General features: G+C 40.3%; 1 protein-coding gene, 1 long non-coding RNA gene and 5 other non-coding genes across 7 annotated transcripts; 5 read left to right on the top strand and 2 right to left on the bottom strand.

Annotated features, from left to right (window-relative positions):
* Positions 1-13,483: 13,483 nt before the first annotated feature.
* Positions 13,484-41,076, top strand: Scr (Sex combs reduced). Its single transcript, XM_070996797.1, is given in 3 exon segments — positions 13,484-14,084; positions 20,303-21,291; positions 38,547-41,076. Coding segments are annotated over 2 exon segments (1,716 nt in total). The 5' UTR covers positions 13,484-14,084; positions 20,303-20,336; the 3' UTR covers positions 39,308-41,076.
* A 92-nt stretch (positions 41,077-41,168) lies between these two features.
* Positions 41,169-41,241, top strand: TRNAK-UUU (transfer RNA lysine (anticodon UUU)). Its single transcript has one exon. It is a non-coding gene; the product is annotated as a tRNA-Lys (tRNA).
* Positions 41,242-42,017: 776 nt separating this feature from the next.
* TRNAK-UUU (transfer RNA lysine (anticodon UUU)) lies at positions 42,018-42,090 on the bottom strand. Its single transcript has one exon. It is a non-coding gene; the product is annotated as a tRNA-Lys (tRNA).
* A 10,179-nt stretch (positions 42,091-52,269) lies between these two features.
* Positions 52,270-52,342, top strand: TRNAK-UUU (transfer RNA lysine (anticodon UUU)). The gene has a single exon. It is a non-coding gene; the product is annotated as a tRNA-Lys (tRNA).
* A 769-nt stretch (positions 52,343-53,111) lies between these two features.
* TRNAK-UUU (transfer RNA lysine (anticodon UUU)) lies at positions 53,112-53,184 on the bottom strand. Its single transcript has one exon. It is a non-coding gene; the product is annotated as a tRNA-Lys (tRNA).
* Positions 53,185-53,964: 780 nt separating this feature from the next.
* TRNAK-UUU (transfer RNA lysine (anticodon UUU)) lies at positions 53,965-54,037 on the top strand. Its single transcript has one exon. It is a non-coding gene; the product is annotated as a tRNA-Lys (tRNA).
* A 7,592-nt stretch (positions 54,038-61,629) lies between these two features.
* On the top strand, positions 61,630-64,427 carry LOC118877997 (uncharacterized). The gene is made up of 2 exons (XR_011604403.1): positions 61,630-63,802; positions 63,929-64,427. It is a non-coding gene; the product is annotated as an uncharacterized lncRNA (long non-coding RNA).
* Positions 64,428-72,089: the final 7,662 nt, after the last annotated feature.

Raw genomic sequence — 72,089 nt, 5'->3', positions numbered from 1 at the left:
CGCCCATAACGCTTAAATCTGTATACCGCCGGTAGGTGGCGCATTTTAATCTCGCTTTGCTGCTTGCATATCTCCATTTAGCTGAGTAACGGGTATCTGATAGTCGAGGTACTCGACTATAGCGTTCTTCCTTGTTTTATCTCCGTTATGGCCTATATAAGATTTATAAACTGTGACATTCAAACATTTTTTAACGAAACAAAATGTATTTCAGATTGGTCAGCTCGCACAGCTCATTTGGCTACACAAAGGTAATTGTATGCATTTTCGTTAGCATGTTAAAAATTGTAAATCAATTTCAAAGAAATATTCATTTCTAGCAAAAACAGGAAAGACACTGTAATTTGTAATTAAAAGCTTTGCTCTCATACTGAACTTTGGCACCGGTCCCAACTAGTATTTTTGGACACTTTTAAGTATTTCTGATCTAGTAAAGTTGAGACAACTAAATCGAGTGAAAAAATCAAAGTATCTTTGGTCAATCAGAGACAGCTTGATAATTTTTTCCTGTTTTGAGCTTATAAGCTGACTGACAGGATAGGAAAATTGATATCTCATATTGAGGGATCTGCCTGCAGTAGAAAGTTTAAGAAAGTTTTGTGCAAATAGCTATAAAACTGAGTGACTGGACTGGCGGCCTACTGACCGACAGACAGACGGTAACCAAACTCCTCGAGAAAGAGTTTTAACAGTAGACTATCATTTTGCATAATAAAAGTTGTTTTCAATTTTTTTTTTTGACTTTACATCTTAAGCAATTTAACAGAAATTAAATTCATATTTTTTAAATATTTAAATCAGTTAAAAATAACTTAAAATAAAACATCGATAATTTGTTTTCCCATTAATTCTCCGATTGTTTCTATGGCAAATAACTGTTTTAGTTAAATTTTAGTTAAAATTTAAATTTGAAAATTTTTTAAAATTAAATTAAAAGTTCTGAAATTTTAAAAAAAATATACAAACAAGGAAGTTTTTAGTTTTATGGTAAACAGGTGGTTGAACGGAGAGACAGACAGACATTACTAAATCGACTTGGCCGTAGATGCTAATGATGTATATTCTTTATCAATACTTTACCTCTTAACGAGGTAAAAATCTAGTGACAATCGCATCGTCAACAAAAATCTGATATTAACTTTTGTGACGAAAATGTTTTATACGATCTGCTAAATAAATGCACTTTCTAAATTTGTTTCATTCTGCACGTTGCAATACAATAGGCCTATGTAGCCTATTTGGTGTACGATTTTGACAAAGCGTGCCGAATGAGGGCCCAACATATCAAATTATTTTAATAATTCTCCTATAGCTGCTATAGCTCATGACCACTGTTAGCATTTAGTTTATAATTACTTGTTAGAATTATACAAATAAAATAAATAAATTCTTACATTTACACAATCTCTGCTCTTTCTCCCAAACAAATTTCAATTTTCAAAGTCTTGGAGTGCAATCCATTCAGCTTTTGCGATAACTTTTGATTTGACCATCATAGTAGATTCTCATTTATTCATGTATATTAGTAGTCCTGGAGAAGCGTCGCCACTACGTGGATTGCCGTGGACAGTGATATGGTCGGAAAAGTCTCCTTCGTAAACTTCCGACTAAAAATTTGAATACCCTCTGTAACAATCTTTGTTATCATTTTCCTGGGAGGAAGGTTGTAATACACAAATGTAATAGAAGTTCTTAAGTTTATTCAATTTTTTTTTTATCTGAATAAAATAAAATAAATTATATTATTAATATAAAATGTTTTTGCAGCCTCTAGTACCGTTGTGCTGCAACTTACGAGTACAACTAGCGTTGCAGCAGATATGAAGCATAACTATTTTATGCGAAGCCAGATATGCCCCGTTGCTGTTCGACATCGTGGGACATCAGCAGCTAATAAGGACGAAGTCCATTAACAATGATTGGAACGGAGGTCTCCGGGGAGTTCGGAGTAGGCTGTCAATGCGATTCCGCTGACGAGTCGTACGCCGGGGAATCGAAGTCGCGCGCGCTCCTCGGAATTCGTCGAATTCGCTGATGGCATTGGATGGTCTCAGTTTGAATCTCAGCGCTCGATGTCCGAGATGCAGAACTGAGCTGAACTGGACAGGGAAAAGGAGGAAGGGGCCCCCTGCGGCCTGTTTTATAGTTTTATGATGTGCCAATAATATTTCCGCCTTGGAAACCAATTGCGCTGCTCGTTGGCGAAGGATACGCGGGCAATTAAGACGCTTAAGGACCCATGACACGGTGCATTTACCATCCATAAACAGACGACTCAAGTCGGTCCGAGTCGAGTCGCGCGAGCCTCGTCCTCGGGATCGCCGTGTATCTCCAGCCTCGTCCTTCAAAAGGACATCATTCTAATGCGAGACACACGCGTCTTCCCTTCTCAGGTAGGCCTTGATTCGTCCGTGGAAATCAGAGAAATCAGAGGTGGAAATGGCCGGTTCGAGGGCGGGGGCGGTGGAAGGGATTTGGCTCTGTTTACCCAAAACAGACTTTCCTTCAGCCAACGCCCCCGTCTCGCAGGAAATTGAGCTGTAATGGCAGTACTGGCTAAGAAAAGGATTAAGATGTCAGAGTGCTGGCTAATGTTACAGTCGTCCCAAAATATTCTGCTTTCCACGATCTATATTCTCGAAACTATTTTTACTAAGGCTTGGGGTCTGTAAGTTGGGCAAGTAAACTATCTCCAATTTTCCCACAACAAATAAATGTTTTTCTTAATTGTTATGAGTTAAAAAAATTAAAGCCAAAGACAGCGTCCACACAAATACTATTTAAATATACTTTTACTTATTTTCTCAATTTTATTTTATAAATTAAAAATTATTCTTGGTTTTCAATTTTTAAAATAAAAAATTGACTTGTTTTTAATTTTAATAATAAAGTCACTTACTTACAATTTCTATTATAAAAGTGGAAAAATATGACTTATTGTTATTAATTTTTATATTAAAATTTAGAAAATGAGACCCATTTACACTTTTTTTATAGAAACTGAGGAACATTACCTATTTATCAAATACAAAAAAATTTATTATTTAATATATTTTTTTGAAATCATAATAAATACGGTCCCTGTTTTTTTTTATTTATATTTTTTTAGGTATTAAAACTTTAAAGCCACGCTCACGCCATATTTCAGATTCTATATTTTTTATTCTAGATGGGATAAAAACTGCTTTGTGACAACGAGAAAGGGAAACAACAAAAAGTGCAACCATGTACATTCCCCTCTTCTATAAATAAATTAGGTCAACTATCTACTCAAAAAAATTTTGTTTTATATATTTTTCTGATTTACAAGTACACGTCTTATTTTATAATTTATATTGGTTAAATTGAAATGTCCTATTATAGTTTACAAATTAATGTAAAACAATTTTTTGTTGTATATTTTTGTATATAATAAAATAAATTATAGAAATATGGTAAATGGAACTTAACTAGTTTGGATATTTTTTTAAACTTCTGCTTTTATTCTTATGCAAAAAAATAAAGAAATACACAGAGATTTTTCTAGATGTTTTAAATGCTATATTTAACAAAATGTGCGGCGGAATATAACGACCATAAAACAGTATATCCTTCGTCTATGACAATTTTAATCAGTCTGTTCCCTTCCCCGAACCCGATTGCCCATTTCCCGAATACAAGATCCGTCACTACAGGACCTATTCAAAAAGTCTTACACAATATAAAATAATTAAAAATTCGCGGAAATTTTCACCATTTTTAGGTTGTAAAAACGAAAGACTTACTCGAAAACGTGTAAAGAAAAGTGTGTGGCGTAAATTAGGTCAGTTTTTAGGAAAGATTTCGGGAACAATGCGAAATGGTAATTTAAATTAGAGCAAACGGCGACTACGGCCGGGCATGATGCCCGAAACCTTTTGAGAACGCCGGAATGGTGCGCCTAATCCCCGGATTTGCGAGATCGTTGTGAAATATTGTGTAAGAGGTGAAGGTGACGTTTTATTGACTCTCTTCCAGGCTCGTGGGCGGTGCTTGGGTGAGGGCTGGAACAATGCCACCCGGACAATGCTAACTAGAGCAGTTCCCAGTTAAACAAATATTTGCCTTTATTATGCAAGCCCATCCGTTGCATAGACTTGCATAACCCTGCGCGTCCTTGGACCGGCTTAATTCGCAGGATATGGGCGGGTCCCGAGGAACCTGACCCTGCTACAGTTTTGAGGCTACCAAACGAGGCCTACTACGGTAAGAAACTCGAGCAGAACTCCTACGACGGACGCGTCGGCAGCCTCAATAAATTTTTATTAGGACCTCCGGTCGTAAAGCGATAAAATCATAAATTCGTGTAAAAACTTTTGTGCGTCTCGCATTTTAAATGGAAAATGAGACCAGGACCTGAGAACGAGGCCAGGACCAAGAGAAATTCAAGAGATACTTCGCCAAAAAATTGTGTCGCGACCCAAAAAAATGCTCGAATTTTTTAACAATGACCAAAATGCGCGAAACACAAAAGCGAATTCGCTCTAAAACGTTTTTACAGCGCGTCGTTTTTTTTATTGTCCCGCGTATTCTAGTTTCCATTTTTTCCCTCCGCCCGAACAGAGAATTTCTCGAAACTAAACTAGAACTGAGGCACATTTTTTGTGTGCTTTATTTTTTCTAGTTCACGGGAGTATTTTACGACGATTTTTAGCGGAACTGACTTTATGGCAGTCAAGGACGGGTCTCTGGTCCAGGTTCCAGAGATCAGTGTAAATTGTCACAATTTTTTGTAGCAGTTCCTGCGAAGACATCGACAATGGCCTCAAGCGGCGTAGATAACTTGACAACCTTAGGGAGATAATGGAACTGCAGCTAAGGACAGTCAACACCCGATGGGTGTCCTTAAATTAGATGTAGAGCAGGACATGATGATATAGTGATTTCTATAGCCTAAGGAATTTATATCGACTGGCTATTAAGTCTATTGTAACTACGATCTATGTTTAATCTGTTTAGTATATTTTGAAATTCTATAAATGATACAAGTACCTGCCAAATACGTCTTTACCCTAATTTATCAATATATGTTGCTCGTGTATATATTTTTTGAGTTAATAAAGCTGTGGTGATTGTATGCAAACCTTTATTATTTAAAAATATTTTATATGGATGCATTCTTTAAAAAATTTGATGCGGCAACATTTTTAATTATTTTATGGTATTACAATTTTTAAATATGAAAAAATTAAAAAAGCAAATACATTGAAACAGATATTTGAGGTAACTATCAATTTGTATGTATTAATCCAATCAAAGCAGTCAACCGAAATTCATCAGGAGTCATCCAAATCGAGGGAAAGCAGCCGCACAAAAACTTTTGTAATTGTTAAAAAAATGGAAAAGTGTATAAACTTTTTCAACTTTCTGATGGCAAGATAAGTGTTGCTATCATTATGTGTTTCTGTTGCTGCACATTCGGGGCTCGGCAAAATGTGGCTGCAATTAAAAACTGTTACGCCTCATGCTAATCAGCCCGGGAAATTTTCTGGGCGAGAGGACGGAAGACGGGGAACGAAGGCCAATCCCTTCACCAGTGAGGCAGCCAACCAACCAACTCCAGCTCCGAATTCAACTCCAACCTCGAGCCAGAAACATGGCAGCGACTGGCGAAAGAAAGAATTCATTATTTCAGTTTTAATTGCTTTTTTCATACTTTCGAAATTTTCAGCGCCAGGCCGGATTCCCCATCCCTGCCTTTTAGCCCCTTATTTGTGGGATTTTGCATGTTCGGGCCACATCTTTCACAACCAACAACTGTTTACAAGAAATTCAATTATGACTTTTAATAACCGACAGCTCGGGTCAAAAAAAGCATTTAACTCGGAATGATGGCGAATTGCATGTGACGCTAAACGGCGGCGAAAGAATCCGTGAAATGATATTTACACAAGGGCGGCGCAGATATGATCGTTAGGCGGGTTGGTTCTGGGGGCTGTCCTCAATACAACCTTGTAGACTGATGCAGAAAATGGTAATGAAGGTTTCAGTGGTAGAGGGAAACTTAAATTCAAGCCTTTGAGAAGGTCGTTTTAGAAAATCACAAAGATGAAAATGTTGTAGTCATTCATAAAAAAACAAAGAAATAATTAAAAGGTTATGCCCTCAACACCTCAAACAGTAATAACAATGGTGCGTAAGAATAGTCTTAATCTATGTCTAAAATATGTATAAATATAGAATAAATATTAAAATAGCCATAAAATGTTATGATAGATATACATAGCTTCACTATGAAAAAGCAAACGTGTTTTAAGAGTTGTGTTTTAAGTTGTACTCGCAAAACGATTTTAACATTAGCTTATAACAAATTGCCAAATTTTCAAAACACTGGAATCAATTTTGCTAACTACAAAACATGATCGGATTTCCAAACCAGCACCCGAAAACGCAACACTTTGTATTTTTTTGTATATGTTTAAGAAAACTTAACCTTACGAATAGAATTCCTCCGAAATATAAAGGCTTAACCCTCTTTGACCCATTTCCAGAGCTCGTGTTGCATCAGTCTAATGTGTGTGCCAAGGTGTCTCCGTGCTCGAGCTTCTGTGCCTATATGAGTGCCGGGCCATTAATTTTGATCATGCCCAAATATGTGTCAGTCAGTCAGTGAGCGAATCGCACACAGAATTTCCATTTTCAGACGCACACAAATTTTCCTTATGCATGTATTCAAATTAGGCAAGGCGCCAACCTCCCCGCCTCCCAGATTTTCCCTTCCACAGCCCATGGAAACCCTAATTCTGAGCAGCAGAGTCGATGGCCTCAGCTATACGACGATGGAGGTGGAAAACTGAAGTGGGTTTTCCTGCACATGTGCCCGCGGGTGCGGAGGAATTTTCTAATTTATTTTTTAGCATCGGTTCAAGGCTCTTCGTGTTTCGTGTGCTTCACGTTTCAAGTTCGCCAAAACAAATTGTTAATGGAAATTCACGCGTTCGGAATTATTGATTTTTCTGCTGGCGCGTCGGAGGCTGGCTGAAAACTTTCTCCTTCTGGCACTCCATTGACATTCGAATTGTACAAATTTGACATGAATGGGACGATTAATGGCCAAGGTCGGTGTTCGATTTGACAGCTTAAAAGGGGAGCTCCGAAACTCTTGAAACATTTAAGTATGTTTGGGTTCGGAATTTGTTTCAAACTTGAACTGGTCTTTAATGGTTAGGCCTGGATAACGTTAGCTGAACACTGACAAAGAGCGTCATCTGTGGACAGGAGTCTGGAAACAAGATGGAATAGTGCATTTCCAATTGTATTGGTTGGATTACATTTTTATATCGCTCTGATTAGAAAAATAGTTACTTACATTTTACAAAATAGTTTTTTCCTGGACACAAACCCACCCTCCTTTAACGATGGTAACGCAGGGCAAGGATGCACTGCTTGCAGTTGTCCTTTTGGCAACTATGTTTCAGATGCATGCAATAAATGTTGAAAGTGCAATGTTTCAGTTATGTTATTGCAACACTTCTAATATTTTTCAGTTGAAAGTAATGTCAAAGGAATAATAGAAAAGGAAAAAAATCCGCTTTTATTTTTTAGTCTAGGTACAATACCAAAAGCGCTGCTTGTTTGGAACTAACATTTATTACCACCAATTAAAAAAGCTTAAAATACTATTTTAGATTAAATGCAGTAATTGGAGTCTCTTTAATGACTATATACCCGCAATATATTTCACAAGATGTTAATACTTTTAAGCAACTTCTTCAAAAGAATAGAGTATGATTTTCTTAAATTAAATTTAAAGACCCAGACATCGAGCCAACCAAACCAATTTTGTAAGATTCAACATATTTATAAGCGACTTAAAATATAAACCTAAAAACAGTTTGATTTTTAGAGATATTTAATACCACTACAGATCCAACCTGTTTTTCCTTCGAAGCATTTCCGCAGTTCCGCCGCTGCAGGATTAACTTTAAACCGTGACGAAAGTGACTCATTTGCAAGCCCCGAGCTCTGCTGCAATCCTTCTGCGCCTTTAATGTGGCCTTGATGAGGTGGACTAATTAAAGCGGCGCTGATTAGCAGCGGCGGCAGGAGGCCAAATGTAGAGCAAAAGGACACAACGGAGACACATGTAGCTTAGTCCTGCGTACAAGTGAATGCCCGCATTGTTCACACGCATAGTGTGGGCGAAGGAGGAAGGACCAAACTAGGGAATTGGCGTGGAAGGATTCCGTTGGCGGCGCGCCGCAGGACGATAATGAACACAAATGAGCCTCGGCATCGAAATCCGATTCGGAATCTGGCGAAAGGAGTTTCGGGTAAGAAATTGGCAAGCATTTGCCAAAAACTACAACTGGAACATGTCGAACAATGCCGAAGGACCTGTTAGAAGGACATCGAGCTGAGGGCTCGACCTTGGCGCAGAATTTCAAGAGCAGTCAGTCGGGAATTTATAGAATTTTTTGGTTTTTTCTCTTTTTTTCTAGCTGCGTATCTATTGTTGCGATCTGATTGATTGCTGTCAGGATTTTAGCTGGGAACGAATCCTAGGGGCTGCCTGGCAATGAGCAGCTGCCTTTTATCCCTCGTCGGCCATTTTTAAATTTTCCGCTCCTTAGTTTTTACACTTACTTTAAAGATACTTTAAAGTATCTCATAGGTTCGGGGCAACTTTCGCCGCTGTCCTGGCGAATTAATCATCGTCTAAGTACGCAGCTTGTGGCTAAGGACATGCGCAACAGTCCCCGACCCCCTGAATCCCGTTCCCCTCCACGCCCCCCTTCGAAAACCATCTCGTCCTGCAGCAGCTGCGGCCAAAGCGAGAGCAATATACAGTTAAAGCTTTTCCCACTGCGGAAAAAGCTTGGGTATCTGGCTGGCTGGCAAATGTGTCCTTATGGTCCTTGTGTGTGTATTTCGGGGGATGTGTGTATGCGAATAAAAATTCCATCAAAATGGCGTTTGCACAGCGCTGGATGCTGTTCTATTTGCACTGTTTTCTGTTGATTTATTTATGCCTTTTAAAGCGAATCTTGATTAAAAAAATTTAAAAGGTGGAAGCCCCAGAGATTTGTATTTGTACATATTTTTAATATGTGTATGTAAGAAATTAAATTACACCTTAATATATTTAAATAAACTATGTAATCAATCTAAAACTGAAACTTCTAAATTCATTTAAAAACTTTACTTTCTTTTTTCATTCGTCAAAAGAAATAAGGTAAAGTATAATAAAAAATGTATAAATCTTTTTACGGATCGAGGTTAATTTACATCATACAATTATTACGCCTAACAGGAGCACACAACGTACATAAATATTCTATTTGCGCTTAAACTTACTAAAAACAGCTTGAAGTACCTTACACTAAAAAGATATAAAATTTTTCGTTATATTTTTGATCTCATACCTTACAGCAGAACCTCCTGCCCCGAGCTCATCGCTTAAGCTCAGCTGTTGTCTCCTCCTAATGACCTCCAAGGCCCTTCCCTGCAGAACCACTTCACCCAGTCTCGAGACCAAGAAGTCCTCCCCTCCCCTTAACAACTTTGCCAGCCATCTTGTTCAAACTAAGTAGCTCATGTCTGACAGCTGAGCAACGTTTGTCATAATCAAATGTGAATGGACTGACACTGACACTGGGGCTCCGAGGACCGAGAACTGAAAACTGGTAGCTGCCAAAAAGCAGAGAGTGGAAATTAATTTAAATTGGCCTTTAATGTAAATGCATCTCTCAATGCATCGCCAACTGCAGTTGATTCCTTAAGAGTTTGCCCTGCTCCAGATATCGCTTATATCCCGACTAACACCGACTTGTGTTTGCCTCTAAATGGAGGGTATTTATCAACTACTCGTAGACACGGACTACCCATCCTCCAACCTATTTCGAAAACCCCCATTTCCATTACGGATGCGTGAAGAACTCAAATGGCAAGGTATTAACGAATTGTCGTGAGTTTGGTCCGGGGAGGGGTATTCATTTTTCTTGGATCGTTTAATTGGAAACTGCAGAAATTGTAGTTCCGTTGATGCACAGAGATAAAATGTAACAGTATTATTGGGTCTCATCTTAATAGACGACAAATATGGAAAATTAAAATATAGCTTAAGTTATTTTTGTGAACTAAGAATAAATATTTTTATTGTTAAAACCGTGTTACGTAAGCATGGTATTTTATATTTCTTAAGCAGTTTTCCAAGTAATAATCTTTCCTATATGCGAAAATTTCGAAATTTTCCTCCGTGTTTTTGTTCTATGCCCACATTTAATTTGAAAATTCCCATTTCGCGTCCAGCGCTGTTTTTCTTAACTAAAAACAAACTACAAACGCTGCTGATTGTTTCATATTAAAAACTGAGCGAGTGTGTGCGAGGGGCAACAACTACAACGTCGGAGGAACAACATGCAAGCGATGATGAAAAATCGCCTGCAACATGTTGGATGCTGCTGAGGGACCCTCCATGGATCTGGAATGGAATGGGATCCGAGAGGATGGTGTGGTGTGCTACGGATTGGGATACGAAAGTCTGGCTCTGACTGCCCGCTGGCATCGCCAACATCAACTCCAATTACAGAAGTACACGCAGGCGTCTCTCTTATGATTTCTTTTTTTAGTTTTTCATTTATTTTCCATCTTCTTTTTTTGTACATATTTTTATTTGCTTTATAGATGATATGCGGGCCAAATAGAAAGAGCAAACAGAGTGTGTTACATGTGTGTTTGAAAAAGGCAAGGGGAACATGTGTAATAATTACACAAGTCCTTAGACGAAGAACATTTTTAATAAGTTCAAGAATCTCTTTTTATTTGACGAAATACGGTGTCTTAGATTATGCATATATGTGCATGAAATGCAGTTCCCAATTTAATAAAGTTATTCAATTATTTTTTTTTTTTTAAATATAGTGTGTGGCTTTCGCAGACTGATATTTAGAGCCTTTTGTTAGTAATTTAGCGTTGCCGTTAAATGACTTCTGCGTTTTTCAGCATTTTCACCTTAAAGTATCTTAAACAATATGCGATCATCTTCTCATTGATAATTCATATTGGGTGTGTCTTTATTAGCAACTCAGTCTTATGATAAAAATACCCAATCAACAACAAACCATACCGAAACAAACTAATCAATCGAATTCAAATTCAAATGCCGCCGAAATCAAACAACATTTGTTCAGCTCTGAATGTGAATCTGGAATGTTGGTAGCAAATATGAAATCGACTTTTAATTAAGGCATTTAGCCAAACAAATCAAAATCGTTAAGCCCCGAAACCGAATGAATCATGGGAACTTGAACTTGGCTGGGCTCCAAAATGAACCCGATCCGGAGCCCCGAAAACAGACCAATAAATTTAAATTCAGCGACAACTGCCAACGAGCTCGTTTTAAAGGAGGAACACACGTAACTTCAGCTTTAGGAAGAGACTTTGCATTTTCGAGGGCGGCCAGGCCAGGCCGGGCCAATAAAAATGGAAATGAACGCGGAGCAGAACGTTTATAAAATAATAATGCGAAATAATAATGTGACGGTGATTTAGCGGAACAGTGCCACGATTGAATACAAATAAAGTGGGGGAGACGACGCCTAATCTAGGATGATTTCGGCCTAATCTGGAGCGTGAACCGGGGGCAGATGCGTCCTGGAGTGGCTGCCAACTACCTGTTTTTTCTCGCTTTTCTCGCTTTCCTCGCTTTCCCGGCAGCGGGCTTTTCCCCAAATCGAGTGAAAAGCTGGAGCGCCATAGGCCGGTTGCCGTGGCACCCTCGTCGCATAAATCAAGGCAGGGGGCGGAGCCAGCCGTGGGTGCGAGCGGGACGCCCTGCTTTTCGAAAATGCGCACTGTCCGGCCTCTCGCTCGCACCCATTGACCGGGTCCCATGATGATTTACAGTGTTCGAAACGCACACAAAGGCAGCAAAGTAGAGGGTCGTTCTGTCGGTTCTTATGGCTCAAACGTGAATCGAACGTGGCGCACTTCAGTCGCCAAGCTGCGCGCTCGGTCTCCTGCAAGAAAAATACAGAGAAGATACAGATACTCGTAATCGCACTCATACGCGCCCGCAATCCGCGAAGTTTCCGCTCGAAAGCCAGTCTTGCGATTCCATGGAAAGCTCTTTGGCGACGGCAAGGTGCCATGGTCTCCCCATAGCGGATACTCTACCGATTTACTCCTCTACATAGGAGAGGATTTCTTATCCACCTGAAATATTATCACACAGTGCTCACCCCTTTCGCATAACTAAGAATCTAAAGTGCAGTGCTAAAGGCAAATACAATTGAAGCGAAAATACAAATCTAACAGTGAAGTGTTGCAAGATAAACTTATTGAAGTAACAAAACTTATTCGCAACTTGCGATTGGATTTCCTGATTCGTCCATTTAAAGGTAAGAAAACTGAGTACTACAGGGAAAATTGCAAGAGAATTGGAACATTTGACAAGGACATCTAAGAAATTATAGCAAAGTATTTTATGTGGAATTTAATTATACTTTTATTTTCGGTTTGAATCAAGCAAATCAGACGAAAATACCGTCTCCAAAAAAATCAAGACCAGTGCTTACATTTATGTTCAACTATAAGAAGCTTGTAAGCTGAACGGTAACATCAAAATATTGTAGTATTTACTTTTCGCGTTGATAGTTAAAATATCATTTTTTCAAAAATAGACAAAAATAAAGTAAGGAATAAAGTAAGATATATTTATAACAAAATACAAACACACAATTTTGTTTGAACTGTAGAAAACAGTATAGAAAGAGTATTAAAACATAGCCAAAATTTTTTTAAACGCTAGTTAACATTCCAATAGACTGATTATTCAAATATAAACATTTGTTGGTTCCATCGTGTTTTAAACCTCCAGAGTTTGTGTGGATAGTCTTTTCATTTTCAAAGCTCCAACAGTCCCACCACTCTTGATATAATCATAAAATGTTCCGCGATGTCCAGAAGTTCGAAGTTCGAATGTTTATGATTTGTACCCCTCGGAATCGATCTCACACGGACAGTGTCGGTGAGAACAATAAGAATTTTGGATGGGTCGAAGTTCGAAAACGTATTTTTCGAAGTAACGATCTCACGCACACACAGGCAGTGTGTGTGAGAGCAATAAGAACATGTTCGAAACGAGGAGAGCGGTGTTTTCGAAGTGCCGCTCTTTCGAACTCACACACACACACCATAGCCCCGTCCCCGTATCCGTGAGATACAATTTGTGGCAACGAATTTCTGGTTTGGCGGTTGATTCGAAACGTTCTTCGCGTCCGCAAAGGTAGTTTCAGCCATTGCCTGAGAGCGAGCGAGATGGCAGAGCGGCGCAATGGCCGCCGTCTCGCTCGCACACTTTTCGAATAATGAGCGCTGCACTTGGTCGCCGATATGTAGCTATATAGCCCTACTTGCTCGTACTCGCGGATACAATTGGACGGGGGAAATGGGGCAGTGTGAGTGAGCCAGAGCGCTGGCGTATCTGTGTGTTTTTTATTGATGCTCAGATATTTGAATTATGCCCGAGCAGTCAAAGTGAGACATTGGCGCTTCGAGCACGTATCCGCGGATACACCGGAATAAAAAAATAAAAAACACTCTGAAACTCAAACAATCCAACACACAGCTGTGCCGCGCAATAAGATACAAAGACACTCGAATTCTGTTCGATTTTAGCGGAAGATGGATGGGCTGAAAAGTGCTTGCATCGATGCTGGCGTTGATGGACAGTCATAAATTCGGCGTGAAATTCGCGCAGATACTTAGATACTTGGCCATCCCGCAGATACTTATCGCTATCCGTGACAAATTGCGCGAGTGCGTGTGTTTTTGTGATACCCAAAAGCCGTCCAAATCCGTCGCTTAGCCCTTTGCGGCCAATTACCCCTTAGGACCATCCAAAACATTCACCTGCAGGTAGAACGCCAGAGTCTAGCCAATTTGCCAGCAGGATGCCATCGGATTAACTCTCCAGATATCCGGCTGGTTGCGACAATTTTACCTTTGCTATTGTCCACTGCAATTTCCGCATTCAACACAAGTGAAATTCGTAGTTCAGTGCAGTGAATATCAGAAAAAGAACTCACTTCAACGGAGGTGAACGCCGTCGGCTAACTGAAATAGTGAGTAACCGAGTTTCAGGGCGGAAAAATATATTGCACCACTTTGTCCAGGTGTAAATATTGGTTAATATAAATAAATATTTTAGTTTTTTTTGTATTTTTTGTGTTGTTATTTTAATGTGTTAATAACGCAGCAAGTTATTATTTCAAAAGGTTTTTTATTTCGAATAACGTCGTTTTTTAACAAAATGTATTTAAAATGGAATGTGTTTGAAGCTTATCATTTTAAAAATAAAAGTATCCGTAATAATATTTCAAACTATATCGTGTGATGTTCTTAAGGTCTCTTTTGACATACAAGTACGATCGTCTTTTATTATACATCTGCACTTTAATTTTCTACCTGGTGGTGTGTTTCATTGCAATAGATTAAAATTAAATTTACTAAATAGTACAAAAGTTAAACATTAAAAGCCAAGCGCCTAGCCAAAAAATCAAGACATCCCGTGTAAAATAAGCACATTCCCTTACAAAATAGCACTCACTTACTCATTTATTTATTCTGAATAATAAGTTTAACTTTTGTTCATCAATAAAATATGTTTGTATTTTCCGAAACCGAACCCCAAATCTACTGTTTATATAATACATATTTCTTTATATCTGGCCTTTGTTTCTTTTTTTTGGTTTGTGTTTTAGTAATTTTTCATTGGGTTGCGTGCGCGGTATCAACGCAAGGAATTTTCACTTCATTAAAACGAAATGCAGCCGCTTTTGAAATAATTAAGAGGCACAAAGGCGAAATGTCACAGCGAATGAAAAATGCCTAACAAGCGGCGCATATAGAGGGCTAATCCAGGCACATAGCGCTATATACCGAGCCCGAGTTGGGATAGGGATGAAGAAATACCTACCATATAGGCTTGGCCCCTGTCCGGGGAAGCGAACCCATGCTGGCCAAGACGCCATGGGGCGAACCTGAAATTATGTAAAGTAAAGAGAAGACGCACTGGCCTGGAACTTCAGGGGACTTCGCCAATGACCGAGTGAAGCGATGCTCCTGGGCAGTATTCCGCATCCCGGCATGGCCTCCCATATGTGCTGTAAGTGGAAGAATTTCCACTTGATGTAGGTCACTTTCATTCGCCCAGCTCGCCGGGGGTGGGCCAAGATCAAAGAGCTGACTGCCCCGGTTGCATAATGTGGGCACAACACTGAGACAGTCGCAGGCCCAGTAACATTCCCATTCCGACTCCCAGTGCCAAATGGCTAATTGGAGGGAAGAGGCCAGTCCAAAGTTCCCCAGTGTCTTCTGCAGCGCCGCAATTTATTTGGCCTGCGCCTGGCGGAGACATTCATCATGGGCTAACCCCGGCTCTCCTCCACGCCCTCCTCAAATATTTCAACTCCACTTGTTCATATTTATAAATCAAAATCGCAAACACGCAAGCTGAAAATTTGTGCTAGAGTCGTTGATCTATTGGCCGCAAAAATGGCAGACATTTCTGTCAGGGAGCGAAATGTTTACAATAAATGATAGAAAAAAAACATAAAGAACACAAACTGTAAGCCAAATAAAAGCTTAGAATAAAATAAATTAAATGGCGAATTTTATAAAGTTACATATTCTTAAAAGATATAACAAATCATTTTGAGATTAAATTACTTTCATAATACACTTTGACAAACTTATAAGCTGAAGACAGAAGACACAATACCACATACACTTTAAAAAAAAATTCACCTCACCCCTTCCCAAAAGACCAACCACAAATCAAGTTTATCAAGGATTATCCGTGAACAGTAGCAAAACCATGATATATTACACAATTGAGATGTCCTTGACCAGAAACAGGACCTCTGTAATGATAATTTCCACTCGACCATTGCGCAACAGATCGTAAATTATCGGGGCCGAGATGAGATGACAAACTGAACCGCAAATGGCCGCTTGCCGTGAGGATCGGGATCGATGATTGGTTTCGAGTTGGGAAAACAATTGGAGAACTCATAAAAATTATGAGAGCCATGACAAACAAACAAACAAACCGCAAACAGCAACTGTGACGAGGGTTGCCACGGCAGAAAGAGATGCACGGATCGGGAGTGAGAAAAAAAGACACAAAAAGATGAAGAGGAACAATATTTATGACTATTTTTATGAGGTGCTTACAAATTTTTATGACTTTTTAATGGGTCCGCACACAGTCTCTGGCCCTCTCTCTTCCTCCTGGGCCAGTTTATTGTCGAGTGAGCGGGACCACAAGATTTGCCAATGAGTGTGACTGCGCGTGCGCAAATACCTTTTATTTATCTTGTTTTTCTGTTCTTTTTTTCGAGAGTTGAACTCGTGCGTACCGCAGTTTGAGGTTCTAGAGCGGCGTGTTTACATGCACACAAGCTACGCCCCTGTTGACAACAAATATTAAAAATTATGATTTATGGCCAGGGCTCGTTTGGGTACAAAATCCGTAATGGTGACGACAAACAGCCCTGCGACATTCGTAGGAGAAATAACTGCTTTGGGTGCTTTGTGTGGCTCATAATTAAGATGGTGGCCTCTGGGCCGATGACGTAGATGATGACGATGATGGAGTGCTCAGAAATGGATGACAGTTCCCTCGATGGGCCGTTGAAAAGAGTCTTTAAGCAGAAACGGGTTAGGCTAGGTTTTTGACTAGCTGGGCTGCAAGTAGAATTAGTTAGTGTGGCTTAAAGTTGGGTTAAAAGACGGTGAAAAAGTAAAAGCGTCAAAAGGTTTGGCGATGTCAAAAATGCTACAAAATATTTTTTGAATGTTTTATATTGTTTTATCTTTAAAATGTTGCAATCAGAATTATCAAACGTGTTAGCAATTGAAAACATAATAATTAAAAGTGTTTAGTTTTATGAGCTAAATACGAATAGCCCAACGGAAAATCAAATTTTTTAAACAGCTCTAAAGCAATCAATATTAGCCAGAATGTTGGTTATATGCAAATCCGAACGTCAATTATTGATTATGCAAAAGTTAATCATCTTAATTGGGCAGATGCTCAGCTTCCAGCTCATGAAGAAGGCATAGGAAAGTCAAGACCCCGCGACCCCCCGAAACATAACGTCAACATCTTGAATGAGGTCGGGTAGGAAAACCCTTTTCAGCTGTCGCCCTGGAATATTTCCCCAATTGATTTATGGCATCAGCAGACGCATGTGCAACTCAATTGCTGTTTATTTACTCTCACTCTGACTCTTACCCTCCTCTACAGTTTAGATAGGGTCTGATCCTACCTGTGGCGATGTGAAACGGAAAAAGCCGAGGACGGGAAAGGAAATTCGTTCTGCGGTTTAAGTATCGGGGCAAAAGAGAAATTTCACTCCCATTTGGAGGCATATTAAAAGTGTTTATATAACAAAGGAGGAACAAAAGAAAACTCAGTTGCCCGAGTCCAAAATGTCGCTGAGACCGATCCGATCCCGAGAGAGTTGCCATAATTTATGGCTTTCTTATGAGCTCGACCGACGATCGCCAATCTAAGACAACGTCTGTCCCTCCCTCTCTCTCTTTTCGAGTTCCCCGTCTCTTTCGGTGCCCGCAAAATTCTCCGGCGTTTTTATTATTCATGGATTTAATTAACACCAATTGAACCGCTTGTCGCCTCAGCGCCGTCTTAAACTATTTGGAAAACAATTTTCAAAATTCGTTTAATTTATGGCTTCAGCTTCCCTTTCCCCTCACAGTTTTTGACGTTTTTAATTTGCCCTTAAGTGATCAGGAAATCGACAGAAGCCCCAGCTTGATTTTCATGGATGCAACTGCATTAAAACAACCAAGAGAAGAAAATAAATGTATTCTTTTAAAGCAATGTGTTAAGTTTTTTAAACATTAATAAACTAAGACAGGTCATCGAGGAAATACCAGGTTGCTTTCTGTGTGAAAATAAATGTTTGTCAAAAATTAGTAAATCAAAATCCATTACTTAAGCCAGCCAATTTTGGCTGCCTTTGGTACTTCTGGTTTGTTTGCTTAAAAATTGCGGTTTTCACCCAATCAATTTTCATCGCTTCCATTCAAATACCAAATCGATTCGACCTATAGGTTGTTCAAATATTGCCAGTCAAAGGTTCAAAGTCAGCCGGAGTCGCTGATCCTATAATTTCGGTGATTTCGGCCTTGTTCGGCTTAAACGCGGGCGCTTGTCTACAACTATAATTCTCATATTGCCAGGTCGAATTGGTTTTCTCCAAAGCACCGTTACCGGGGTCTTAAAGCCTATAATCGCTGGAGATCGAAAAAAAAGAAAGAGGGGAGAAGGGGCAAAGACCTGAAGGCAAGTTTACAATATTTCCTTAATTTTTATTTTTTGTAGTGTTTTCCGCGAGAGCCCTGCTCATCAAATAAATCTCTGTCCAAAGTTGAGCATTCGCTCCTTGGGTTCTTGGCCAGTTTCGAATGGCGTACGGCGTTTTAATTTAAGCCCAAGTTGAGAGCTCCTTTCATTTGGCCAACATGCTAAAGGGTTAAATTGCCCACTGAATCAAAATTATTGGTTTCAAGCCACAAAAAAGGGCAGGGAAGTGCGGGGTGTGCATTTGGTTGCATTGTTTTTGGCCAATGTTCTCAGTGCTCTGCTGTTGTCGCTTATTTTTATACCCTTTATGGGGATTGATGAGATATATTTCGGAACCTTACAGCCTTTTAATAAAACAATAAAAGTTTTAAAAACTTTTTAATAGATAGGAAAGTGATATAAATAGTCGTATGTTCTATTAGGAACTATGTAAGATGACATAAATGTTGCCAACTATATATTTCATTCAGATACCAATTTATGTAATGCTGTTTTAAAGTTTCTTGATATTTCGGCAGAACTTATTTTTGTGCAAATATTTCCCATATTGGCCAGGGTATATACGATTCGACTTTGCTGCGATGTATTGCCATCTCGATTTTTAGTTTTTGGCCATGTTCATGTGCATCGGCCTCGCTTGGCCTCTTTTGCCTTATTGCCTTTTTGCACTTTTTCGGCTCTGGGGCGATTTGAGAGCTCCTTTCCTTCAGCTCCTTTCGAAGCGGAGGGTCATTGCTTTTGTTTGCTATCTGCGCAGCGGAGAATACGAGTTTTTCCGCCATTGAACAAACATGCCCAAGACCAAGACTGCAATATCTGCGATGGTTGCAATGGGCGGAGGAAGAGGGGTTTGGGCCTGGGCCTTGCCAGCAAGTGCAGCCGCAAGAAGTTTCCGCCGAGTGTGTCCAGAAGAGTGGGCGGTCCCTCGGCATTCCTCGGCCAAAAGCTCCTATACATATATATAAAATATCCACTTCGATGGCCCGGCTGGCTTAAATTGCATGCTTAGGCAGCCCCAGCTCTCTCCACCAGCGGAAGACAAGAAAAAACCCGACTCTTTACCGTTCTAAAAATAATAATAATAATAACCAAGTAAGAGGCAAGTGAAATTATCAGCGGGCAGAGAAACACTTCGAGGGAGGAACCAATCAAGAGGCGTGAGCCAGATACACTGTTTGCGGTTTCGTCTGCTGAAATTCCCGAAAACAGCTTGCTTTACTCGCCTCTTCAACAGGTATTCCATACCAACCGATCGAGATTGAATTAAACTGAAGAAAATACCGAAAGTATAAAGTATGCATATTTAAACTATGGTTTAGGCATTAAAGAGCTTTTTGTGGCTAAATTATCTATTTATAGTGCGAAACTGAATTGTTGATGACTGATAAATGTATTGATCAGCCTTGAATTCTTATTTATCCCCTGGGGTTTTATTATGCGAACCCTTTGAAAAGAGTAGGAGTCAATCCCTGGCTTTCATTCGAGTTATCTTAACTTAAATGTAAATACTTATTCCCCGCAGCCTCGTCGATACAATGTTGCCAATCTCAAAATGAGATCTTAAGCCAAACACGAAAAGCCATGGAAGAAAACGTTTTTGCAGTTCGCTGAATCTTTTTATTATTCTTTAGGGACTTACTCAATACAATGTAGCCACATAAAATAAAGGTGGAACAGTAAAACAATCAATAATAAGAATTTTTTTGTTGCTTAATCTTAAAGTAGGGATCAGATACATTTTAAGTATGACATTGAATTTAAAACTAAGATTGGAAATGGTTTAGTTAAGAAAATATATTAATTTGTTTTTTAAGTAAGCAGCGAAGTATGTATTTTAATCCTCATACTTATTTTGACTATTTTACTATTCTCTCAAAAAATCTTTGCTTTTCTATTCGTATGTCCATGTCTTGAGGCTTTGTATCTAATCCCCATTCTCATTTCCAGACTCGCATCCACGACTAGGACCCCTGGCTTCAGAATGGATCCCGACTGCTTTGCGATGTCCTCGTACCAGTTCGTCAACTCGCTGGCCTCCTGTTATCCGCAGCAGATGAATCCGCAGCAGAATCACCCGGGAGCGGGCAACTCGAGTGCGGGTGCCAGTGGCGGCGGGGCGGGGGGCAGCGGGGGCGTGGTGCCCAGTGGCGGGGCAAACGGGGGCCAGGGCAGTGCGGGGGCGGCCACTCCGGGGGCCAACGACTACTTCCCGGCCGCGGCGGCCTACACGCCTAACCTGTACCCCAATACACCGCAGGCACACTACGCCAACCAGGCGGCCTACGGCGGACAGGGAAACCCCGATATGGTGGACTACACACAGCTGCAGCCGCAGCGCTTGCTCCTGCAGCAGCAGCAGCAACAGCAACAGCAGCAGCAACACGCCCATGCGGCGGCAGCAGTTGCAGCCCAGCAGCAGCAGCAACTCGCCCAGCAGCAACACCCGCAACAGCAGCAACAGCAGCAGCAGGCGAACATCAGTTGCAAGTACGCCAACGATCCTGTGACGCCGGGTGGCAGTGGGGGAGGGGGTGTTCCCGGCAGCAGCAACAACAACAACAACAGCTCCAACAGCAACAACAACAACAACAGCCAGTCACTGGCCAGTCCACAGGACCTGTCCACCAGGGACATATCGCCCAAGCTGTCGCCCAGTTCGGTGGTGGAGAGCGTGGCCCGGTCGCTGAACAAGGGCGTCCTGGGCGGCAGTCTGGCGGCCGCCGCCGCCGCCGCCAGTTTGAACAACAACCACAGCGGATCCGGAGTGCCCGGCGGTCCTGGGAACGTCAATGTCCCCATGCACAGTCCGGGGGGCGGGGACTCGGACTCCGAGAGCGACAGCGGCAACGAGGCGGGCAGCAGCCAGAACAGCGGCAACGGCAAGAAGAACCCGCCGCAGATCTATCCCTGGATGAAGCGAGTGCATCTCGGAACGAGTGAGTACTTTTATATCTTTAAAACTTGGGTTAACTTTTTAGTGTTATATGTGTACATTGCGTGATCCACTCCAAAGTTCAAATGCACATTATAATAGCTCGGTCTTATAAATGAGACGTGAGATAAGTACAACTATTCTTATCTATCCAGCGTAACAAAACGCCTTTCTCAGGTTTCATTTGCATTGCAAATTTGGTGCAGATTGCGATCAACTCAACTGTAAACCATTAAAATATAATATAATATAATACATATATTTATTTGACATACCTAATCCTTTAATATAAATACTAAAAAGGCTTGATATTAAAAAATAACATTTGGTATTAATTTCAAATTCTGCCACATAGAGAGCGAGCGATGTATAGTCGATATAATCGAAAATATCAAAATTATATACCATCAATTTAATATGAATCATGTTCTTCTGTGTGTACAAATTATTTTTTTATTCTAAAATTATTCAAATCAATTTAGCACTCTTCTTGTTCAGAAGATAGGTGCTATAACCATCAAATTGATATGAATAATTTTTTGGTGTGTACAAATTATTTTTTTATTCTAATTTAGCACTCTTCTTGTTCAGAAGATAGGTGCTATATACCATCAAATTGATATGAATAATTTTTTTGTGTGTACAAAATTTTTTTTTATTCTAAATTTATTCAAATCAATTTAAAACTCTTCTTGTTCAAAAGCATGAACAAGAACTTCCATGTTCCATAATGAATTTAATAATGTGGTGTATCGCTTTACTGCCTCATCGTCACTTATGATACAATTAGCTAGAAATGAGCTCCATAAATCAACATGTATCCACCGATAGCTCACCTCAATCGGTGCCTCATCCAGTGCTCATTACCATTTCTGCGAGACACTTGGCTCACTCACTCGCAATGGGTGTTGCAACCAACTATCCATATTCATTGGCCAGCAAATGTTGCCGAGTGCTTAGCACCAAATTGTCTGGCAAACTGTGCGCGCGGGGAATCTTGTCAAAATACATAAACAATAACAACATTTCCCTCGCACTTACGCTCTCCAATTTTCCTCCAATTTGGAGGAAGGCGACGGAAAAGGGGAAACGCTGCGTGAAAAACTCGACCGCGAAAATCGTAGCTCGTGAAAATTGTAAACAAACGTGAAGCGATCCGATCCCGCAGCTAAGGCCGGCTGACTCCCACAATAACTCATAATACCGCCGCAGATACAGATGCATATCTAGATACAGATACAGATATATATAGGAATCTAGGCAGACAGATACTGCGGCTTGATATAAATCTCAGCACCTCGCTCGGTTTATATTTAAATTTAACCGAACAAATTCCACCCGAAATTTGTTGGGCTGGAAAATTGTGAACGAAAAATTGTTCAGTGATTTTTCATCATGTCTCTGGCGCGCACACAGATTTTTCATTCTGCCACCCCCTTCCACCTTTCGGATTCCCCAATTTTTCCACCATTTCTGACCCATCGACAGGGCAAACTCACGAAGTCGTCTCGGGGATCCCAACTATAATCAAATTATTGAAAAGATTCTTCATATTCGTCGGCGGCTGGGGAGATTAATTGGGTTGCAAATAGTTTGACATTTGCTTGGATTTACCTGGCTGCAATCTTACCTGCAGCTCGTTTATTATTTTAGCTAAGAAATAATTAAATATTTCTGTTCGCGTATAAATCATTTGATTCAGGTTCTGGGAAATATTTTTTGGCTAGCTCTGACTTGGTGTCTCATAAATCACATTCCGCGCTCATTAGCTCATTGAAGTATAACCGAATGGCACTTAAAATTATTCAATAAAGGAATTTAATATAGGTAATTTCGCTCGACGAAAGGGTTAATTGCTTGCTTGCATTTTGCATTTCCATATTTGCTTGTTCAACCGGGTCTTGACAACCCCAAATCACAACATGTCAGCCAACTAAAGAGACGCCGAAGTGCTGCCACATATTTATAGATAGTCGCACTGCCAGCAAGTCAGCAGATACAGATACATATTGACTAGCAACTTGGCTCGATTTTCCATTCCGATTCGTGGGGAAACTCGTTCCCCGCTCGGTTCCAATCAATGGGGCACATTGTTATTATTTATGTATCTGTTACTCATGGCAGCCGGGCAATAACAACAAGAACGGCGAGTATCTGTTATGCAAATTGCAGCAAGTGGAAGCGCGCAAGAAATTGATTGCAGCGGGGTGTAGTAATGAACTTCACTTCGCCTGGAAGAGACATGAATGAAATGGGCTCAGATGCAGATACATTTGCAAATCACATGTGGAAAAGACGCACTCAGAGAACGCAGGAAATCATGTATCTCTGGGGAGAGCTCGTGTATCTGAGCATCTCCGTCTGGCTTTGCCATTTTCCTTGAGTTTTCACGCATCGCCGAGATTTAATTACTTTCTTAATCATATTCGGTTGAGGGCAATGTGAAAGGCAGCCATCTATACAGCTATGTGCAGCTATATCTTTAAATATATAATTATATCTTCTGGATACAGCTACAATAGTTGCACTTGAAGCTGTTATGTAAAATATACATTGAGGCCACACAATTATGTGTAACTATATCTGCAAACTAATTGTATACCAAGGTGTATCTTTACAGAGTTCAGGCAATCGAAGAACAACCTACAGCAACAAACATATAGATATATTAAGCTTGAAGAGTTGTTTAAACTCATGTACAACTATTAACATTTTGAAGAGGTTAACTACTTGAGTTGTGTAAACTTTTAACATTAATTATTTGAGAGGCAAAGTTTATTTTCTAGCTGCAGATGCATGGGGCCACTCCCATGTTTGTTAGGAACCCAAGAGTCAACAGCCTGCTGACTGGCAATTAGGCTTGCTATTTTAACGTCCAGAGCACAACTCAATTTTCGACAGCAAATGTCTTTATTAGAAGTAGCTGCCGGGTGTGATGGCATGTGCAGGATTTTTCATAATTGCGCCTGAACTAAGAATCGCTATTAAAAAACGTTGTTGCAGGTGCCAAGCAGCGCAAATGCCAATAATAAAGTGTAATCTGAGGGGTAGCATCGGAAACAGGCGCTGATTAAAGTCCAGTAAAAATAACAGCAGCAGCAGGAAAGGCAACAGCAACATCATGTTAACAATTATGCAAATTTGGAGTGCATGTTGCTCATGGGGCGGGGGGCGGATGGCGGGGGGCTGGGGGGAGTGGCAGGGAACCCGGCTGATTGCATATAATCACGTCAAGTTGTTACTGTGGCAACCATTTTATAATGCAAAGAAAAAACGCCAGCTCAACGCCATCTTCAGAGCGAAAAAGAGCGAACGAGGCTGTCTGGGTTCCGCGAAACACTTTTCGCAAGAAGAGTTTTTTAAGAGCTCCTGGCATCAAGTATCTGCCAATAAGCACTCATGAGCATACATAGCTGCATGTTTGGTTAATATCGCATGCAGTCTTGTGAAGTCGTTTGGCATTCGGAATTCATTCGCTAATTGACAAGACCGAAGCTGGCAGACCTCCAAACAGATCATCAAAAGATGCAGCCAGCGGATACCTGCAGATTTGGATTCAGATACAGAGATACTCGTGCTACCTGCTGAAATGTCAATTGCCTATTAGATCGCCTCTCCCCTTTTCCCCATACAAATTGACAATTTGTTGACATTTCTTTCTGAACTTTGTTTATTCAGGCAGGCCGCTCCCTAATTAGTGGGTTATATATTTATTTATACAATCTGTTTGGCTATATATTTAAATCTTCTTTGTTTGGAGGGGCCTCGCAAGAGCCTTTTGTTAGTGGCTAATTGCACATAAAAATATGTTGGGGGCTTGCATGCAAATTTAGCTTTTGAAATTTCCATAAATTGCACATAACTCGTATAATTACCGAATACCGTGTCAATAATGGCAACTGAAAAGAAAAAAACGGAACAGAAGCTCGACCAAAAATGGAAACTCCAGGAAAATAAATCTAACGTGCTGGAAAACACCGCCAGCGAAAAGTCTATTTTCTAAATCTAAATTGCAAATATCTGCACTTCAGTTCCCCTGCCGATCGTGCCATTCACCCGAAGGCTTTGGCCACTCGATGCCGCAGATGCCAGGATGTTACACAAAATTAATAGTTTGCAAACGAGTTGAATGCCAGATACAAGATACGCGACGGTCGCTGCAAGGCAGCAGAATGCAGCAGCCTCTGAGACTGGAAGTGCACTGAAAACCAAGCTCTATTGTACTTTATGTTAGAATACGACTCAGGAATATTTAACAAAGACAGCTCTAGATTTTAGCAATCCCAATAACTTTTTTAAGTTGGTCAAAGCTAGCTCCAGGAAATTTAAATACAAAATACTCCACAATATATAAGTAGCTTGATATTCATCAACTAAAAATATTATTCTTATTTTATTTTACTTCAGAAATAAATAAGAATTCAATTTTCTTTAAAACAGTTTTAAAGGTTTTAAAATATTATTCGAATCTGAGACAATTTCCTCAATTATAACCAAGAAATATAATGAAATATATATACATATTTTGTTGTTGTTAATATCCAATCGATTAGCTTGACTTTAGAAACCTTTTTTTAAAACAAGTCCCTCAAAAATATAATTGCAAACAAAAATATTTTTTTTTATAATTAAAAATACTTGTTTGTTTTGCTTTTCATAATTCCTCTCGAATAGCTTAACTTTAGGACCCCTTTTTTCAGTGCGTGGATCTGGGGTTGTGTTCCCGATCTCGGAAATGGTCTGGGGTGTCGCTGTCTGCCGTGGACCTGCTGTTGCAGTTCCAGCTCCTGCCGCCATAATGCTTTTGCGCCTGCCCCCGCCCATAAAATCGAAACACCAGACAACAGAACCCGGAGATGGGGAACCTGGAGATCCAGAGCCAGGAAGAAAAACGCGCCCGCCATTCGCTGCCCAATTACATTTTCATTAACTTGGAACACGACTTTTCAAATAGCTACGTTTAATCATAATGATTGTTATTACTTTTTTTTCGGTGCTCTGCGCGTTCTAAGGTCCCCCGAAAATGAAAATAATTTTTATAATGCCCACCGCGCGAAGTGAATGCAAAATGCCAGGCATCATCGCAAGGTGCTGAAAGTGCAGTAGAACATAAATTTATTTCCCTGCTCCTCCGGTTCCCAGATGACGATGATGGCTCTTGCCCAAGCCGAGGCCTATTATTAGCCAACTCTGGGTATTCTGGGCCGCTAATGGGAGCCCGAAAACAGAAGTGCCTGTCGAATTGTTTCGCACCAAGCGTAACTTTTTGGCACACGAAACGCAGAGTGTATTTTACTGGCGATTGTTCTTAATGAATTGGGTGCCCCATTCAGCTCCCAAGGGATGCTAAGCGAACTCGTCACTCTGCTTGAATTGAAATTCATTCGGCTTTAAGTCGGCCAGATACGGGCACTGAAAAGAGAACAAACGCCTAATCACACAGGGCTACACAAAATATATATGAAAAGCGCTTTCCACGACACCAAACATGTTACATTTTGACTATAGTCAGATCTTCTTTTAATTTTGTTGTATTACCCCTTGTCAATTTTATTGGAAGATCACGTACTAGACGCCACGTTTGTATTGCTAAGATATACGATTTTATTTAACAAGTGTTTTTTTCAAGCATAAATAAGTTTCTTTAATGTGCAGCACAGTGTAATTAAAATTAGCTGCTCATTAGCGGCTTGATTCGGCTAGATATCCCCCAACTATTAAATATTTTGTAGGTCAACTCTAGTGCAGTTCTATATATACATGCATACCCGAAGGCATTGTCTGCCTCAAAAATATCACTCATCGTATAGCCCAAATCAGTCGGCGAAGAGAACGCTTTTAAAGCGTCCTTAACTCGACACACACAAAAAGATGAATGATGGCCCGAAGAGCTTGTTGTTTATGAAACTTAGTTGTCCATTGATGCCTTCAAGTGGCAGTCGGCCACATTTTGGCCAAAGTTAATAAAAGCGCATAAAAAAGGGGGAAGTAGGGGGTAAAATTCGAGGGAGACAGTAACAATGGAGGCCACTCGCCGGCAACAAAGACGGCAATATTTGAAGAGCCAACAATGGCGCCACTAATGACTGATGATGTGCCAGCGCTGATAGATACAGATACATGTGCGGATGCAGCTCAGGAACATGTATAGATGTGGACACAGATACAGATACAGTTAGGAAGAAGCCCCAGCTCCCAGGGAACCATCTCACTTTGAAGCGACATTCTAATGGACTTGCACAGCATCCGAAATGTGTTTACTCTTTCTCCATTGTTTAGAGAACTACTGGATCGGTCAGTGCATATATGGATATCTATATCTGCCAGATACTCGATTGCCGGCTGGGGAGGGGGAAATTAAATTGCGAATCAAGCAAAGTAATTGCGATTTGAATGGTGAAAAAGTGCGAGCCATAAATTCAACCGAGTGTCACGGCAGCGCTGCAATGCGAATTTATCAAATTCAGTCGCAAATTGGCGCACATCTGCAGATGGCCACGGATTCCCGAATCCCCGAGTCCCGGATCCCCAGCTCTCCAGTATCCACTTCTCACCCAGTTACCGTTTTCCCCTTTTTCCTTTTCCTTTGGCCGGTTTCGTTGAGATACGCATAGAATATTAATCTCTTTGCGCATTAACTTAAATGAAATGACGCAATGGCGATAAGCGAACGGAGCACAGTGGGACGCATGGGGAAATTGAGTGCTTAATTCTGGGAAGTCCAGGAAAGCAGCTGGAGATTTTTCAATCTATCTCAATTATTCTAAAATTTTTAAAAATAGACATATAAATACAAGTATAAATGTATAGCTATATTCAAAACACCTTCACACAGAATTCCAAACAAATTATCAATTTCCATTTCCGATCTATTATACTTTTTCGCCACGCAAATTCAAATGACCAAAATTAATTTTGTAATATACAATACATTTTCGTACCAATTTAAATGCATCGATTTCAGTTTTAGAGCCTTTAAAACAAACTAAGTAATGTTTTAAGGAGTTAAAATTTTTAAAAGAATTTTCAGAAGCTTATACATTCTTAAACACGTTGCTGAAAGTCCTCAAAATTATACACACCATTCCACATTTACTTCACTGCTCGACCGTGCTGCCCACTGTCCCTCATCTTAACCAGCAACAGGCTGCGGATCCAGTACAGTGGGACCTGGTCTCGACCGCAGACCTTGGAGCTGGGCAGCAAACAAAACCGAAGTTAAACGAAAACCATCACAAATCGCATACAATCCGAGATGAAATTGTGAATTATTAATGCAGGCGGCAAAACTATTTGGCTGAGTAGACAAACCCACAAGTGAGCCGGGTTTTTGGGATCCCCTCCTCGGATTTTGCCCAACTCGGGCGGAGGAACGTGTGCTGCCACCTCCTCCATTGAAAATTGAGTTACACGCGTGGTCCGGGTGTGTGCGAATGTATCTGGCAGATACATATGTATCTGCCGTCTGCGGCTACGTGCCTCGAACTGGCTTACATTTCGCAGATTAAAACCGGGCAGCCCGGTGTGCCACCTGAAGCCAATTCGATTTAAATGTCTGGCACTTCCACTTGGCTTTTCCTGGCCATATTTCGTACCAGGCCGTGAATTGGGGCTTTCTTCCTGTTTATGGCGTGCTAAAATCGCCGGGGTTCAGGGGTCAGCTCTGGGTCTTCGCCGTCTCTCTGTGGGTCTGTGTGTGTGTTGTTGTCTCCCTTTTCCAGTGACAGCCCGAATGCAATGGCAACAATTGCAATTTGTTGGCAACGTTCTGCCCTCAGGGCCAGGACCGCTTTAGCCTGAGCTTGCTTTAGTTTCAATGCGCTCAAGGTTGCACCGAAAGAAATAGTTAAAGTTTTGAATGAACTATATATATGCATCTTTCAGTTCTGTAAGTATTAGCTTACTGCCTTTTAAAAAGAACTCAATCAAATCTATATAATCTTTAAACTTAATATATACTATTTCAGAATGCCAATCATTTAGTTTAATGATTTTTTTTATAAGAATTTGATCATTTAAAGTTACAAATAAATATTTAGTGTTCTGCCTAACGCTACAAGTACAAACAATACATTTGAACAAGTGTGATGGTCAAAATTTGTTGTGTCTAAGAACATAATTAAATTTCTTTTTTTCTATTAAGCTGGATGACGTAGGACTTTATTAAATATAAACAAATATTGTTGGGAATTGTCTGAATTATCCATTTGCTGACAAAATTATATTCCCAGATCATATATTGTTAAATTGTTCAAAGTACATTTAAAATATTCCAAGTATCGTGAAAAGATCTATCAAAAATCAACTAAAAACGAGATATTTTTCGTGGTGCAGTCACAGATACAGATACATTTGCTGCACTTCGCGCTTCATTAAAAGGCGGGCGGCGACTCCCAGCTCCCAGGCCCTTTTGAGCTCCTTTTCCAGCTCCATTTTCAGTTCCCCACTGACGACAGCAAATTTGCACATTGCTCGAACGTACAAAAAAAAGGGGGTGAGCGGCCGGGGAATGAGTCGAAATTAAAAGATTTTTAAAGACACCTTTGTAGCAAGTTTTGAAAACTTGTTCCGCGCCCTGACTTCACCATCTCCATCTTCATCACCACAGCCTCGGTTTCAGCCTCCGTCGCTGAGTCGCTGCTTTGGGTTTTAATTTTGCGTCTTTTCGCTTTTTTGTATGCTTTTTTCGTGTTCACATCTTCTCTGACATGTTGCCGGGCAGCCATGTTGAATACTTTTGTTTTCTAAAAACGAAGCTTGCAAATACATCACCTTACTTCTTCAAGTTAAATTTCAAGTTAATTTCGCAGAGCCGGCTGTGTATTTCATATTTCCATTTAATTAACTATGCAGCAATATTGAGCAGTGGGTTGAGCACTTCTTTTTAGACAAAAACCGGTAGAAAGAGTCTTTAAGTAAACATCAAAAGAGTTCTGATGAAATAAACCGCACTCCACAGCTCTATTAGCCGTAATTTGAATATAACTTTCCGTTTGATTAATGATCTATAAGTATATAGGCTAATGGCTTATGTAGAACACAAAATCTCAACCCCATTGACCTAGGCCAACTTAAATGCCTCAATTCCTGTTCTGTTTGCCCAACTTGGCTGTTGCGCAGCCCACAGTCAATCAGATAACTGAATTTAAATGCTTCATCAAAATCGCATTAACTAGCGAATTAAATAGTGGAGAATCCGGGGGGCAAAAGCTTACATTCAAATGCAAATTGCTTGCCAGCCAACTGATGGATCGCAAATGAATTGCCCAGCCTCGGCGGCGTAAGAAATATGGAAAATAATTGAACCTAACGCCATTGACAGTAGCTTAAACCAAGCTTCCGCCGCCCTTTGCATTAATAAGAAATTCATCACAATTACAACAATTGCCGCAGGATGCAATTTACAAAGGAAATTATTAATGGAAAGTCAATGAGTGCGACGCGAGTAAATCAAAATCGCCGAGGAAAAAATTCTTCAACGTGCCCGTGATTGATTACTGAGTTCGAGTCGGAGGGCTGGGGGTTTCGAAAACAGAACCAGAATCAGAACCAGGACCTGTGGTCATCAGCGCCAGTCAAAGACCCCGAGCAGTTAATCATGGGGCTGCGGGAAAATGAAAATGAGCGAGAAGTCCAGAAGCCAGACAACGACAATGCCGCATTTTGTAGCGCGTTCATTCAACTGCAGACGACAGGACACTCATTAAAAATGGGTGCACCGTGCACCGGTCCGCCGATCCGCCGATCCAGGGTATTTCGATACAGAGGGGGTACCTCTGTTTACGCGGTCTTTTCACGGGGAAGGAGGAAGAACGTTTGGGGAAACCGGTTTCCTGCGCAGCTCGGCTAATTTATGTGCGCATGCGCGACGCTCGCTCCCTACTCGGGAGCCCCATAATTAACTGAGGTAGTCATTTTGGATCCGAACACGAACACACTCCCCTCCTCGCCATATGGGTGTACATGGCCAGCATCTTCTTCTGACGGGAGAGAACTCTTTAAATCAGAGATAAACGATAATTATCTGAGCGAAAATGCGCGCATAAATAATTTGCAAGAAGTCACATTAAAATTGTATCTAAAAGATATGCCAGGCTGATAACCACTCGGTTGGTTTTTCGTTCCTCGGCGAGTTTTATGCTGGCTCTCGGCGGTCCATCTGCCTGTTCGGACCCTGGGAGCCTGCGACGCGCCATTAAAAATTAAAAGCTCATTAATTATGCAGATAATTCATTTATTATATTTTCAACACAATACAAGCTACAAGCGGCATAATTTGTTACCCAGCTCATTATGCCAGCGGAGGATTGAAGGATGGTGTTTGGGGGTTGCCAACTGTCTCGAATCGAAAACAATTATGGAAAGCTCTCCAAGGGTTGATTGTCTAGTGCGGGGATAGGAAAGTATTAGGGGCGGGGACAGGTGAAGGGGGTTGGTCGGGGGCGTCACGTGTCTCCCGGGGGCGTTTGCTTGGCTTAATCCCCGAAAAGCACTTAACTCCTGAGTGTCCAATCAACAGGTTGATTTCGATGGTTGGCTTAATTGGTGGGATTCGTGGTGGGGGGAGGGACCCGAGTTCAAAACAGTAAGGGAGTCATTATAGAGTTGAAAGGTCGGAAACGCTGGTCTTGTGCCAAAATAAATTCAATTTTGGTTTTTCTTTCGAAATACTTCATTAAAATATATGATGCAAACGACAACTTTAACAAGAAGGTAATCAATTTTTTTTAAACGAAAACAAAAAGCTTTAACGACTTTAAAACGGATAATTTTTTAAGAAACGTCTTAAATATTTGTAATTTTAAAACCGTTTTCAAATAATAAAACAGTTTCTGTTCGTTTTCTTACCAAAGAAGTATTTTTTTAGTTTTGGCACATTGTTATGCAAAATCGAAGATGCCTTTGCCGACCGGAAACCATATGCTGTTTCATCTGGACAAAAGCCCCGGGTCTTCGTTTTCCTCACCTAAACCTTCGAAGTTCAGATCGTTCGGTTTGCCAACGAACCGCATCAGCTGTTGCCCAAACAGTCGAGAATTAGAGCTTTGTGCCACATGATGTCATTTCACTCGAGTGCCTTTGAGTAAGTGAAGAAACGGCGAAAAGAGCTGGGAATAAAAGGCTGGGCATTGTGGCGGCTGTCGGACTGACGAAACTGAGTGTGTTCGTGTTGACAACAAACACGGAATATAAATTGAAAAATGCTTTAAAGCGAAATAATCAATTTACTTCTTGACATAATTTCCATTTTTCACGAAACCCAGCCAAAGGCAGCCACGCGAATGCCCAAAAAAACCTGAGGGGCGGGCATGGTGGAAAAGTGGGTGGGGGCAGGGCAAGGCCACGCACAATTTGCACCACAAAACAGGAAACAAAAAACAATACAAAAGTTTCCCCCCAGAGGCACCAGAAATTGGCTGCATCCCATTTCTTGGAGTGTTTTTAATATTCCTGCCATTTTCCTGACCACCATCCTGTGACTGCAGCGCTTCCTTTACTTGAATTGTGATTAATGATGAAGCTCGGCTGCCGTTCTGCTCCTTTTTTCGGGAATTCCCACACACAATCCATCCCTCACTTCCAGGGTGTGACAAACATATACCCAGACCGGGGCAGACAGTAGTTGTGACTACGATTTAATAGCGCTTTAATGGTCTGTGGACATCGATGGACCGAAGCACCTGTTGTCCAGCGCGTGCTGAATGGCAGCGAGTGGGTGGAGGCCATGGTAACACTTTCATTATCACAAATGTCACATCATTTGTCGCCTGCCCCCAAAAAAACACACACAAAATGACTCAAACCTCCGGGCAGCATCATTTATCACCTAAGGAATGCAATGCGCAGCGAAGATACAGCCTGCCGAATAGAGGGCCAGATACATTCCCAGATAGCCCCGGCGACCGCATATTTGATTAATTTTCTTTTTCCGAAAGAAATTAACCCGCGCGCTGCACATGTCCCCTTCGCGACCCCCGCGGCGGCCCTTTTGACTCCTCCATCTGCATTCTATATCCCTCCGCTCCGTCCGTTCCGAACCGATCGGATCGGTCCCAGGGTCCAAGATTTATCTCTTCCAGCAGACCTCAAGCGTGGCACCTCTGGCTCTACGTCTGATTTATTTCTGGAACTTTTTGAGTTCGAAACATATTTTTGAGGGAATTTTAACTTTCAGAGAGCCGCAAAACTGCTCGGAATTCCTTGTCAGTTCAAGCGATCTTGGCCAAGATCACTTGTTGTCTTTAATTAGTTCAATTTGTGACAAAATTCTTGACTCGACTCGGCCGCTTCTTATGAGTAATGACCCTCGACTGGAATTGTGACGTTGATAATGGTTTTTGGTTAAACGACTCATTAGCCACGGACCCTTAAGTAGCCACCGATATGCTGCGATGATCGGAAGTGCGTTGATTTATGAACTTTTCGCTTGGACATCAACCTGACTCAGCAGATCTGCACAGCGAAAAATAGCAGTCAATGTGGATATTTTCTTTTTGGTATATAGTACTATCAAATTTTGTTATGAAGAAGTTTCCAATCATTTCAACATGACAAGCTGCCTATAACATATAGACTTATGTTAAGATAATAACTTCATATTGTCGTGTTCTTTTTCCCTGTGTAAAATTTACAATTCGCTGTAAAAAGTGCAACAAGTTCAAAGTTGTTTTTGCATGATAAGATCAAAACTGAGGCCGCCAGATGATCGTGCTCCCCGCGCTTCCATATAATACCATGCCATCCCCATCCGATCCCAGGTGCTGGGATCTTGGAGTGCCGCACACGTTGCTGATTACGATGACGATGTTCGTCGCTGTGTTTTTTTATTTTTCGCCTGACCAGACGCCAGACCGTTGACAAATGACCGGTACAAGTGTTTGTGACAAGCCGCAAGTATCTTTTTGTCGTATTTTTTCATTTCTATTTGCGCCGCGGCAAACAGAAAACAATTAAACTTCGGCTCGAAAGATATACTGGTTGGTGTCCGACCTACGCCAAAGGTTTTCAGCTTAACTTTGAACCTGCCAGCGATGGATGTATAGTATGCTAATCCCGTGTCAATCACGGGTCGATCGGGGAGTATGCAAAGAGATACAGGCGAAACATCGAAGGGAACACGAACATCCCGGCCAGACAATGGCAATTTGAATTGCAGAACCGATCCGCTGACACTGAGATCGAAGGAGTTTCGAGCACCGATCGTCACTTAATAAATTCTGAAACAGATTTTTGCATGCAGGCCGAAATGGGATGCACCAAAAAATTTCAAATTTCCAACTGATATGTTAAGCGGCTGTCAGCCGATGCTCTCTTAGCCAAGTACACTTGACGTCATCTTACGCGAAATGCAAATGAAATGACCAACAATGCAGAAACCTCTCTGTCAAGCCGAAGTTTGAATGCCCTTAATGCCCAAGAAAGAATTCTGAAATATTTAATTAAATTATTACATATATAAGATTTTAAAAGTATAAAAGGTCTATAAAAAATTTAATAATATTGACCCAGTTTCGAAAATGTTTCATGACATCGTAACCATTTATTCCTTCATAAAAATAAATGAAGGGTATTTGTACGAAAGCGAAATCCACTAAAGTCACACACAGGCTGATTCTTCATTCTTCGGGCGTTCTGTCTCCAAAAAATATGTGCACATATATGTTTGTACATGCAAAATCCAATATGTCTATATAGTATTTCACAAATGCCCAGACACAGACAAAGATACAACGCGAGTCGAGGCGCTGGCATCCCAATCCGCATCCCAATCCGAAACAGTACCATCCCATCCCATTGAGGTGGCAGGGAAATGGGAACAAACTTGTAAAACGCTTCGAATGTTCGCTCATTGGCGCTGTCAAGAGATCTGGCCCCCTTCGAAAGGCCCTCCCCTGGCAAGTGATATAAGCACCAGTGATATGACATGCCAGGTGCCGTTGGATGCGAGTGCGATGGGGCTGCTTTGGGTGATGCTCTGCCTCTGCCCTGTCAACTCATTGGGGGCTTTCGCCTTGGATATTGCGCCTGGCCATGACGACAGCGATGCGCTACTTACTCGCATGTAGTTAACCAAAAAATGAGGAAAAATAAGTATATTCGGCGGAAGACCACTAGAGAAGGGCTAACAGAGACCGTAGTGTTGACACTCGGCTGCGACTCAACGGGTTGCGGATGTGTGTTGATCTTTAGTCGGAAATCAAACGAAATCTGAGTGGGAATTAGTGGCTGATGATGCCTGTGATGGTGATCTTCTGTGGAGGGGGAGGACTTAAGATGATGGGGCTGATTTAGACATAAAAAGCAGAGCACGACATTTGCAAAGAGATATTCGGAATTCTGGGAAATTGTCGATTGTTTTTATCGTTTTTCCTTGTAATTTCTTTAAATATACACATTATAATAGAAGACAATTTTCCTAATGTATTTAAAAAGTACCCTTTACTTAAAATGAAACATTTTTAAAACATTTGTTCTTCTCACTATAAAGTATTTCAAATTGAGAAACTAGAATCTGTAACTAAGGTATTAGAAATGCTTTTAAGAAATCTTGTAGATTTCAAAACAATTAGCCTAACCATATTTTTTTTTCGAGGAAGTCTCCCAAGCCTTTAGCCGCACCAAAATCTTGCAGATACCAGCACGCATCCGCAAGATACATTTCGCAATGCTGATGCTTGTGGCGGCACTTTCCCCTCCATTCAGCCCTTGAGTGGTGTAAACAAATTGCAACATATGACAGCAGCATTTGACAATTGTAAATGGTTGGCGGCAGTGCAAGTGTTCAGCTTGTCTTTTGTTGTCTCCCTGTCAGGCGAATAAAACGCAAAAAACCCCAAAAAAGAAATGTCTGTGACCCCCGAGGAGAACTATGGCCACAGGACATATTGATTTGGCCGGACTCGTGGGCAAGGTCAGGATCCCTGCTTATAAAATAGTAAAGGGCACTCGAAAACGTCTGCACATCATGCATCAGAAGTCGGAAGTCTGCCAAGTTTTGGGAAAGTTTACTCCCCAGAAGAATAAGGAACCACCTAATGGCCAACCAGAAATATTACTTGCAATATCCAATTTGATGGCCTGACTGACAGTTGCAGCAAAACGAAATGGGTCAAGATTAGTGCAATTCAATTTGTGGCCACGGCCACAACAGTTGGCCCACCGAAAGTCCCCTCCACTGCCTCCCGATCCACATGACTGATGGAGCCGATGCCCGTTGTCTGGTTACTGTCTGCTCGGTGTTTACTTGGTCATTAGTTTAAGCCCATTCAGGATGGCAGCCGGCCAGGGAAGTGCAGGAGCTTTGATGTCGGCGCTCTCTCTGCGCCCTGGCCACACTGAAATCGCCTTAATTAAACGAGCGGTAATTAATTTCGACTTTAATCAGAAATTCCATTTAGATTTTGGCCGCTGATTGATGTGACCCGACATCTTCCGCCAACGTCACATCGAAGACCACTAAACTGTGACAACAGCAGCAGCGGCGTAAAACTTTCGGAAGTGTGTGTGGGTGGTTTCTGTTCCCTGTTTTTGTTTAAAGCAAACTAAAGTTTGAGTTTGTATCTTTGGCTAGGCAAAAGGCAACGACCCAGTTTTGTTATTATAACATTAACTTAGAAAATCAAGAGCCACTATGAATAAGTCACTGCTTTATGAAAGCAAACATACGAATTTCAGTTAAATTTTTTTTTTTAACTTGAATGAAAGTCATAAAATAATTGGAAAGAAATAATTTTACTTATTTTGTTAATGAATTAACCAGAAAACAATATTAGTACTTACAAAACAAAACGCATAAACAGATTAAACACAAATTTTAATTAAAGCTGTTATATTGACTTAAAATAAAAACACTATGTGGTAGATAGAATTTTAGACAATGATAAAATACATGTGCTTAAGAGGGAGTACAAAATTTTATTTTAAGTGGGTTCAATTAATAAACTAGTTAATCTATAATTTTTAATGCAATTTGGGGTATGATAAAATGATACTGCTCCATTTAAACTAGATTTTAATTAATAATAAATCAGCCAGAGTAAACTACTCCACATTTAGCAAATGGGCCATGACCCACATACAATTTAGGAACTTGGAGGCGAGCGAGACAGCAATCGCCCAAAAACAGAGCGGGACGCACTCACAAGTCAGCGGTTGCCGTCTATCACATTGACTGACTGCCACACATTTCACAGATATAAATACTAGAGATACAGATACAGTGTCTATGGCGGGGCTGCCTCAACCTCAACTCTTTGCCGAGTATTGGAAAGCCAAAACGAAGCGGGCGGGCCAATTGAGTTGGCCGTAATAACACGCCACGGTAAATGGCTTTTAAAAGTCTACTTTGCCATAGCACGCCCCCTCATTATGAACGACGCGCTTCGAACGCCCTCGTGCGGTTTGCCTCACAAAAAACCCCGATGCAGATGACATAATAGTTTCGGGGGCGACTGCCAGGAACGGGAAATTGTCATTATCTTCCGACGATTGCAGATACAAGGATATAAGTTTTCGGCAAGCGACAACCATCTGTCTGGGGCGAGATACCTTCGGCCCTCTCCATTTCTTGGCCAGGCACAATACCAAGTCTGAACTTTTTCGGGTGCCACCAAATGGCAGTTTGACACGTCATATTTATGAAATGCGCAACGTTGCAGAAAATCACAATATAAATGAGAAAATTAACTGCCTCGAAGCGGCGAGAAAGCTGGGAAGGAACCTGGGAATCGGGTGGTGTTGTCCACTTGAACGTTTGACGATTGCCTAGAAACGCCTTCAAATGGTTTTTGGCAGAAACAAATGCCTTCTGGCGGTTCAGCGGGGGAAAAGTAGGGGAAGAACATTTGAACAAAAAGTGGATATTTAAATGCGATTGATTTTACTCAATTAAATTTAATTTCTAGTGGCTTACTAGTTGCCTAAGTGACTTAAGATAATATTTCAAGAAAAATGTAGTCTCTAACTATTTCATTTTATATTTTTTTTTTGTAGTCCCTTTCAAATATTTGGAATCCAAATGACACGGAGGTATCATTTTCAATTTAACATTAAATAAGGTAGCAAATAAATGTTAAATATTTTAAGCTGAACAACATTTAGGTATAACAATAAGGACAGTATGGATGGTTTCCTTTCTCATATCATATCCTCCTGTTGTAACATTATTTAAAATATATTTCTGGATTGTTTTCCTAGTTGATAAGCTGCGCCCAATGTTTTCCAACCCAACTAATAATTGCATCCCATTTTCCCCTTCAGGTACTGTGAATGCCAATGGCGAGACGAAACGACAACGGACCTCATACACCCGCTACCAGACGCTGGAGCTGGAGAAGGAGTTCCACTTCAACCGCTACCTGACCCGCCGCCGCAGGATCGAGATCGCGCACGCCCTGTGCCTCACGGAGCGGCAGATCAAGATCTGGTTCCAGAACCGGCGCATGAAGTGGAAGAAGGAGCACAAGATGGCCTCGATGAACATCGTGCCCTACCACATGGGTCCCTACGGCCACCCGTACCACCAGTTCGATATCCATCCGTCGCAGTTCGCGCACCTGAGCGCATAGGACGCGTGGCACTTTTCGGGTACTGGTTAGAGACTCAATCAGTTGTATCAGGAACCATATCAGACGGCGGCGGCGGCCTCGGCGGCCAGTGGCTATCAGTCGCAGGACGGTGGCTCAGTGGGGGTGGGGGTGGGCGTCGGAGTGGGTGGAGCAGGGGCAGGGGCAGGAGGACCGGGCTCGCTGGCCAACGGCGGCACCAATGGCAACGGTCCCAACTCCCTGTTCGCCTCCAGCGCCTCCAGCTCCCAAGCACCCGACTGCATCAAGTATCCGCAGGAGTTCTGATCTCAGGTTATCATCAGGCAGCAGCAGCAGCAGCGGCAGGATAACCCCGTCGATCGGAACCAGGATCGGGGCCTCGACCAGCTCTTGGAGTCGGACTGTGAGCCCGATCCGGAGCTGCAGCTGGACTTCAAGGCGGACATTGTCGGCTGCAACTTGTTCTGCTGCTGAGTTCTGACCGCCGGCCACGCCCTCAGCCACTCGCCGCCTGCCGCCTGCCACCTACCGCCCATCGCCTACCGCCTGTCGCCGCCCGTCGATCAACCAACATCCAGTGATGTTTCTTGTTTGCAACTGATTCGTGTTAAGCTAAGAAACGAGCCATATCCGCATGGTTCGTTTGGGTTTATGATACTGGAGGTGGAACCCCGAGCAATCGCAGCCTCTCAAAATTTGAATGAATACCATCTTACATATCGGGATCATATTTTTCACGTCTATATGAATAGATTTCACATTGATATTTGATGTTGATTTGGAGTTGGCTCGTTCAGATGTGATCAATATTACTTGAATGTGTTATATCCAGGCGAGTGCTCGAGGGTCCCTGCAGTATGATGAATCTCTTTCTCTAAGCAGTATTCGAAAAGCTGTTAGTTCGTAAGCCTAGCATAATTTAGACCGTAAGCTGCACAGATGAACAGACAGAGCTGTCGAGTTGAACAAAACTAATATCTGCAATAATTTCAAAGTGATTTCTAACTAACATTAGTTCTTCGTTTGTATCGCCCCAACCTCGATCCCCAACCAAAACCCCACCCAGCACCCTCCAGGGAGTCCTAAAGAGTGTACTTAATTCCTAGCTTGTAGAGATCCTAACTCTAGTTAACCACATAAGGCTTTGTTTAGTTTGTAAATAGCAGAGCGTCCCAGCTCGGGGATCGCCTTTTTATGTTTGTGTTTAGTCTTGGAGAGAAAATTTTGGAAATATCTGTAACTGTTTTATTCAATTTATTTCGTGTGTTTGCGTTTGTGTTGTTGAAAGTGCTCTAGCAGCTTGGAAAATGCTTTACTAATTTTATCAAAATCAATCGTTTTAATTTCCACTGAAGAACAAATTCGGAAGATAAACAGGAAGTAAAATATTTCAAATTTAGCATAGAACTTTCTATAGTTAATCAGGATTTTCTTTAGAACAGCAGCTGAACCTTCCACATTATTTATTCAAAGGCCTCTCAACAGTGTCTGTAAATTTAATTCGGTAGTTAATCGATACAGTAAGCCAACGAAATTTGATTAAAGCGAGAATTGTTAAAGCCTAAAGCTAAAGGAAACCCATAACCGTAATGTAAAGTAATTATTTATGCTGTACTTTTCGCTAAGCTAAGGTTAGTGCATTCTAGAACTATCGGTAGTCTATGTGAACCTAGCCCGTAAGCCTAAATTATGTATATCGAATTAGCAAGACAAATTTTAGAGAAAGCAAATCAGAATGAACAAGGCAAAGCAAATCGAACAAAACTATGGAAAATGAGAGAATCAAACAAAAAAACCTAGCACAAATTAATTAATCATTTTTTGTTTCCCATTTTGTACATTTGTTCAATCTTAGTTTGTACATCTTCGATTGTTTGTTTTATGCAATTTGTCGGAGCCGCAATGAAATGATTTTCCCATTCGATTGAAGTGAAACACCATTTGAAGTTTTCGGTTTAAGGGGCACTCACTGTCCGCCAGGACACAGTGGGCGCAAAAAGTTTAACTGCATTCCATGTAAAAAATAAAAATACGCAACTAATTTTTAATGAAATTCGCATGTATGTATTACCTTAATCTGGGTTCGATTGCAAAGGCAATTATACAAAGAAATGGAATCGAAAATAAAAACAGAACAACTTCAACTATGAAACCACAAAACCATACAAATATAACGAAAAACAAAACAAGTATGTAAACATGTATGAATATGTCATAAAAAATAAAAACTATTTTAAATTGTACACGTATTTTCTCTTTCGATGGTGATCTTGGATTGGAGGAGACTGAAAGTACTTTCCCCTAAGTAATGTTTTCTGCAGGATGACGTTCGAATGCCCGGATAGCTCAGTCGGTAGAGCATTGGACTTTTAATCCAAGGGTCCAGGGTTCAAGTCCCTGTTCGGGCGGCATTTATTTTTTTTATGAACCCTTTTCGCAAAAGTCGCTACAATGAAAATAAAATATAAGTGGTATGCTGCAACAAATGTTGAAAATAAATAAAATGGCAGGAACAAAGTTCCTCCTTTGTTTTACTTTTGGATAGCTATTTGTTTTGACAACCAGACGGGGAAAATGTAGATACCTTTGGGTTAAAAGAAAAAAGGAAACTTTTTGGAGCAAACAGCAAACGGCAAAAAGATTGTGGTCCAACCATATTGGTTGGGCTGATAACGGCAGTCCACTCCGGTACGCTATCCCACTACTGCCTACCACGGGAACTCTTGGCTGCTGGTTTTCACCCCTGGCCCGGTTCATCCCTCCTTAGCCAACCTGAATGCCACGGACTCCTCCATGGCACCCATATTGATGGCGAGCTTAGTGCGGACGTTCCGTCAACATGGGCTGGTCCGCTACACAGTAGATCCCAGCCTCAGGCCATCCCACAATCGGACCTCACAGAAGCGTGATTACAGAAGCTGCCAACCTTCCAGTCGGAGTGCCTGCGTCTAATACTCAGCCACACGTCACCGCTTCCATTCCGTTCGGGCAAACTGCTTTATCGATGCACCACCTTATCGACGCAAAGCAGTGTGAACACACTGCTTTATCGCAGCTGCGTTGCCAACTGAGACGAGGAAAGCACGGACGGCACTACATTGTTTGATGACTCAACTGGGCTTAAATAAAAACAAAAAAACAAAAACTGTTTTTCAAAAAAGAAAGTAATGGAAAAAAAACAAACCGCCCGAACAGGGACTTGAACCCTGGACCCTTGGATTAAAAGTCCAATGCTCTACCGACTGAGCTATCCGGGCCTTGTGTGAGACCGCGGCAAACTGCCCGGGCATGTACTAAGAAACGCGAGGAAATGGCATTCTGCAAGAACTTCATCAGCAGTTCCTGTGTAACTGTTCACCACCTGTAATAATCTTTTTATTGAATTAAATAAAAATATTGATTGACGTGGCAGACAGTCTTCGGCGCCACTTCGAAAAAATGTGTGTTTGAGGTGTACCCCATTGCGCATCAGAGGATTAACTGAAAATAATAAACGATACTGCGTTTAACTAACACTGTCAAATTTTTTGACTTTTCAAATTAAATCACCACTTAACGAGTTAAAAACCCAGTGACGATACATACATACAAAAGTTCTTTAAAAAATGTAGTGGTTTGTAAAATATATTTTGGTCACAAACATTAAAATTTTTCTTTTCATGTATCAGACATGTTCATTGTTACCTTCCCAACCTTGATTTTGGCACTACGTTAGAAGTTAAGAAATAAATAAAAATTACCGCTGAAAAAAATTCCTCTACGCAAAGATTCTGAGAAAAGAACATCAAAGTTATAAATGCTGTTTGTTGGTTAGTTAGCTCTCTTTATCTTTCGAAACCTGCACTCAAAATTATTTGATCCTTTTTGACGTTTCTTGATTTGAATCTTTCTGTTGGACGAATTGGATAAAATATGTTGCAAAATCCAACCTTTGAAAATAATGGGAAGTGTCACTACTATTATTATGACCTCAGCTGTATATACATATATGGCTATGTCTTCTTTCGTTTAAAACTCAGTTAAAAAAGATCCTAATCTTTAAGAACGATTTCATGCTAACCATTTAAAAACGTTCGTGCTTTAATTATTTAAGTATCTAATAATACCCAACTGTTTATTCTGAAAGTGTTCGGTATACAAGGCGCATAAATTACACAGTATTAATGCCCGTGAGCAACAAGTCGTAAGTAAACTTAAAATATTAATAATGCTTGTTTTTCCTACTAGCATATAATTAAAACCCAATTTAAATTTACAATGTATGTATGTATATTGATTTAAGAATTATTCGTCCCATGCCTGCAACTTTCTTACCTTGTTATTGAATCGTTATTGTTCTTGTTTAAGAATTATTCATACTTGACTGTAGACCGAAAGGTTCTGATACCTAGTATTTTCGGCCTCGAAAATTGGTGCTCGAAAGCTGCATTTTGTTCTTGGGTTCTGTATTTGTCATTCTTGGCGAAGTTTTGACACCGAAAATAGTTGATTCAAGTACGAAATACTTGTTCTTTTCTGAGTGTACTAATGTACGTATTGTGCGTATTTCGCACATAGAAATACAGTTTTAAAGGACATACACCATTGCAGATGGTTTTTAGTCAGAAGTTTGCAACGCAGTGAAGAAGTCGTTTCCGACCCCATAAAGTATTTACATATATTCTTGATCAGCATCACTTGACGAGTCGATCTAGCCATGTCCGTCTGTCCGTCCGTTTCTACGCGAACTAGTTTCCAGTTTAAAACCTATCGGGCTGAAACTTTCCCAAAAGCCTTATTTCTTTTGCAGGTAGTATATAAGTTGGAACCAGCAGGATCGGACAACTATATCTTATAGCTCCCATGGGAATAATCGGAAAAAACGTTAAATAATTATTTCTTTGGTGTTTTTAAACATATAAACTCCTCTGCTTGGAAATAACATTTTTTAATTAGTTCTGAATTTTGGATTTAATTTTATCAAAATCGGACGACTATATCATATATCTGCCATAACAACGATCGGAAAATCGGGGAGAAAATAATATGAAACACATTATAGCTTCGGTGTTTTTGACATATTATCTTATACTATTGGGAACATCATTTTTTGTATATTTAAATTTAATAATTATAACTGCAAGGGTATTCAAACTTCGGCTTGCCGAAGTTAACTTCCTTTCTTGTTATAACAGTGTTTGTTAGCACAAGTTGTGCGCGAAGCCCAGGGGATACAAGTGGCTGTAGAGGTCGATAAGCCGGTGCTCTTCCAAAGTTCTGCCGACCTGAACAGCGGTTGACTATACGTATAGATTTGTTTTAATGTCCCAGTCGGAAGATCGTAATTATAATTGAAAAATACAATTCTTCTCCAATGCTTATTTTTTTGGTATTTGGCATGTTACAACGGTTGGGAAAAAGTTGGCATAAGTGTTGCCATAAATTTTCTATTGTTTTTTGTGTGCGAAAAAAAATAACTACGGTCGTTATTATGAAAATTAACACATATGTATGTACATAACAATTTATTTTAATCATCAAGTATCTATGTAATCCATATGCCAATTCGAGAATACTTAGAACCATTCCTTATTAGTATACATACATGTTATCTTTGTAAAAATGCTTAAATTTAGTAATATATTGTAATATACTGTGGAGAAGACGATGTCTGCTTTAATCAAACTATTTTATTACAATATATAAGCAAGCAAAAAAATCAACTTCTTAGGAACCGGATATTACGAGACTTCCGGATCTAAACAACATTTACAACGAGAACGGCGTCGATAACCTACACGTCATACACCGTGCGTTTCATCCCGATGATACGCACGTCAGCTATAAAACATTATTGGGAGTCGTGACTCATTGGTTAATGCACAGTGAATCAATCGATGTATACTAGGCACAGTTTAAATTGGAAAGGGGCTATATTTATTTGAAATGAAATTATATTTAGCCTTAATATTTTCCAATTAAAAATGTTTCATATTAAAGTTTTAAGGATTTGCAATATAATATTTTGTAAAATTAATATTGAAAGTCAAAGTGTATTTAAAAGGATATATAATATAAATACCCCTAATGCAAATATAATAAATTTATATACAAGTTCAAAGTCAATTAATGAAAGCTCCATATAACCTTTTTTTATTTATTTATTGTACTCTGTTGCCAAAAGTTTAAAACTTAAGGTACAGGGAGGAATCGGCCATAGCTGCTGAGACTTTCGGCCGGACTAAATTGTAATTACATGTTTACTTAATAACTAGAAATTTACATATGAATGGGAAGAGAAGGGGATTAACAATTTAAATGAGTTGAAGTAGGTTAGTTGATTTGAGAAAGTTGAGGATTTGCTGAAGATTTTCATATGAAGGGTTAATTAAGAGATCAGATAGTTATACCCGTTACTCGTAGAGTAAAAGGGTATACTAGATTCGTCGGAAAGTATGTAACAGGCAGAAGGAAGCGTTTCCGACCCCACAAAGTATATATATTCTTGATCAGGATCACTAGCCGAGTCGATCTAGCCATGTCCGTCTGTCCGTCTGTCCGTCTGTCCGTCTGACCGTCTGTCCGTCTGTCCGTCTGTCCGGATGAACGCTGAGATCTCGGAAACTATGAGAGTTAGGCTATTGAGATTTGGCGTACAGATTCCTGAGCTTCTTACGCAGCGCAAGTTTGTTTCAGTAGACTGCCACGCCCACTCTAACGCCCACAAACCGCCCAAAACTGAAACTCCTACAGTTTTGATGCTAGATAGAAAATTTTAACTGAAATGTATTGTTCTCATCAATACCTATCGATTGACCTAAAAAAAAGTTTGCCACGCCCACTTAAACGCCCACAAACCGCGAAAACCTGTGACGCCCACAATTTGGATGCTAGATGAAAAATTTGAACTGAAATGTATTGGTGTCGTCAATACCTATCGATTGATCCAAAAATAAATTTGCCACGCCCACTCTAACGCCCATAACGCTTAAATCTGTCTACCGCCGGTAGGTGGCGCATTTTAATTTCGCTTTGCTGCTTGCATATCTCCATTTCCCTTTGAGTAACGGGTATCTGATAGTCGAGGTACTCGACTATAGCGTTCTTCCTTGTTTTTAAGTATATTCGTTTTTAACAGTTTGTTAATGTCCGTGCGGTTTAGGTTTGGGATGGAAATAAGGGGTGATCTTGTTGCTTCTTTCGCAGCTGTGTCGGCGCATTCATTTCCTTTGATCCCAATGTGACTAGGTACCCATAGCAACATGATTTTTGGGGCGAGTTTTATGATTAAGTCCCGGATCGATGTAGTGTAAAATGACATGTTGTTACAATTAAGGACAGCTTCCAAGGTTGACAGGGAATCGGAGCAAATGCAGGTTTTACCTCTTTTCTTCTCGGCTATTCTAACTGCTTCCAGAATTGCGATTGCCTCTGCTGTGTATACAGAGGAGTAGATTGGTAGGACAGCTTGCTTGACAATTTCTTCTTCAGTAGTGACTGCTAGACCTATTATTTCTTTGTTTTTGGAACCATCGGTGTACAGGAAGGAAAATTTCTTCTTTAAAAGGTTGTCTTTGATGTCCAGGAACTTTTTTAGGTAAACATGTTTGTTGGTAGTCGATTTTTTGGAACAGCTTAATTGTATGTCTACTAAGCTTTCGTCCATAAGCCAGGGTGGTTTTATTGACTTGGGCTTGTGAGGAGCTTGGGTTGGGACATCGAGGTGATGGCAGCTATTAATGCATTGGTTGATGGTAGAGTTTCTGTATTTATACCCGTTACTCGTAGAGTAAAAGGGTATACTAGATTCGTCGGAAAGTATGTAACAGGCAGAAGGAAGCGTTTCCGACCCCATAAAGTATATATATTCTTGATCAGGATCACTAGCCGAGTCGATCTAGCCATGTCCGTCTGTCCGTCTGTCCGTCTGTCCGTCTGTCTGTCCGGATGAACGCTGAGATCTCGGAAACTATGAGAGCTAGGCTATTGAGATTTGGCGTACAGATTCCTGAGCTTCCTACGCAGCGCAAGTTTGTTTCAGTAGACTGCCACGCCCACTCTAACGCCCACAAACCGCCCAAAACTGTAACTCCAACAGTTTTGATGCTAGATAAAAAACTTTAACTGAAATTTATTGTTCTCATCAATACCTATCGATTGACCTAAAAAAAAGGTTGCCACGCCCACTTAAACGCCCACAAACCGCGAAAACCTGTGACGCCCACAATTTGCATGCTACATAAAAAATTTTAACTGAAATGTATTGGTGTCGTCAATACCTATCGATTTATCCAAAAATAAATTTGCCACGCCCACTCTAACGCCCATAACGCTTAAATCTGTCTACCGCCGGTAGGTGGCGCATTTTAATCTCGCTTTGCTGCTTGCATATCTCCATTTAGCTGAGTAACGGGTATCTGATAGTCGAGGTACTCGACTATAGCGTTCTTTCTTGTTTTTATTTTTGTTTTTGGAGATCCGTTGTATGATTTGGTTGAGCGGGGTGTCTTTGGCCTGAAGGATAGTGTGTATTGATTTTGTTTTTAGGTATTCGGTTCTATTTTCTATTGAGTGGATGTTTGCTTCAAGGTAGAGGTTATTTGTTGGCGTAGAGCAAAAGGCTCCTAATGATGTTCGTAGTGCGGAATTTAGTAGGGTTCTGATTGGTTTTAGAGTAGATTTCTTTGACGTGCCGTATAAAGAAAGGGCGTAATCTATCTTGGAAATGCATAGGCTTTTTACGATTTCAATTAAGGTATGTGGGTGGCTATTGTATTTTCCGCTGGATAAGCATTTTATTATGTTTAGGGACTTGTCTATTGATTTTTGTAGTTTCTTAATGTGGGGCTTAAATTTATATCTGTGGTCAAAATGTAGTCCTAATAACGACAGTTCCGTAACCGTTTTGATGGTCGTATCTTGTGTTGATACCTGGCATGAGCAGGCTCTCTTCCTGCATATATGAATGTGCTTGCATTTTGAAACAGAGAGCATTGCTCCTGATTTTTGGCACCAAGCGTTAATTTCGTTGAATAGATTGTTCAAGTTGATCGACACATTTTTTTCTCGTTTTAAATTGATAAATATGTTAAAGTCATCGGCGTATGCTGTGTGGGAAAGGTTTTTGTGATTGTCTATAATATCGGAGAGGCTGTTGAATGCGATAAGAAAAAGTATAACCGAGAGTGGGGATCCTTGCGGTATGCCGTTGTGTAATGGTTGTACCGTTGACGTGGTATTGTTGGTTCTAACTCGGATTTTCCTATTAGACATAAAATGTGGTTATAATTGGACCACAGCCCCATGCCAAGAGTTGGTTAACGATTGTGTGTAGCCCTATTTTTTCAAAGGCTTTGGCAAAGTCTAGGGATATGATTGAGAGGTGTCTCTTTTCGTTGAGGGCTCTGTTGATAAGAGCGTCTGCGTAAAGCAGACAGTCCATAGCAGATTTCCCTTTTTTAAACCCGAGTTGTCGGCTATTTAGTAGTTTGTTGGACGTTGCAAACCACCATAGCCGTTTCGATATTATTTTATCTAGTGTTTTTGACAAGCAGGGATTGAGGGAAATAGGTCTGTAGGATTCTGTTAAAGTTTTGTCCGTACCTGTTTTGTGTATTGGGATAATTATGCTAGATTTGTAGGTTTGAGGAATGTGTGACTTTAGGATGCTATTGAAGAAATTTATGATTCTCATTTTGACCGGGTTTGCGACGTGTTGGATCATTGGATAATTTATTTTGTCCTGTCCTGGTGTTTGACCTTTTAGGCTGTTCAGGGCGGTAGAGAATTCTAGAAAGTTTATATCTTGTTCCATAAATAGTGCTGTTCTGTGTGTGGTGTTTCCTTGGTTGAGTGTGAGTAATTTTTGTTTTTCTTCGATGAAGCTTGTGGAAAATTGTGTGTCCTCTGAGCGAAGAGACCAAAATTTTGCAAATGTGTCGGCAATTTGTTCCGGGCAAGTAAGGAGATTGTTATTATGGTTGTCTTTAATAGCATGGATATTTGTGGCTTTGTGGAGTCCGCAGAGCTTTCTTATTTTGTTCCAAATTGTTTCCGGTTTGGATTGTGGCGTGATTTTGGATGTGAGCTCAAAGAGGCTGTCTGCTTTTCTCGATCTTATTTCTCTTCTGTATTGGGCGTTCAGTTTTTTGTAGTTAATTAGATTATATGTCGACATATCTCTATTGAAGGTCCTCCAGGCCTTGATTTTTTCCCTTTTTAAATTTTCCAGTTTTTTATTCCACCAGGGGACATTGTGGTGCGATCTTGGAGGTTTTGTATGTGGAATACTTTGGTATGCACTTTGAAGAATAATTATACCCGTTACTCGTAGAGTAAAAGGGTATACTAGATTCGTCGGAAAGTATGTAACAGGCAGAAGGAAGCGTTTCCGACCCCACAAAGTATATATATTCTTGATCAGGATCACTAGCCGAGTCGATCTAGCCATGTCCGTCTGTCCGTCTGTCCGTCTGTCCGTCTGTCTGTCCGTCCGGATGAACGCTGAGATCTCGGAAACTATGGGAGCTAGGCTATTGAGATTTGGTGTGCAGATTCCTGAGCTTCTTACGCAGCGCAAGTTTGTTTCAGCACAGTGCCACGCCCACTCTAACGCCCACAAACCGCCCAAAACTGTGGCTCCTACAGTTTTGATGCTAGAATAAAAATTTTAACTGAAATGTATTGTTCTCACCAATACCTATCGATTGACCTAAAAAAAAGTTTGCCACGCCCACTTTAACGCCCACAAACCGCGAAAACCTGTGACGCCCACAATTTTCATGCTAGATAAAAAATTTTAACTGAAATGTATTGGTGTCGTCAATACCTATCGATTGATCCAAAAATAAATTTGCCACGCCCACTCTAACGCCCATAACGCTTAAATCTGTATACCTCCGGTAGGTGGCGCATTTTAATCTCGCTTTGCTGCTTGCATATCTCCATATAGCTGAGTAACGGGTATCTGATAGTCGAGGTACTCGACTATAGCGTTCTTCCTTGTTTTGTTTATATTGCTTGCTTCTTGGTTTATATTTGTTGACGTTGGGATGGAATTACTAAGGATGTTTGTGAGTGTTTCAAATTTGTTCCAATCTGCGTTTTTTGTCACAAAGCGTTGATTGAAGTTGTCTTTCTTTCTTCTGCTGCTTGGAAACATGTCGATAGTAATTGGGAAGTGGTCGCTCCCTTGGAGAGAGTCGCTGATCTTGAAGTCGCAATAAATTCTGAGGTCGGGTGAACAAAATGCTAAGTCGATGTGTGTGAGGGATCTATGGGTCGAGAAGTGAGTTGGTTGGCCGTTGTTTAGAATGATGAAGCCCTTGTTCAGGATGAATTTGCCTAATATTCGTCCCCTACGGTTAGTTGTGGGAGAACCCCAAAAACTATTCCAGCTATTGAAGTCTCCTGTAAATAATGTTGGAGAGTTTCCTATAGGGACTATTGATTCCAGGTCTGCTTCGGTAAATTTTCTGTTCGGTGGGATGTAGGAAGAAACGATATTGAGTTTTTTGAAAGACTTAATTTCCAGTGCAATGGTGTCGAATGAGTTTTGAAGTGGAATTATGGTGTGTTCTATTGATTTGTGTATCAAAATTGCTGCACCGCCATCTGGACTGTGCGAGGATGTATAGTGAAATTCAAAGTTAACTGGGATAGGTAAGTTTTGGTAATAAGTGATGTGGGTCTCCTGGAGGGAAACGATTTTCTGATTAAGGTGCTTTAGTAGGATTAGCAGTTCGTTGTAGTTGTTAAGGTAACCATTTATATTCCATTGGAGGATCTTTAGAGTCATTTTTAGATTTTGGTTGGTGTTGGATTTGTATCAGTAGAGGAAATGGCTTTAAGTTTTGCTCTAGTCATGACAGAGTTTTGATCGTTTTTCAGCAGTCTTTTCGTTTTATTTGAGATGTTTAGAGGTAGGATTTTGGCTTTTCTTTTTGTTGTGTGATCCTGATTGGCGTCTTGTATTTCGGAACCAGATGACATGGGTTCATCTGGGTCAAAATTAGACGCGTTCGGGAGGGTAAACTCATCAGATTCGTAGCTTACCGTTTTGCGCTGCATAGGTGTTATTGTAGTTTTTGGTGGTTGCATTTGGTTAGGTTGAGAGGAGGAAGCTTTGGCTGCGGAGGAGTACAGGGAGCCATCGTGGTGGCGGTTTTTGTAGATGGACCAGGCTGTCCTGTTGTCTACTTTATTTAAGGTCTTAATTGCTTGAACTTCCTTGTGTGACAAGAAAACTGGGCAGTTTCTGTCGCGGGCGTGGTGATCAGTGAGTGGTAGTTTTTCTCCGTGCAGTTGATGCAGTTAGATTTGTTTGAGCATATTATACCTTGATCTGTGTTTTCATGAGCTGCAAGGCCACAGTTTGAGCAGATTGCTGAATTTTTGCAAAACTTTGCGGTATGTCCCATTCGCGAGCAGGTGATGCAGCGCATTGGAGGAGGAATGTGTGGGCGGACCTGGACTCTTTCGTATCCAATGTATATATGTTCTGGGAGATTGGTTAGTTTAAATGTTAGTTTAATTAGACCTGTTTCATTTCTTTCAGTTTTTTGTGTTAATTGGCCAGGGGTGTATTTGTAAATTTTTTCAACTTCATCAACCTTTTGAGATCTAAGGTTCTCTAATATAATTTGCTCGTCAATACCTCGTAGATCGTTTGAGTAAATAACTCCTTTAGTGCAATTAAGGCTTCGGTGCTCTGTTATTTTAATTGGGATAGTGATGTAGGGAGTATTTGAAGGTAGACTGAAGAGATTTTTTAGTTTTACTATGATGTATTTACTATTTTATTTAGCGCTCTTAAATACGTGTCGAACTTCCACAATGTCTCACAACGCTAAAATCTGTCTGGCGCCCACATTTTCATAGATTTGTATAAGTATTAAAGAGGTTTTGTTTTGATTATCAATGCCTATTACAAAAATGTTTAAGTAGGACAATTAATTAAGAAATTATGAAATTATATGGCATACCTCCCTTGCGCTCCATTTATATGACTAATGAGTATCTGATAGGCGAAACACTCGACTATAATGTTTCTTTTTTATTTTAATTAGTACCGTGATTGTCCGCACCGAAAAGTGTACGTTTTGCGGCACCGACCTTATCAGTAGGAATTATTTCAGTTTATTTTACATTTAAAAAAAAATATTGCACCCAGTGACGGATCCATGATTTGGTTGTAGGGGGATAGATAAACAAAATTTGTTTTGTTAGGGACAAAGTTCTTATATCTAAATTGTAATACTCTCTTAATATTTTGCTTGTTTTGACTTTTTAATTCGATTGGGGGGATCTATCTCTATACCCCCCATCCCAGTGGATTCGAGCATGATTGCAACTGATAAAGTTTTTGTGGAATGTCGAATCCCTGCTTAAAAGGAAAAGAGATACGATTTAAACCGCCCCTCACCCTTCCGAGGCAGTTTGGTGCGTCCTTAGCCAAGGCCCGGATAGCTCAGTCGGTAGAGCATTGGACTTTTAATCCAAGGGTCCAGGGTTCAAGTCCCTGTTCGGGCGATCTATATTTTTTTCCTTTTTTTTAAACCTGTTTTTTTTGCTTTGTTTTTTATAACCCAGATAAATCACTATGGAATGTAGTGCCATCCGTGCTTTCCTCGTCACAGTTGGCAACGCAGCTGCGATAAAGCAGTGTGCTCACACTGCTTCGCGTCGATAAAGTGGTGCATCGATAACGCAGTTCGCGCGAACGGAATGGAAGCGGTGACGTGTGGCTGAGTGTTAGACGCAGGCACTCCGACTGGAAGGTTGGCAGCTTCTGTAATCACGCTTCTGTGAGGTCCGATTGTGGGATGGCCTGAGGCTGGGATCTACTGTGTAGCGGACCAGCCCATGTTGACGGAACGTCCGCACTAAGCTCGCCATCAATATGGGTGCCATGGAGGAGTCCGTGGCATTCAGGTTGGCTAAGGAGGGATGAACCGGGCCAGGGGTGAAAACCAGCAGCCAAGAGTTCCCGTGGTAGGCAGTAGTGGGATAGCGTACCGGAGTGGACTGCCGTTATCAGCCCAACCAATATGGTTGGACCACAATCTTTTTGCCGTTTGCTGTTTGCTCCAAAAAGTTTCCTTTTTTCTGTTTACCCTAAAATTGTATTAGTCTACCCCTCTGCTATCAGCAAGTGAAACACAGTAAAAAGAAGGCACTTTCTTTTTCTGCCACTTAATTTTTTTAACATTTATTGCGAGCCACTTATTTTTTCATTTTTCAATAATTTATCGCCGTAATCGACTCTTGCTATAAAGGCTCATAAAAAAAAAAATATTGCCGCCCGAACAGGGACTTGAACCCTGGACCCTTGGATTAAAAGTCCAATGCTCTACCGACTGAGCTATCCGGGCATTCGAACGTCTGCCTCCAAAAAACATTACTTACAGGAACAGAATTTCTTTTTCCTTCAAATACAAGATCACTATATGTTTCATAAATAATAAGAAGTTATTTATAGTTTTTAAACTATTTTTGCTCTTGAATGGAATGTAAAATGTGTCAAATATAAATATATATATATATACACACAGAACAGTTTTGCAAGCAAATGTATTGGTTTGACCGTATTTTACACTGAATATGTCTTACAAAAAGTTTGACGAGTTGACAAACGCGTTTCGTTTGTGAATAATTTGTTTCAGTGCATAATAAATTTGTATTGTATATGAATATGCAAGTATAAAATAAACAAAAATATATTTTATCACATTTTACGAATTAATATGTAAATAAAATAGTATACAACAATACTAAAAAATTAAACGGCAGTTCTTTAAAAAAAATTTAATATTTGTAATATTTTATTATATTGTTCCTGCGGCAGCTGCAAGATATAGTCACCCGATCGGAATAAATGCGTGTCCTGATCAAGAAAGCTAACTTCGTCAAGCTTTGTAGCTAGTACCATTTCATGCAATTAAATAAAATAAAAAAAAACATAAACCCCTTTTTTATAATTAAAAATTATATTTTAAATTGTAAAATAATTGTATCTTACAAAAAATAATCTACTTTGCCAAAATAAGACAGCTTGCAAAGCTTTCGGAAAGCTTTTACGGGCCTGACACTACTAATGTGCTTTCAAGACCCGTTTGCTTATCTATGACATTTTGACAACTTCAATATACAATGCCCGGGTAGCTCAGTCGGTAGAGCATTGGACTTTTAATCCAAGGGTCCAGGGTTCAAGTCCCTGCTCGGGCGGCCCCTTTTTATAAAATTCATTATTCTCACCGAAAACCATGTTTTATTTTTTGACTTTGTAATGTACCAAACTCAATTTAGATCACCTCCGTGCAATGCTTTCAGACATTTTTCCGTCCTAGCAAGTCGTGCATAGCACAGAAACGAAACTAGAAACTCGAAGAGAAATCGCACAGCAGCCAGGCCAACATCTAATTGAACCCTCATGAAATTAGCACCTTTTATTTGTGTTTCCATTTACTGTCGACATCGTGGATATACCCAAATTGTGTGCTGTACAACGTTCCCTCCGCTTTCTGTATCTATAGATACTGCCGTATCTACTACTCCACGGACATGTGTCTGCGAGTTTTCGTTAGAGATGTGTGAGTGCGATGTTTGCTAGACTCCGTCGGCAAAACGAAGAATCCGGCTTTTATTGTTCGACGTTTTCGGAGTACAGAGAAAAATTGTATATGCACCAAATGCTCCCCAATATATAGAATTTAAATACCTTATGAATAAAATGGATTTTTATATTTTTGAACCAGAACATGCACATTCCACGGATAAGAATTAAGAATAACTACCGAATTGCCAACTTGTGTTTTAGGTGCTTAACCTATGGATCATGCCATGCGGTATTTCTTTCAGTGCTACTGGATACGCTCAAGAATTTTTGACACACTTTCCGCCAAAGACAAAGAAACGGGTACATATAGTCTGTACCGATACCAAATCGTGGCGGCTCTGGTCGATTTAGCAACGGACTTGGATGCTGGCTGTTTGTTGCCGCCTGCCAAGTGAACTAGAAAACGAATGCGTTTAATTAGCATTCATTACGACGAATCATCAAATTGCCCCACCGCTCACGATGCAACAATAAAAGCAGGGACGAAAGGTCCGAGAGGAGGAAACGTTCGGTGTACATGCTAATCTACAAAGTAAACGCAAATATTTAGATGATAAACCAAAGTCAAGAGACTTTTCAAAACTGTTCCATGACGTTGGGTGATGTGCTAGGGAGAAATTCCATCAAGGCTGCGACCATTAGCGACCTTTTACCTGTTGTTACCAGGGGTTTCGGACCGTTCCAGGTAGCCATCGCATAAAAAAGAAAATCCTAGAGGAAATATGGGCCATAAATTAAAAATGGCAAACAAGAATGAGACAATGGGTTTCCCTCGTTAGAGCCGGAGATCAGCTTGCATTTCTCATTTCATATTTTCTTCGGTCGCTTATGACAGATTTCCAAAACACAAATGGCGAATGTCAAAATATTCTTCAGTTGTTTAGAATGACATCTGCCTTATGATAGTAGGAAGAATGATCAGAGTATATTACGCGGATTGACTGCACAATCATGTTGCATAAGAAAAGGGCATTAGTAACATCTACAGCTTGAAAGATATTAATTAATTAACTTTAAATCTTAATTTGTCGACAGTTAATCACCATTTAATTGCACAATTACTTCAATTGGACTACAAATTTTAAGCTAAAATGTGTTAATTATATTTTTAATTAGTTTAGGAATAACAAAATAAAGTACAGCACGATTATCTTTAGTTTTAGTTTTTATTTTAATGTAGTCTTTTAAGATTTCAAGATAAAGGGCAATTCTGATATTTTTAGCAAAAATGTAACCTAAATGAGCTGCACTTTCTGGTAAAATACATCTATGGGCAATCAATACTTCTCCCCACTGAAAAGAAGCTAATTAAAATATTTCCCTATATTGACTTTCATAACTGAGTTGGCAAATGGTTACAGTTAATGGTGTCCCCATCGATGGCTAGCTCGGTAATTATCAGTGCAACAAATTTGAATTTAACGAGCGCATCAACACCAGACTCCGCCCACTGCTCTAATCCCATCTTCCGATGAATGGGGTCTTCCAGGACCTCTCGAGGACCTCGAGTCTCCCTAGCGAGGATTTCCTCAGCAAAGCGACGGTCTGATTAATGAGGCTTTAAATATCCCACTTTGATTTCATTCTGAAAACACGCGGAGTGTTCTCATCGCCGCTCCGACAAAGAAGTTTCATTGACTCTCAGCTCGTTTGGAGAGTACGAAGAGGGACCGGAGGGGCGACAGGGAAATAGATATATGTATATGTATAATGCTGAGCTGGCCTCGTAAATCGCCGAGTAAACCGAGGTCCTCCTACGCACACACACGGACATCTATTGGAGAACTGAGCACGCTGGAAACAGAGTCCACAAAAGTCTACAAATGAGCTGGATGGTCACGAACTCTCCCAAGAACAAACCCACATTGTTGTGTCCTGGAAAACTTATAGCAGGAGGTCCTACACTCCGCGAAACAGTCTGGGATAAAACCAGAAAATATGGGGATAGGATATAGGGATAAGCGATTTTACAGTTCTCTTAAAAACGTTCAATTTCTAATCTGGGCACTCATTGGCCTTTCTTTAAATATTTTTTCTAATTTAAATATTAAAAATTTCTTAAAATATATAAACATGTTTTTGACCCACAGATAGTAAGCCTAAACATCTTGACAACCTGATAAAGTTGTTCAATTTTGCTTAGCTCTGTTGATTTCTCGATTTTAAAGTTCTCTTAAAAAACGTTTAATTTTTAACCTGGCCACTCATTGGTCTTTCTTTAAATATTTTTTCTAATTTAAATAATAAAAATGGCTTAAAATGAATAAAAATATTTTTACCCACAGATAGGAAGCCGAAACATCTTGACAACCTGACAAAGTTGTTGTATTTTGATTAGCTCTGTTGATTTCTTGATTTCGGCATAGATATGGAACAAGAAAAAATATTTTTAAGTTTAGTTTATTAAAAGGTGCCGCCTTTTAATTAATGACAACATTTTTAATTCTTTAAATGGGGAAACTAACGATAGCTTATGAAAATTATGAATGCAGACCATTAGATTTGATTAATATCAACATAAGGTGGTAGAAAGAATAGAAAGCAATGATCGGGAGATATAATAATAAAATGGCATATAAAGTAGTAGATTCTGTTGACTGCTGCACGAATCTTTCGCTTAAACTCAATATCACCTTGAATACTATGAGAATTAGAGCTATTATTTTATATTTTTCTGCCAGTGTGTCGTGCGCTCTCTTCTGCAGCATGGCTCTCTCCACTCTTGGGCCACACACAACCCAGATCCAGACCCAGATCCAGATCCCGGGGAGGGCAGGGCAGGGGAGGGGTGGCAGCGGGAGAGCGGGCATTATGGCTGTTATCAACTTGGCAAAAAAGACCGCTTACCGCTCGGCGGACGTCGACTGCGCTGAAATGGTGAGCTGAGCTCACTTCAGTTTCAGTTTGAAATTTGACGCCGAGCGCGGCGGAACGTAGGGCGTTCTGCTCACAGAAAAAAGCGGCCATCGCCAGCCGCTGCTTCTGCTGGCGTCGCCGCAGCAGAGCAGCCATTATCCTGCAGGAGGCTGCGACCTGATCCCTGGGCCGTGCAATTAGCATGGCTGCGAAATAAACGAAAGCCGAAAGGGCCAACGAATCCAGAAATACTCGAAAAACTCGGTGCCAAAGTGTTGAAAATACAGGGGATGTATGTTCCCCAAAATATATTGATTGCCAAACTTTTAAACCCCAAAGAACAAACGGATTTTAAGCTGCATTCCGAGCAGGTATGTTTGATAGTTCCAATCCATACAAATATTTATACCAAATTTCTTTAAAAAATAAGCTGGGCAAAAGTCACCATGTCACTACGCATGTGCACTAAAAGGGGGCTGAGTGGGCGGCCTGGGGAGGTGGGTTGGTGGGTGGCCTTAGTCAATTGCCGTTTCCAAAGCCTGCGCCTGTCCTCGTTTTGACTCGTCGTCGCCTCTGCATGAGTGTATCTGTGTGCTCCGTGTGGAGAGTGTGGTAGTGTGGTAGTGTCGCGAACGCCCGGAAATGTGCTCCTTTCATCCACTTTTCATTTGCGCAGAAACACACACTCTGAAAGCCACCCAACCCCTCCCCAACCCCTGCAATCCCAAAAGTCGGGCGCAAAAAAAGAGAAAAAACCCGAAACCGAGTTTCAACCTCGTTGTCGCGCTATCAGCAGCAACAACAACCCCCTGGCAAAGGCAACCCAACCCCCTTTCCCCTTTCTCCTTCACCCTTCCCCCTTACCAATTTCAATTTCCCCGCTCCTGGTGGAAAACACTTGTCCCGCCATTTAGTGCATGGGTTAAGTAGTATACCGAAATACTAGTGCCATTGGCTCTGCCCAAGAAAGCGGCGACAGCTGCTGCAGGCCACCCACCCATCATAATCCCGTAATGGAATCGGGGGCGGCAGCGGGTGGCCAAGACGATGATTATCGGGTCCAGATACGCCAAGTGGCAAAGTGTTAAGCCTCGGGATGAGAACGGGATGATGATGATGATGGTGGTGATGGCGATGGTGACCCATCCCCAAGATTCCTGCGGCGGCTGCATTTAATGCGAGTGCGTACACAGCGAGCTGCAATACATTACACACACTGGGAAAAATGTATTGAAGCTGCTAAGTACTTCCAAGGATTTCCGAGTAGTACCCTTTTTAAAAGTTTTTTTTACTATTTCAAGTTGCATCCCGATTATATTACTACTGGTACACAACAATAATATACTACTGTATATTATATTTAGTAACACTGTCAAAATAGTCAGTAAAATATTTAAGAATAGGTATTTGAGAATGTGAAGTTATTTCTTTTACTGTGTCCAAACTAAGTTATTGTCGAGAACTGCAATCTTTACTTAAAAATGTTTAGACAGCACAATATAATACTAAAACTTGAGTGTTTTTTAAGCTAGCCGTTTTACTAATAATTCCAAGCACCGATATTATTAGTTTATAATTGTTTTTCGTTTGTGTTAGGAGATAATCTTTTTTCTGTGTGGTTGCACATACCCCTCCACATAGTGCTTCTGTGCGAATTTTGCGTGGGGCTGCGCGTAAGGTGCGTGTCATCCGATTTCTGCCAGGGATGCGCAGCATTTGGCGACGCTTTCGCTCCGAGGAACCCCCGAAAAATCTCCCTTTTTGGATGAGGTCGCAGCGTAAGAGAAAGCGGTTGCACCCAAAAATCAAATGGTTTTGTTACCGTTTTTCGATTTTACCAATTGTTTCTTTACTCATTTAGTATGCAAATGGTTCGAACTAAAACCGGCAACTGACTAATAACCTAATGAGCAGGTGACGGCGACAAAACTGCTGGGTCACAGGCTTTATAGGAAAAGCCAAGTAAATAAGAGTTTATCGCTATTTTATGCATTCGCTGACGTCGGCTATTGAAACCATGGACAGCCGGCCAGGGGTTTTTGTGCCTTTTTCTCAAATTCGGAGACCTGTTCGTCTCAAAGTTTGGCTGATATCTTTATGAAGGTGTTGTGCCAACAAGTTTGTTTGTTTTTGGGCTTTGACCTCAATATGAATCATAAATTTGCCTGGGCTATTGTATAATTATTCGGCTTGTCCACATGGCCCACAAATGCATGCAATGTTGGCTGAAATTCCTCTGGGCAATTAAAACCTTTTACAAGGGAGCTAGGCTGGGATCTATTTGGAGAGAGGGAGTGCCCGAGATTAGATATGAATTTTTAACAGTTTGCATTGGGAATGTGCTGCTCATAAATATGAATAAGCAGAGGAAAGTGTCAAGCGTTTTCAGATGCGAATCTGTTGACTGTTAACGAGAAGTCTGTTTCACAGTTTTCACAGTTCTGTGTCAATGGGTCACCAAATAATTGAGGCTATGCTGCATAAGTCATTAAGTGCAGATATGCAAACGAAAACATAAAAGCGGAGAATTAATAAATATTTTTTATGTTTCACTCAAAAATAATGAATGTTAAATGCATTTTTTGAATGGCGCAGTACCTTATTCGATTCACAAAAATCCCACAACAAACAAACAAACAGTCCTAAAATAAAAACTTCCAAGCCGGTTCATATGTTAATTATTTACAATCTGAATTCTTACGTCAGAACAAGGCACCAAAACCATTTTGGAAGCCCCAAAAACCCCCTGAGAAATTAAATTCACCTCAGAATCGACCTTGCCACATGCTGCATTTTTTATGAACATACTTCCTTATCGAATTTCTGATATTAACATACCCTTAGGACTACGTTTCAAACAACCCCACTTAGAACCAAACCGAACGGAGCTGGAAACTTCTTCCACCTAAATTGGGGTAACTGCAGTATGACATATTTATTGGAATTTCATGCAAATTTTCAAACAATCAGCCAGTCGGGGGAATGCAGCTGGCCTGGGAACTTGCACTTCGTAAAGTGTACAGTGAACAAAACTTAAAAGTACCAGCTTTATGCTGGTAATCTAAAGAAGGTGTCAGTATAAAATTATATGGTAATAACTAAGTATAGTTGTTTAATAATATTGAAAATAAATAAAAAATGTTTTTTGTTTTGATTCTAAAAGATGGGGGCACTGTTATAAAAAGGAGTTTATATTAATATTAACATATTTTTGGAATAAATAGTACTTTCCTTTTTTCTAATTTACTAAAATCTTCTCTGTCAGTCAGTAAATTTGCGAATATTTAGTATTGACAAACGATTTCTTAGCTTGGAACCACTGTTTAATACGCCGCCACCTGAGATCGCATTTCTGTTGCCCGCGCATTTTCATTAAGCCCACTGAAAAGATAAATTAAGACACTAAAAATAAATAAAATGCAAAAAGAGAAGGAAACAACAAGAATCGCGAAAGGAAGGCGCGTATTTTTGTAAACAACAAACAGACACCGACAATATCGGGATAGAATAAAACGGAGACGCAGACCGGTATGCGAGCCCCATACGATGGATATGGGGTAAAGATACCGATACCTATACAGATTCAGATACAGATGTACAGATACAAAATGCCGCAAACCTGGGCAGGTTCAAAATAAATGCAAAAAATCGCGAACCGCGAACCGTTTTCGGAATTTCTTTCTCAGTTCTCTTTCAACATTTCTACCTGCCTCTCGATTTTCGCGGCGAATAGCAGGAAGGTGAAGTAGCAATAATAATATTATTCAGTAAACTGAAACAACCTTGGCCTCCGAAGCTCCACGCTCGATGCAAACAACTCAACATGGCGAGGGCACAGTGGGGCAACGGTGATTAAATAGTGACGCGCGAACTCGATGCACAGTGACACTTGGCACCGAACTGACCAAGGTAAATGATCTGCCACCTCCCCACACCCCATCGCGCCCCAGACAGAGACTTTGATTTATGTGCGAAGTTGTCTTCATGTGCTAAAAGCAACATTGCGAAAATTTAGCCAGTCATTGCCCCTTTGTGCGGCCGTATCTGTTGCTGGATGGTCGATGGTTTATGGGTCTGGTCAGGGAATAGGCTAGCAGATGGCAGGAGGGGATACACTGGGAAAAATTCCCGAAGTCTTGTGCGAATTACCGTTATAAATATGAAAAGAAACTTCATATAAAGTATATAAAGTACTAATTCAAAATTATTTATATATTTAATCTTATAACCTTAAGTAAGGTTAAGTACCAAATTATAAAGTAATTAAGTCTCTACTTACTTGATTTGACATATTTAAAAATTAAAATTTTGCTTTTTATGTAAATCTGAATTTTTAAAATTTAAAAGTATGCTTCGAATTTAGTATCCTAATTTATGAATAAAAAATAATTTAATAGTGGCTTGGATAATATATTTATACAGAAATGAAAAAAAGATATTTTTAGTATTAACCAAAAACGTTTCAATTTTTCTTAACTAATTTTTCCAAGTGCACAGGTGACTGGGGAAGATACGCATTCTTTACTCGCCTTTTGTGCACTTTTCGCGCTACTTCCGGAGGGGATTGCTCTTGGGGTTTCTCTTCGTACCTTCCTACTGTTATTGCATTTGAAGGCAGAATATAAGCGCCTGACGAGTTAGGAACTTTCATACGAAAAATCGAATTGATTGAGTGATTCATGTGGCTTACAAAACTGAGTTATTAGGTTAGCCAAAAGTAATTAATGAACTTCCTAAGCCTGCGGCTCGATTGAAAATCGGTTTGGTGTGGCTATCAGCAAACAAAAATAGCAAAAGAATTACCAAAGACCGCCGAAATTATATCGGACTCGCTCGTACATCATACTTATCAGTATAGATAGGGTCTGAGGTATCGGGGGAATAGTTTGTAAGTTAATTAATCAATGTTTTTAGGTAACAAAAGGCGATTAAATCGGTTTGTCGAGTTAAAGATGAAATTTGACAAGAACAATATTGAGGCCATTACAAAGGCTTTTTGTGAGTGTTGAAGGTTTAACATTGCCCTACGATGTAAAGTTTCGTTGACGAAGAATTATTAGAACTATCATCTAGTCAAACTTTTCGGATAAAAAAATAATGATTTGGTAGTAAAAACGATAGAGGTAAACAAACATTTTATAGGTAAATCATAAAACTGAACAATAAATAGTTCATGTTAAAGTTGTTTCTTCAACTTTCTAATAACTGCCAACCATCAAATACATAACGTGAATCCGAATTAATCAGCTAATACATATGAGGCTCAGGTTTATATATCGAACATATTGAATTTAATGTGTTGTTTTGTCATAAGGGGAACTCACCCGATAAATAAGTATTGTTCATCTGGGAATCTTGAAAAAAAACAGAGTGACACCCCCGTCTAAAATATATTTTTACAATACCCCACTATAACCATACTATCATTAGCATCTCGGCATGACTGTACACAATGGCCGTGAATTGTAAGTTAACTTTAAACGCTGCCAACCGCAAAATCCTTCGCTCGCTCGGGCGCAACAAATTAACGACAGATCTATTATTTCCATAATATATTTAATGTTGCCAAATATTTGCACTGCATTAGCGGGCTTCGGGAGGCATGTGTACTTCCTGACGATTTCGCGCTAAGTGTTGGCTTCTGACCACGTGAAATCAATTAGCATTTCTGATTCGGGGGTGCCGTTGGGCTGGGGTGATGTAATATATTTTTGCGGACGCCGATTTGGCAAGACGGCGTTAATTTGGCCAAGGTGTTGAAATATGGAGCACTTTGCCAACGAGCTTCAGCTGGATGATCACAGAAATAAACGCGACTTTGTCCCAGCTGCCTTTTGCCTGTGTGGTCCTTCACCCCTATTTTGCTGCCGAAAGAAGTCCTTGCTACCCCTTGTGGATTGTGTGTACACATTTGGAGAGCCCTCTCCCGCTCTCCCGCACTCTCTATCCCTCTCTTTGAGGCAGGGTAAAATAAAACACCGAGCAGCCATGTTGAGGCTGCAAAAAGGACAACAAGGGCTGCAGACAAAGAGGCACCGCAGGCAGACAGAAAGAGAGGGAGCATCAGGGGGTGTGCAAAGTCAAGCGATTCGTCCTTTCTCCTTTGTTTACGCAAGATTTGTTGCCATTACGGCCCCTAATCCGGGGGATTTCTAGGGTAACCGTAGCCCGCCGGCCCCGAAAAGGTTTTTGACTTTGGCAGCTTAGTACTGTCTAAGGCCGGCCGTTTAGCGCTAATGAATCCTGCTAAAAAGTCATTAATTAATTGAAATTTCATTACAGGACACACAAACTACACGGAGCATCTGCCGGAACTCCCTCAACCTCCTCCTCCTCCTCATCCTCCAGCCATTACTCAGCAGTCTTAGCAGGGCTTAGTGCTGAATCATCGGCACCATCGTTACCGATTACCAATTTACTCATTTACCGATTTGGAGCAGGAACGAGAAGGCTTAAGAAGTGGCGCCCAACGCTGGGAACTGCTTCTTCTGCTTCTTCCACTGGCGACAGCGATCCAGGTCGGGAGCTTAGCGAGGCGACTCGCTGATTGATTTCAGTGCAAACAGAAGACCCCGAAGCCAACTCCCCGCCCCCGGGCAGATCTATCATTCATTAAATGTGTTTCTTGTCTATCCAATTTCCAGGCCGCGCACCCATTTTATCGACGTGAAGAAAGTGCCGTAATCCGCGGGCAATCAATTAGATACAAGCGCACTAAGCACTCCCAAAGACATCGCCGTATCTTATCTTATCGCCGCTTCTTCCGATAAGGTCGGGCCTTACTTTCCGCACTCTGTTTTTTTCGGACTACTGCCTAATCTCGGGGCCCTCGGCGAGGTCTTGGCTTCAGTTAGTTTCCAGAGGCGAGGGCGAAGACAACACGGAGCTGGCTCCTGCGGCGGAAAGGCTTCCGTGACTCTCCGGACACGGACACGGACACGAACACGGACACGGAGACCTCGCGATTGCCTCCATTTAATTGGCAGGCCACCGCGAGCTTTGTAATCACATTTATGGGTCATTCCATAATTTCGAAGGGAATCAGGCAAACGGTTGTATAGTAGTCGCCAGCCATCGCCGCATCACGTGTGGCACGATAAATATAATATACCCGAGGCGCATGTAATTGCCCCGCCGCCTAAATTACCCCGTCTTGTACACACACATTGTATATGTTTATTAACATTTTCACTTTTTTGCAGCCGTGATTGCCCACCCTGAGTTCATTTCGCCCCTGCGACTGCTCTCCTCCAGTTTGCTCCACGTCTACCCTGTAGATCCGAATTTGTTTTATACTAGCTTTAAGGACAAATTCGGTTCTAGAGAGGTTTGTGTGGTTCAATATCCATCGTAAATCCATCATTTAAAGTGAACCCTAAATGAAGTGATAAAGTGAACAAAAACATGGTTATTGCTAATAGAATTGATTTAAGAAGTGACCTAAATTAACCAAAAGGCACACAAAAAAGAAAAAATAGATATTAGAGCCCCGGCTTCAATTAACAAATGTAAAAAATGTAATAGAACTAGATAATAATATAATTATTACACCTACTTCAGGATGACTCACCTTCATCAAATAAAACCAATTACTGTTGCCAAGTAATAGATAACTTTCAGTGCTTACCATAAAATCCATGATAATGAATGGCTGTTTTGACACAATTTTCTCCTTCTTTCATTTATAGATAAGGTAACAAGTATTAAAGTTTCACTTTTCAATGTCAATGATTCAGAAGCCAAGGAATTTAAAAACTGAAAACTATCAAAAGTCCGGCAGAAATGTTTAATTTTTACACTTTTGAGTTTTCCAGCATACTTTTTATTTTGATACTTTCCCATTGTTATTAAATTTACTAACTGAAATAGTTTAGTTTTCTATTGGAAACATGTATTAAATACATACATATTCGGAAATTTAATTTATGATCAATTTTCTTTAATTAAAACTTAATTGTTAAAGAAAAAGAAATAAAAATACTTTGATTGTAATGATTGATTATAATTGTATGTTTTTTTTTTGGTAGTCAGTAAAAAAATTCGAATCATCAACCCTCGGGCGAGTAGTCTTTTCCAAGAATGTTTAGATCCTTCAATTGAATCAAGCACCACATTTCAAATTTCTGGCTACCGGACATGAGGTAGTTAAGTGTTGTTATTGCTGAATTCTTTCGCTTTCATTTATATTCCTGCCGACTTCAATTTATTCGATGTGTTGCATGAAATTTACATTTTCACAATTTTGCATACAAATTGCTATTACAATTTCGCAGAAGGGTGTGGGTGCGGTTCCTCTCTACATGGTTATATGTATGTATGTGTGCCTTACCAAGGCATTTGGGTCAAGTCGATTGTGTGGCGTCGATTTCTGGTCGTGTTTGAGGGGGCAGGATTGTCGAAGCTTGCAGTTTTGCGAAAATGTCCCTGCACTTTGACCAATTTGCATAGGACGCCACTTGAGTCACATCCTTTGTCCGTTATGCCCGGATACCTATTCGTTTCCGAAAGAAATTCCGTCTATGCAAGCAGGGCACCTCCTGTCACTGGAAAACCTAAAAAACTTCTTCAGGGTACCCTATTTAGATAATAAATTCGTCAGTAATTAACCGTAAGTTATACAAATATTCCAATAAGGCTAAACAAAGGAGATCTTAACACAAAAGAACTCTTTGGTTAAATTAACCATAATAATTGATAAGTGGATCCAAAACATCGACTTGGCGAATTGACCCCTGAAATAGTTACTCAAAAATAGTTATGTTACCCTTAAAAAGAGTACAGAGGGCCAAACCCAGTGATTGTTATACTTAGTAGATTATTTTTTATAGTAGCCAAATATATACATACATATATCACAAATTAAACAACAAAGTTTTATTTACGTCACTGTAGCACAGGAATTTATACGTCAAGCAAGAGAGAACGTTATAGTCGATGCCAGGTAATTTTTCAATTACCCTTTCCAAAAGTGATTTCATCCTACAAAATGTAGAGGTGCGGCTTGCACTTGATTTAGGTGGTGCGGTAGTATGTTACAGAATATACGATTTAAGTAAAGTCATAAATATTTTGAAAACCTTTTAAGAAGGATACTAGTAGTTCCGTGTAGATCACAAAAAATAAGTCAAATAAATTTTGTAGTTCACGCTTCTAATGATTATTTTAAAAACATTTTTTTGATATCTCCATGCTCAAATTGAGTGTCACCAATTTAGGTGTTATATGCTTTAGTTTACAACTCTCGTTTACAGTTTGCCAAATAAATGAATAGGCTACATTGAGTATATTGTCAGCTACAACTCGGCAAACTTTAAAAATGTCGAAGCTATTAACTATTTACAACGCAAGATTCTAAAGCGTCTCCTACCCGCTATTTCAGTATATGGTTATGTGGGCGGCAGACAAATTTAAGCGTTATGGGCGATAGGTACTGATAAGACCAATATATTTTTTAGTTAAAATTTATTTTCTAGCATAAAAAATGTGCCCGCACAGATTAGGATGACTTTTGGGCTTTAGAGTGGGGGTGTCGAACTTTTATTCGGTCAATCGACCAAACCAAAATATATACATAACATTTAATTTCTAGTTTTAGAACTGGAAGAGTAACGTTTTGGGCGGATTGTGGGCGTTGGAGTAAGAGTGGCACATTCGCGTAAAAAACTTGCGCTGCGTACGAAGCTAAGGAATCTACATCTTAAATCTCAACTCTCTCTGATCTCGAGATCACAGCGTTCACACGGACAGACGGACATGGCCAGATCGACTCGGCTAGTGATGCTGATCAAGTATATCTTTATACTGTACCAGTAATGGGCACACAAAAAAAACCATTTTTCTTTTTACGATGAGTTTCACTAGTCGAAAAATCGTATTCCTTGTAGTGTGACCGAAGTTTTCAAAGTTCACTCGCAATTCATGTAGCACGGTCTTACTGCCAAGCAGCTGGGTTTGTTTCGTTGCCGATTTAAAAATGACGAATCTGCTGGTTCACAATTAAATGGAATGTTCAAAGTTTATTTATGTTAATTAGTAGTTTAAAACTTTATTTTCTTGACCAGCTCCAATTCGCAATACGGCATTTCTTTAGCTCAACTGAGTACCGCGCTGAAGAACAGACCTGACGAAAAGCGTTAGCCGTGTATTTGCCTCTCGCTCACTCCTATGGTGAGCTCGCGGTTTTCGTCGAGGCTTTTGTCGTTCGTTTTACTAGTCGAAAAATCTTATTCTTTGTAGAGTGACCGAAGTTTTCAAAGTTCACCCGCAATGCATGTGGCATGGTCTTACTGTCAAGCAGCTGGGCTTGTTGCCAAACGGAAAACAAACCAATTGAAAAAAGAAGAGTCTGCTGGTGCACAAAGAAGTTTTATTTATTTTTATTTATGTAAATTAGAGTTAGTTTAAGGCTTCCATCTCGTCCCTCGGATGCTTCGCTATCTTTCCCGCGCCATCTACAGCCCAGCTCCGAGTCCCAATAGGCTGGCCAATAATGGCTGGTGATGGCTCCTCCAGCTGTCCCTTAGCGGGCGACCATATTTTAAGTCGGAGATCGGACGATGTCCCATGTTCCTTCCCACTGGGATTCTTTAGTGGATCTCGTCCAGCGCTTCAACTATTCTGCGAATTTGCCCCGCTGTGGTATTGCTTCCTCTCGGTCAAGTCCCACAACAATGGGCAACAGCTTGGATTAGGCGTCCTTTTTCATCTGCACTGAACTCCTTTAGCCGTTTTTGGTGTTTTTCTTCTATTTTTAATTTTTGAATTCACCACCGCATCTGCACGAACACCGCCAAAGATTAAATTTCTTATTCTTTGGGTCGCGGCTAACGGCGTTCATTGAAATATACTCGCTAAATCTGGTATTTTTTCTGGAATTTCCTTAGCTCAAACCTTAGAAAACCTTTAGCCGCGTATTTGCCTCTTGCTCACTCCTATGGTTAGCTCGCGGTTTTCGTCGATCTGAGTACAAGGCTTTAAACTAAAAAATCTGTAGCGTTGCCAAATTTCCGACAGATTTTAGTCTGTGCGTAAACTTACCTTAATTTAGCAAAGATCACAACCTTATCTGGGTTTTACATTTGACTAAAATTCTACATATTAGAAGCGAATTGAAGCGAAACTGAGCGAATTCCAACGAAACCGAGCGAATTCACGGGAGGATAGTATACCAACAGATGGCGTATTTTAATATTTAAACGTTTATAAATTAGAAGAACTATTTAAAACTGATGTATTATAAATTTGAAGAACTTTTCAAAATTGATGTACAATTTAATTTATTCGCTTTAACAAAATACAAAGATTTATAAATTTGAAAAACTTTTCAAAATTGTTGTACAGCTATATTTATTTGCCTTAACAATGGCTTCACGAACGATAAATGATAATTATAAATAATAAATGAAAAAACAATTACCTTAATTTTTTAGAACCAAGTCAGCAGCACTGGGACATTGAAAGTTTTGAATTGAATTTTAAAAGCAATATAAGATCATAAACTAAAAAAATGTACACAAAAGAAAACAATAATTGATTGCCGGCTTGGGAATTGAAATTAAGCTGTTTGATGTTCTAAGATTGATATTTGAGAACAATCTCAAATATGTCTTTAGTTGCCATCATGTATTTGTTTGTTTTTTTTTTCGATATGACAAAATTTTTGAAGGGAGTAAGTCGACGAAATGCAATTTTATTAAACTAATTTTTGTGTTAAAAACTATACATAATTACGTGGGAATCAATGGGAATATAAATTTTATTTTTACATTTGTCGTGTCAATCATACGTAACTTTCTAGTGCTTTAAGATAATACCTATTATAAATACCGGTGCAGACATTGTTACAAAATATTAATAATTAATATATTATCATTTCAAAATTAAAGTCCTATCTGCTCTATGATACAATCGTATGATGGTGTACAAACTGGAATCCACCGCAAAGCACGAAAAATAATGTTGAAAGTTTGTGGGTGTATCTATTTTTTCCCGGACTTTGAGACAGAGGCACGTCAACGAAATAATCAACAAAAGACATAAAAAGGCAAAGGACTAAGCGAGCGGCAGAAATGACATTGACGGCTATGTGAACGGAATAAAATTTCATCAAAAATGCCACTGTCACAGACACACTCCGCAGCGAGGGTAAGAATTGCAAATGGTTGGAATTGCTACTTTCATCTGGGTCCTTTTTGGATTCTGTTCATGGGGCACTTTCACTCTGGCGCCGGGGTGGCAAGGAGCCAGAGGGCGAGGGTGGCTGACGAGCGAGTGAGTGTGGATGTGAGGGATGAGGGTGAGAGCACACATCATATATGAGGATTTGCGGACCCTTCAGGTCTTCTCCAGCTGCCATAGCCGTGTCAAGGGGCTGTCAGTAGCAAAAACAGAGCCTTTAGATGGCAGCCATGATACATACACAGTTAAAAAGCGAGGTTGGATGTTATTTGCCAAAAGACCTCAGAGTTATTCTGCTTTCAAGCAACAACATTTTTGGAGCAGAGTAACTTTATTATTGTTGTTGGGTACATTTTAAAATGTATAGTAACACAATTCCTCAAATTGGACTTCGTTTTTATACACAGAGAGAAGTATCTAAGAACATTGTTCTTGCATTGAGGACATTCGTTCTTAAAAACCGTGTGAGTACATTTGGTATCAATATTAGAACGAAATAGTGAGAAGAGAAAAGTTAAATTGAGTTTATTTAACAAATTTTTGATAGGTAAACACTAAGGACTGAACTAATAGTTTTAATTTTCCCTGTGTATGTGGTACCCTTTTCCCAGTGTACCGAATGTGGATTCAAGAACTTCAACGAGGTTGTTTATTTTTCTACATCCCTTATTTCCTTAAAAACTTGTTGACGGCTGTTCCGCTGGCTAAACCTTAAATTTGTAAAAAAAAAATTTTAAAAAGTGTCCACCAACTTGGGCATCTTTCTTTCAACGCGAATAAAAATTTCTAAACCAAACGAATGGAAACGGAAAGAAGTAAATCGAAGAGAAAAACATGCTGCTGCATTCTGCAATTGATTAATGACCGAATGTCAATTACCGCAGATACTTTTGAAACTCGACATCCAAAAAGAACTCGCAAAAACAAATGGAGTCACTTTTAGGATGAAGGCACACTATATTTAGCATTTGCCTATAAGTGTAAATGGAAGAAAGTGAGATTCAAAATTATCTTTTAAATAAAAACGAAGTACATTTTATTTTTCTGACGGTGAAATAATTGTTTTCGATCAGATAAAGTATTCATTGTATTATTGATACCTTTTTATTACATCTTTTAATAAACCATTTATTTATAACAAAATATTGAATAGTCCTAACTTCTGCAAGTGCAATAAAATTCCCCGCATGTGCTCAATGAGTCTCCATGCAATTTTAGATTCTCGCAGAATCCCTATTGTTTTACCAATACTTTGAGTTACATTTCGAATCACTCGGTTCCTCTAACTTTTGACTTTTCGCAGCGGCAGTCAAAGCATCTTTTTCCCTTGGCTAATCCAGTCTCATCCTCTTTCATCCCGGATTATCCCAACAGAAGTCATGGGACACGGCACGGCCCACTGTCTCAACCCTTTGATCAGGCCCTAAAATGTGTACCCACATTTTTCGTGAGAGCCTGGCAGGCTGAAAAGGACAAAACAAAGCATAACAATTAACTGCGTCTACTGTTGCTAATTTCGCTGGACGGACAAACCTTTTTTGCATACGGAAACAGCGGCACGCCCACCGAAAACGCCCACGCGCCGTCGGGCGGCACAAGTGAAGGGATTAGAACGGTAAAGGATTCGCAGCTCTCGTGCTGGGATATGGGATATGGGATTCAGGGACTCCAGTTTGACTTCTGCCCGTTCTCCGTTTGATAAATGCCGCAGGACATTTCTGGCCCTGGACGGCTACCGTTTTTTCTCCGGGGCTGGTCGACTATTCCGAGAAATGTCAACTAATTGTTTTCACCTTGCCAATTAGTAGGCCATTTATTGCCAAAACAACCCGAAGCCAAAACAAACAACGAGTGGTATCTAAAAGCTGAATAGGCATCAATTCTCATTAAGTTTGAATTGGAAACAAATTCCAGGGGACAAAGGAGAGCGGCCGCATAAATAAATCAGTGTGCAGCCAAGGCCAGAGCCACAATTATGTGCAACAATGCACCTCAAGTGTGGCCCTCGGCAGGAATCAATCAAGTCTCATCACTCAAGTCGCAACTCCAGTCCTCCCTCCCTTTTTCTTGTGTGTTCCCTCTCCTTTCCGATTTAATTAATGCTTGGCCATTTATTAAATTGGCAGCTTAGTCTCCTTCCACACACACCTCGGGTCAGTATTGTAGCAATGGATATGGCTCTTACAATTAGATAATTAATACTAAACACTGGAAGTTCAAGTCTACTTCAGGTATTGTAGATGACTACATAGCGATCTATCAATTATGGATGCTTATTTCTTTTCTGCGAAAAAAGGTAATTCATTTTTAAGTACCTAGCTTTATATTTTTCCCAACCATCCCAAACTTTGCATCTAAAATATAATGAATTAAAAACAATATTTGAAAATAAAATACAATTCAGCAGTACTACTCTTTCTACCCAGGCTGTGTGCCCACTACTCTTCCAAGGATGCCTGCGGTTGGTCCACCTTGCCACTCCCCTCCATTTGCGTGTTGGCTGCCTGCAACCGATCCAGCCTAATTTGTAACCATTAACCCATGTATTATGTTGGGCATGCGAGTGGCCAGGCGATGGATTGGCTCTTTGAGGCCGGACTGGGATATAAATGGCCACATGAATGGCTA

Source organism: Drosophila suzukii, chromosome 3, assembly GCF_043229965.1.
Source record: "Drosophila suzukii chromosome 3, CBGP_Dsuzu_IsoJpt1.0, whole genome shotgun sequence".
Lineage (NCBI taxonomy): Eukaryota > Metazoa > Arthropoda > Insecta > Diptera > Drosophilidae > Drosophila > Drosophila suzukii.
This window is presented reverse-complemented; position numbering and strand designations above follow the sequence as displayed.